Source organism: Medicago truncatula, chromosome 6 (genome assembly GCF_003473485.1).
Source record: "Medicago truncatula cultivar Jemalong A17 chromosome 6, MtrunA17r5.0-ANR, whole genome shotgun sequence".
Classification (NCBI taxonomy): domain Eukaryota; kingdom Viridiplantae; phylum Streptophyta; class Magnoliopsida; order Fabales; family Fabaceae; genus Medicago; species Medicago truncatula.
Genome location: NC_053047.1, coordinates 16,400,995 through 16,459,803, shown reverse-complemented (window position 1 = coordinate 16,459,803; position 58,809 = coordinate 16,400,995). Strand labels below are relative to the sequence as shown.

Below are 58,809 nucleotides of genomic sequence, written 5' to 3'. Positions count from 1 at the left end.
GAAACAAAAGGCAAGTAACTATATCTGGTCAACCACCGTCTCCCTTGGGGCATCTGCAGCTGTTAATGGCCATCTTCATCAAAAGCCCCTACGCTTGCGAATTCAAAGTTCCTAGGAAATGTCATGATTGCTGTGTTCAATGTATCACCAACCAATAAAAATTACCATTTTCCAAGCTTTGTAAATCCGTGGAGTCACGCCTTCGGCTGACCACCACTCTTATACATCAATTTGAGCCTGTGCTTTTGTTTGAAACTCTGCTTTCTTTTTACTTTCAAAGATATGTACAAAAACATTTTCCTTCTATTTTTAATAATGACAAATGCTCGAAACAAACATCTGGAAAATTGGAAAAAGTTTTTTGAAAAGCAAACCTGAGCAACAGGGTACATTCAAACGAACATGCATGAGCGAGTGTATGTTGGTGTCTATTTCAACGTATGTTACAAGCAGGTTCTCCTCCAGGATAGTCTGTGGTCAATGGCAAGAATGAAAAAACAGAATGAAAATGCATGAAAATGAATAGGCTCGCTAAGTTGAAAACCCGGAAGGGTGGCTTAGGCAAAAATGAGCACCCCGCTGGATTGACAACCCGAAAGGGCAGTTCAGGCAAAAATGGGGCATTGAAAAGAATTTATTTCCCCGGTGGATCGAAAACCCGAAAGGGCGATCCAGGCAAAAATGGGATGCAAAAAAAATGAATGAATGAAAATTGAAAAAATAACATGCAAAAAGCATTGACCACAGATGCGACATCCACGATACATCCGACATTATTCCCAGTAGAGTTTCCCGAGATTCTATCCCCAGCAAGTTGCATAGCTACCTGCCCTCAGCCATGGTCCCGATACGTCTCCCAACGACGTCATCTCCAAAGAGGATTTTCAGGAATGTGTAATATAGCACGAGCCACTACGTGCCCAATACTCCAATGTCTTGTCTGTCTCTGCGAAACTGTGTCTACAAATCGCCAACAGTCATGCATTACAAGCATTCATACATGCATAATCATGCATATTACGTGCCCACGCATTTAATGAAACTGTTATATCATTCATGCATATTGCATTTCCAATATCAACAACAGTCTCAACTCAATACTCATGTCGGGTTCTCTGTCAAAACCTTGTGAGCCAATAATATTGGTCAATTTCTACCTTTCAAATCAAATCGACGTCAAGTCAATTTCAACCTATATTTTGTCAAAAAAACTAATCCCCTGTGAATTTGTTTCTGTTCGGTCAAGTGGCTAGTTCAAGTCCAAGAACAGCTTGTACCTATCAATTTGCTTATGTTATCGGTCGAGTGCCCAGCTCAATCCAAGAGCAGCTTGTACCTGTCAATATGTTTCTGTTTGGTCAAGTTACCAGTTCGCATCCAAGAATGACTTGTACCCGTTTACTTTTCAATGTTATCGGTCGAGTTACCAGTTCGAATCCAAGAACGGCTCGTACCTGTCTATGTGTCTATGATTTTGGTCAAGTGGCTAGTTCAAGTCCAAGAACAGCTTGTACCCGTCTATCTGTTTCTGTTCGCTCAAGTGGCTAGCTCGATCCAAGAGCAGCTTGCGCCTGTCTATTTGTCTTTGACTCCGGTGGAGTAACCAGTTCGCATCCAAGAACAAGCTCGCACCTGTCTATTTGCCTTGCTTTCAGTCGAGTGACCAGTTCGAATCAAGAACAACTCGTACCTGTCTTCTCCATGTCCCCGGTCGAGTGACTAGTTCGAATCCAAGAACAACTCGCACCTGTTTGTCTGCTTTTATTCCTGGTCAAGTGCCCAGCTCAATCCAAGAGCAGCTTGTACCCGTCAATTTGTTCCTAGCCTCCTATCTACCCTGTTATCTGTTATCTTACCAATGTCTACCAATCCCGCAATGGATACGGCATCTTTTGTTAATTCCAGTTTTCGTTTGTCTTGCACTCATAATCCAAATGTTGCATGGCATTCATGATATTTGAAAATGTACAAGCGTATTTTTACGTCCAAACACAGTGCAATGTTAATATTTAAGTATCTTCGTCCCGTCAAGTCAAAGACTCCGTCTCTTGACCCTCCAGACAAAGAAACTTAAATAGGGGCAGCTGTTATACCCTGATTTTGGACCTAAAAATACTCGTTCAAATTTCTTTTTTAACGCTGATATTTGTCAGTTCTCTGTTATTTTACTCTGAATCTTTACTCTTTCTTAAAACATATTTTACTGCCTCTGTCTTTTCTGACGTTACAAGTCATTTAAGAACCCTCTGAAACGTCGCATTACTTTTCTTGCATTTTATTTCAAAAAAACCATACAAAAGGGTATTTTGGTCATTTCCTGCAGTGGAACCCATTTTAGTCCCTGTGTTTGCCTCTGAGTCTTTTCAACCTGTCTGTACAAATCATTGTTGAGTCTTTGTTTAAAAATTATTTCAAAAATTGCATCTGAGTCAGTTTGGGTCAGTTTAGTCCCTAGGGGCATTTTGGTCTTTTCCTGTCAAAATTTCGACAGGGAGGTATTTTAAAATACCTCATGTCGGTAATTTGTTCGTTTTAGTCCGTTTGTTGATTTTATTTTTCGTTTCACTTTACCTTTTTACCAATTACCGATTTTAATTCATTTTATTTTTTATTTACATTTCGGTCCCCCAAAAGGGTCCCAAAATTGCATTTTTGTCCAATACTTTTTTTTTAATTGCATTTTTTTTAGTCTTTTTTATTGCAGATTAGTCCTCATATTAACCTTTTTGTAGATTAGTCCTTAAGTCCAAAACAGTCCAGGTGTCAATTTTCCATTGGGTCTCCAATACACATGGCAGGCTATAAATAGTAAATGTGTCAGATCCATCACAATCAGTCAGAAAAAAAATCAGAATCAATCACAATCAGTCTCAAACATAATCTTTTTCTCTCTCTCATCCATAACAGAATCAAAACAGAAAAATCTCAGAAAAAAAAGAGGAAGAACACCAAGAACACATCATCACCAAAATCAACAGATCTAAACCGGATCTGCTCAGAATCAACTCCAATCACCACAAAATCAACAAATCCGAACCGGATTCACTCAAAACCACCGCGAATCATCACATCAACACCAAAACGTACCGGATTTTTGAGCAAAAACAACCACAAACGGAGTTGAAACGCGCGCGCACGGAGGGGGAAAAAGGGAGATTCGAAGTTTTCCGAAGATTTTTCTCCGTTCTACGACAGAGGTAACGCATTTCTCTCCTCTTTTTCTTCATTTTCGCGCGCGCATATAGTGTAGAAAAAGTGTGAAAAAGTTTGTTACGGATATGTATTTGTAGATCTAGGCTTGTACGTTCGGATTTTAGAAATTCCGAGACCGGATTCGGACTCTATAGAGAAAAGGATATCTAGATCCGTAGTTTTTTTTGCGAAAAGTGTGAAAAAAAATTCAAAGTAAAAACGTAGATCTAGTCCGAATCGCTCCGTTCTCGCTAAAACTAACGCCGGATTTGTGTAGAGGAGGTGGTGACGAAACTTTTGATGTAAAAATTTCGAAAAAAAAAAGAAAAACGCTCCGACGCGGCGGCGCTACGGCCGGCCACCGCGCCGGAGCAACTCCGGCCACCACCACCACCACTTAGCTCGCCGGCGGCGAGTTTCTAGAGAGAAGGGAGAGCATTTTTGTGATTTTTGAGTTTTAGAGAGAGAAGGAGAAGAGGTTTATGTGTTTTTTGTGTGAAAATTCCTTTATATACTCCCTCCGTTCCCACGCGCGCGCGTGCATGCTTCTGTGGTGTTCCTTCGCTCTGTGAACCATCAGATCTGGATTGTTCCAAGATCTGATGGCTGCTGTGTGTTTGATTTTGAATCCTGTGTGTGATTTTTTGTGTGGAATATGTTATATCTTCTGTTTGAACCGTTAGATCTTTGATCTAACGGTCACTGTGCTTCCTGCATTTTACACTATCTTTTGTGCTTTTTTTTGGACCCTTGGATCTTTGATACAGTGGCTGTGATGTGATCTTGGGAGTTAGATCTGGACCTCTGGATTCATCCAGCGGACCAGATTAAATCCTGCTGAGCCTCTTTTTAATTGCTTTTTTGTTGTGTTTTTAAATACTTTTTTACACTTTCTTGGCATTTTATGCTCCTAAAAATTTTCTAAAAATGTTTCCCTATCATTTTAATTTTTTCTCTAAATGTTAGAATTTACTTGCTTATTTTTTTTATTTTCTTCATTTGTTCTTTTTAATTCTTGCTCATTAAATTCCTATATGTTCTTGGTGCATTTTTTGACATTTTGTGATATTTTTATTTTTTTTGCATGTTAAATAATGTGTAGAAAATATCCCTAGGAATATGGTATGATGCTTTGTTTGTGTGTTTTTATGATCCTCACATTGTAGCTTAAAATCAAATCTCTTTTAAAAATGGCTATGATGAGAGAATTATAAGCCATATGCATGTCTAAGTGTTATACCTAATTCTAGGTATATTTTGCCACTTTATTTCATTTCATTACCTTTTTTTTTCTCTTGCTCTTCTATTCAATTTTGTTTACCTTTCTACTATTTTTATGCCTTATGATACTAACCATTTCATCTCACATTTCATTCATCACATAGTTCTAGCATCATTTTTTTTATTCATTTCTATATCAATTGAGTTTGTAATAATTTTAGATAGATTAGTTCTTTTTTAAATTCCTTGCAAGACCATAGCATGTATTTAGGACTCAATGTAAAGGACTATGGACACTATAAGTGATGTACACCGACACAAGCACCGACACGCACACACGTTGCATGATTACCGTTTAGATGTATGCTTAGGAAACGCGATTTTTAGACAAATGCCAATTTTCAAGAAAATAATAAACCAATTCCATCACTCAAATTTTTCCAAACAAACCTTGGAGTCAAAACTCCATTGAATTTTTTCTTTTATTTTCTTAAACAAATCCAAATGACTCCTAATTCCTACTTAGACTTTTTTAATAACAATTGAACCAACCATTCAACATTTTTCTCTCTTATGCCTTTAAGGCCTCTTCCTCTTCTTCAAAACCATTTTCCAACAAAAACTAAAATCAACCAAACACACAAAAAAAAAAACATTTTTTGAGAGAGAACTACATGGAGTTTGATCCCTTAAATGGGTATGTAGGCATGAGGTCAAAACCTCTCCAAGTCCACTAAAATAAAACCTCAAACACTTTCTCCCCCCCATTCTTCACTCAAATAAAACTTCTTTTTTAATAAGTAGGCAATAAAAATAAAGCGTAGAAATAAACTTAGGAGAACGGTTCTTATGGAATACCATAATCGTTCCGGGTGCCTAACACCTTCCCGTAGCGAAAGCGACCCCCGAACTTAGAATCTAAGGGTTTTTTCTCAATTTCGCCCTTCCCAAGAAAAAATAGAGAATATCAAAGATTGAAAGGTTCAAGCATAATTAATGACTTGACACCCGAAAATCGCGATAACACAGTTGTTAGTCGATTCAACATAAATTGTGATCTGATCCAATTGTTAGCCGATTTAGCATTAGATGTGAGCTGATTTTGCATCAGTTGATTCCAACGTTGATTAAGATGCAAATGATAGCCAAATATTCCACTTTAATCTAGTGGAAAATATATGATTCAACTACTTTTTGTTTTGTTTTGTTTTGTGTGAACACTTATTTAAACATGTCCATATCAAATATGATTTTAAATAAGCTAACATGTTATATTAGACATTTAAAATGTCATACTCAAGCTTAAAAATAAGTGATGGGTTACAGGTAGTGCTTGGGCCTTGAATATTTTGATAGGAGAAACTTAGGTTTTGCAACCCATAATTGTGGCTATTAGGTCACAATTAGATGTTAATTAATCACATTGATCTTTTCCACTTCCAATTTTTGTTTAAAAAAAAGAGAGAGAAGCGTGTGGTTGTCTAAAATCCTAAAATATTCTTTTGCTTGCCAAATATTGTATATGGCATAAAATTGTCCAATACCATAAAATTTTATCGTGTGTTGTTATGTTTTGTGTTGCATTGTTATGTTCTATACCATGCAGATCAAACACAAGACATAACAACACAATACAAGTCAAAAAACAATACATGACAAACTTTTATGGTATTGAATTTTTTGTCTCATACAATGTATGATGGACAAAAGACTATTTTGATATTTTAAACAATTTGTACTTAAGACAAAAAGTTGTGTTGAAGTTTAGTGAGCGAGAAACAAGAATTTCAATTTGTCGTCCCACTGAGCATGTCCAATGCTTGAAACAGTTTTACAATTAAATTGGAGTAACTCTTTTATGGTCATACAATTACTTTAAAATTAAAAAAAATGTCTAATTTTTACCATGAAAAGTTGAAAAAAGTAAATTAAGAAAATATTGAATTCTAATAATTAATTTTTTTTTCAGCTTACCGCGTCATAAGTGTGTTTAAGGGACAAAACAACACATTGATCTATTGAAGAGACATTGTTTAACATCCAAAAGGAGCAAATACAACACTTTAATTTACTTAAATGTTAAATATATTTAAAAGTTTTTAGCATTGCATTATCCTTTTACACTATAAATTGAACAAGTCATATCCTATTTGTTACAAAAACAAAGAAAACAAATATGGCTAACGATCTCAAGTTTATTTACGTTATAATTTCATTTCTTTCCATGTTTCTTGTTACAAAAGAGGTTGATGGTGCCTTTGCAGGATGGATTAAATGTAAAGTCGATGAAGATTGTCCAAATGTATTTACATATAGCTATTATAAGTGTGTTAACGAGCTATGTGAAATTTTCCTAAGAGAGATACCCAAAAAGCCATACATGTAAGAATGAACTCTTTCACTAAGATGTTGGTCTCCAGTGCATGTATTTTTTATTTATTTAGTTAAGATGTTTGTAATCAAATGAGCAATAAATAATACTATTATAGTTAGATTGATTTCTAGCAATAAATAATACTATTATAGTTAAGATTGTTTTTTTTTTTGGATTACAAGTTAAGATTGATTTCTTCTCTCTTAACTTTGGTTATATCACCACTGTCTTTTTTTTCCTTATCAAATTGATAAAATATATCGATACAATATATATTTAAAGTTGATAAAAATAAAAAGGATAAATCTGCGAACAAAGTCATATCATCAATATATATTGAAACGGTTCTGTTAACAAATATAAATGACCTATATTACAGAGGGTAAAACACTATTAATCTTAATATCTATGACTCAAATATATCGTTGTCGATAACAACCTTCTAATAAAAGTCGTCTTAGAAGCCCCACATTAGAATAGAAGATAAGACATGAACAAAGATTTATAAGTGATCGTAGGGATATTATAAATAGAAACTAATGAGAAACGCTACCGATACAAAGAACGACGGAAAAAATCAAATGAAAGTTTACATCCTGGTGATATCATTGGACAAGAAGATAATTCTTCTATAATCTGACATTTTTCCAAAACCATTCCTTCATAAGAGACCCCATTAAAGTTGATAGTCATATCTTGTAAAAGTCTTGCATTCCGCAAAATATATTGCACATAACGAATATCATTTGCCCAATCTGTTAAGCTTGAAGTTGAAATAGTACATGATTTGAGATGATACGAAACACATTCAAGAACCGATAATGGGCATGTCCATTCCTTGGTCGATGTGGTCCTCGAAAACTGTTAAAGGGATGAAAATAACATTTAAAAAATATTCGAAAAAAAAACGAACAAATATACTACTCAACTATTGGCTTCTTCAACAAAAAAAAAAAAAAAAACTAAACATACCGTTTTAATATAAAGAATTTGAAGCTTGGGGCAAAGTCGGAGTAGTTTTACCACATCATCCCAACAATGAAGAGGGCTTAACCATAGTTTAATATGAATTAAGTTTGAAAAATTTGAAATGACTTTGAAAAAATCATCTGTAGACCCGATACACAATCTAACCAACTTAGAAAGGGCCAAGGATTTTTGAAATACTGTTTTTGATGCATTGTTTTTGTCAAGTTTCCTACAATGGATACTCTTAAGACGCAAATCTTCTAGGTTAGGACAAGATGAAAGAAAGTTTATGTAATCGTTCCAATTTTCAAATCTAACGCGATTCAACTTCAGGGATTTCAGAGATGGAAGATTAACGCACGAAGTATCATTTCCAACTTTTAACATCAAAAGTTTGAGAATAGTTAGTGTTTTGGAGATGAAAATGATGGGCTTCAAGGTGTGGAAACACAGCTTGAGATCAAACTTCTCAACACGACGTTGTATTGCGACTTCTAGCAATGTGTTGATAATGTGGATATCTTTCTCGCGGGGAATTCGTATTGTGACTTCTACCCATGTGTTGATGTTGTGGATATCTTTGCTGCGAGAAAACAGATTAAGGCGGTGGCTGTAATAACATTGTTTGAAGCGAAACGTTTTGAGGGGATGAGCCTGGTTGATTGAAAGAGGATGGATCATGAGGTTATTAAGAAAGCTATAGAAGCGATCATAGGTTTGAAAGTCTTTGAATTTATTATCGTCGAATCGGAGAACGGGGAGTGAATAGAAGAGTGGGGTCCACCGCTTAGAAAGAAGGGTTGTAGTAAAAGCAAATTTTGTTGGGAGAAAAGAGAGTATGTGACACAATAACTCATCTGGTAATCCGCTGATTCTATCCATAGCTGCTCTTGATTCCTGAGAAGGAAGGAATGGTTCGGGAGAGCGTCGCGGCACCTATTAATATCAAACAAAGTGAACGATTAATGAACGTACATTACAACATCATAAATAACAACTACAACAACAGTAATAATAATAATAATAGAAAATTACTATGATTATTACATTACAGCTACTTAAAAAAAATCAGGTATGCGAAACACAAATGGAATCTAGAAAGATGAAACAATTCATCAAATCAATTATCAAACATATTGAAAACCCTAATAAACAATTTTACTTTCAAACATAAGAAACAAGCACGAACCATATATGTGATTACTTAGTAGCCATCATATATTTAGTCTTTCCAATAAAACATTTATCAAAAAACCAATACTTTCATAAACACAATTTTTAGTTTTTCATGAATTTTTTTTGCATGCTCTTAAAAAGGGTAATTAAATGGTTGAGTAACTAGTTAGTGATTTGTTTAATACAAAACCTAGTAGCTACCAAGAAAGAATGCATGAGAATTGAGAATTTGGTAATTGGTACCCTATGACAAGCAAAGTAAAGAGAAACACGAGAAACTTATAATGTTTTATTACCTTTGTTGCAGATGAAGATCCTTTTGATTGCTGACCTAATCCATGATTAACGATTTTCGGATGTTGCTCATGATCCTTAAAAAAGGTATAAGAATAAGTTAGTGATTTTTTTAATGAAAAAGCAACATCATATAGTAGCAAGCAAGAAAGAATGCACTGTCCAACGTATACTACCTTAGTATCAGGCAGTTCCAATGATATTTGGTAAGTTGGATCGGAAGGATCCTGACGAAAAGCTCGTTTGAAGTAAACATCTGCACTGTCAAAGTGAAGTTTAGCGTCGTGCGAGTCTGGTGTTAAAAGTGCCTGCATAGTGAGAGCCATTCCTAGGAGCCAATGAACATCAGGGTTGTTGGGATTCAGAGAAAAAGCCTCCTCCAGTTTGGAAATAGAGACTGAAAAACAAGTTGAATGAATAATCGAAACAAAACAGCATATAATAAAACCATAATAAACAACAGTTAGCTGTTTTATTTCGATCATTCATTCATTTGTTTTTCCGGTCTTTATTTCAAAATTGAAAAAACAAGATGAATGAATGATCGAAACAAAACAACATATAAACAAAAATTTGACATGATGATAGAAAACAGTGATGCTAGCAATCAGGTATGTTATTGAAATATGTTTCGCTGTAAATAGCATTAGTGGTTGAGTAAACCACCGATTAAACCCTAAAATGATTTCATGTATAAAACAGCATATATAATATACCTTGAATGGTATGTAGCGAATCAGGAAAAGAGTGAGCCTGAGATAATCGTAACAAAGCAACACCCCATCTTGTCAAATTCTCAGCATCATGAGGGTTTTTGTTGTACCTTTGTTCTGCCAAAATACATTCATGTTTCATTGGTAAATGGAATTTGAATTTCCTCAGTGGATAATCCATCACCGCTAGCTGACTGGCTGGTAAATTGAATGAATTTTGAGAAAACCCTAACTGAATTGAAGCGCAAACCCTAACACGGTTGAGGAAGGAAACTATGATTCAGAATCTCACTCTCTCTCTCTCTCTCTCTCTCTTAGTTCAATTCAATTTCTATTGAAACATATTAATGATACAGCCGCTCCAAAAATGCGGGTTTATGGGTTAACTAGGTCCAGCCCGTTAATAATCAGACAACACATTAATTTAACTATTTAAGACTGTTACTTTTTTCCTTTAAAAAAAAAAAAAAACTTTTTCCACCCTGTCTGTTCACGCGTGCCCTGCAAAAAATAAAAAATATCTCTGGTCCGGATTATGAAATCCAAACTAGATTGTTAGTGTTTTTCGAAAAACAATATCCGGACACTTTCGAAAATGTGATTTTTAGTGTTTTCTTTGATGTCAAAGTTCTATGTTGACCTGTTAGCCTGTATTTTCGACAGGCTATAATTAATCCAGTCAATTGAGTTTGACTTAGGTTTTGAAGAGAGTTAATGAGTTTCGACTCACTAATTTGATGGAACTCTTAGACTTAAAGAGATTTGATGTCTTTATGGTGATTGGTTCGAAAAACAAGCAGGAGTCGAAGAGAAGTGATTGGATAAGCAAGACTCTGTCGAAGAGAAAGTTGGTGCTCAGAGAAGTGATTCGACAAGCAAGACTCTGTCGAAGAGAAGTTGGTTACCATCAAAGGATATTATTTGAAATTCAAATATGTCTATAGTTGTTATTAGCAGTTACGTTTGAACGTTGTTGTGTATGTAGTTACTTAATATAAATAGTAGTTTTCAAATGGTCTTTTTTTAGTGGCCTTTATTATTTGCACCTTCTAAGTTTTACTAAAACTAACATTATTTAAAAATAAAGTGAATATTGATTTTGTAGACCACTAAGTCTTAACATATTTCTTTACCCAGTCAACAAAATCACGATTGGTAAAAGGAAACAAAATTAATTATGAAACACCAAATCGTTTATAAGGGTATGAGACCCTAGATACCAGTGCTTAAAACAGAGGGAAAAAATATAATGCACAGAATCACAATTTTGAAGGTGAGCAAAACACAAGAAGAGGGGGTTGAATTGTGTTAGCTTTTTCTTCTTTTTAAAACTAAGTCTAATGTTGAGAGTTTGGTAGAGTTCAGAATCTAGAACAGAGTTCAGAGTCTTATGCAGCGGATAAAGTACAGAGAGAGAGAGAGCGAGAGAGAGAGAGAGAGAGAGAGAGAGAGAGAGAGAGAGAGAGAGAGAGAGACAAAAAAATTATACAAGTTCCTTCCACAATCCGGAAGTAGTCCTGTCCCTCTTGCACTTCCAAGGAGAGTTCACTTAAATCAATATATGATTACAATTGCTCAAGTACAAAAGCAAGAGACTTCCAAATACTCAAGCAGACAAGCAAGAGACTTCTAGACATACAAAATTACACAGAAAAATGTTTGAGGTTGAACACTTGATATACAATCAGTGGTGTTCACAATACAAATCAGATACAAACTCTTAAGACTCTAAAGTTTCTAAGTTATGAAAGTTGTTAAGAAATTATAAGTGAACTTTGATGTGGAACAATTTCAGCAGAGTTTTGGCACTTGTAAATTGTTCTTGAGTCTTCACACCTTTATATAGAGGTGTTAAAGATATGATGACACTAGGTCATACAATACTTTTAACTCAGTTTTTATGTAATTCTAGTTGAGTTCAGGTGTTTTGCATAAGTTAGAGGCTACAAAAGAACAAATTTGATACTTGAAAGAAGCAGGAAATCGTGCTCGGATCCCTAGCATCGTAGCCCGATTTTGGTCTAATTTTGTAGCTTTTTCTACGTAAAATATTGGGCTATGATGGAAGTTAATGAGAAATCATGCTCCGATTTTGTGCATCGGGCTACGATTTTGGCGAACCGAGATTTTTATTATAAAATCCAAGTTGTTTTATGATGGAGGGGTTCAAAATTTTAGAGAGAAAAGCTGGCTTTTGGAGCTGGATCATTGAGCAGAAGGTGGGAGACCATCAAAACTCATAGCCAGTTATCAATTTCATGTAATGAATTCTCCTTTATCATTAGTTATTTGTGCTTTAGCCATGAGTAGCTAAATCCTTTGTGATTAGGTCAAAGATGATTTTGTACTAGCTCATACTTATGTAACCTGAAACTCTATTGTTGATGAATATCAATCTAGTTTATTCAATATAAATTGATCTTAATGCTTTTATGATTCTGACCCAATATAATTGATTCAAGAGATTATATGACTATTGACAGTAACGTGTAACTCAAACATATTTATGTTGTTCAACCTAACAAACAATCTAGGGATAGAGCTTTGTTAGGTTGTGATAATTGAATTAACGGACTTAAAAACCTTTGATGATTATAGGTTCACCTAAGCAATTAGGGAATTATGATTAGATAAGCGGACTTAAGATAAAGGGATTGACCTAAGTTAAATTGTTGATTCTTCGTTAACTTTGTGAGATACGTAGACATAAGAAACATGTTGCTAATGAGTGAAGTACAGATGAATCGAATGACCAAGTCATCTCTCTAAATTATTTCTAAAACCAACGTTACTTTCGTCATTTTAATTACAATTGTACTTAAAACCAATTTGCCTAAGGCAACCCCCGATTTAATTATACCTTAATGTTAATGTTCTTGTTAAGTAGAGATTAAAATAGTTCCTGAGGGAACAAATTATTTTATTACTCGATTCAAATTAGTACACTTGCTAATTTTCTATCAAGTTTTTGGCGCCGTTGTCGGGACTGTTGATTAATTTCAACATAGCAGCAACGTTAATTGTTAAGATTTCTGTCATTTATATATTTTGTCTGTAAATTTTAAAAAATTATTTGGTTATTTATGGTGCAGTGCTACGTACTATGGTATTTTTTTGTTGTTTATGCGAGGTAGAGTTCAACCTCAGGATTTGTTGCATGATCCGGAGATCGAAAAGACCGCAAGAGCTAATCGAAAAGCAGTTCGGTTAGCTAGATCAACTGAAGGAATACCCAGAAACTCTTCACCTATAATCAACCATCACACTAAAACTGAAACTGAGCCCATAACCATGGGAGATCAACCACCGCCACCAACCACCAAGCCCTATGATGGGAGATTATGGATTGGATGCCAATCGTGGCTGTAACATCCTTAAATTTTGAGTCTATATTCAAATGTAGTTAAAAATATACAACATAATAGTGTAATTATTTTAAAATACGCGAAGATAAAAATAAAGACAAATAAATATGATATAATTTCTTATTAATAATTAAATTTTATTGGATAAAAATAAAAGGAGAAAGAAAGAAAAACAAAAAAAAGTTATATACTTTCTCCCCACGTTTTCTCAAAATTTTTTCTAAAATAAGAAGAAAAAGAAATAGATATTTCAGAAAGAGAAACCGTGAGATATTTTTCAATAAGTCTACACCTACACTTTTTATCTGCCTATAAATAAGATGCTTAGCTGAACATAAACTCACACCACAAAACTCTCTTCTCTCTAGAAAATCAGGTTAGTTTTTTCTCTCTCTCTCTCTCTCTCTTTCTCTCTCTTCCTTTCCTTTTCTGAACTTTCTCTATTCAATCTATAGTCATTCTTTATTCTTTTGAAAGAGACAAGATTTACTACTAAAATAACCTCAGATTTGGTCCCCACAACCCTTCTTTTAGGAAGAAAACAACAACATAGTATTAAAATGTTCTTTTATCATATGAGAAAGTGACAGTAGTTTAGTTCTTTTCAACCTAATCAAACCATAAAAATAGTTTAGTTCTTTTCAACCATTCTTTTTTAACAGAAACATCATTCAATAAAATAAAATAAAGAGATCTCAGATCAGTTTTAGACTTTTAGTAGAAAAATTACACGATTTAATTATTGTATTTTTTTTATACTGATACAAACTATGAAGGTTGAAACAAAGTTCAAAAGAAAGTTGAGATCTTGTTTAGTTCATATTTTTAGTTTAAAGAAAAATAAAGAAATGAACACTGTTTTAAGAATGACGTAATGACTATTAAATGGCTTTTAAACAATCTGACTATATAAGAAGGTAGTATCATAAGTTTCATTAGAAATAAATAAAATCAAACTATTATGAAAATATACCTAATATAATCAGAAAAATGTGATTAAAAAAAACAAAGGAATTAGAAAACTTTAACTAGTTATTTCTTTATTATGACCTTGATAATGACTATAGTCTAATAGGTAGTTTATTTTGGATGAATATTCTAGGTGATATTGGAGCTGCTTTCGACGGAAACGATATTGCAACTACTTTCGAAGAATCCGAAGGTAAGGGGAATTACTACTAATAAATTTTAGGTCATTAGTCATGACTCAAACAAATTAGGTAACATTATTGACATCAGAAAAGTTTTGTTGAATCAAACGACGAATAGACCATTTTCATCTATCTACTAACTATTTATAAAAAAAAATGATACTAAATGATTTTCCAATTTTGCCCTCCTTAGGGGCACTTTGGTAATCTAATAATTCCAAAATCTAATAATTCCAAAGTTTTTGAGATTGCCACCTCATATGCATGACATCATCAAAGGCATGGAAGGGAATAGAATAAAACAGATTTCCATATCCCCCTCTTCTCTCACATGAAAATGATCTCTTCCACACTAACTCATTCTTAAATTGATCCCAAACATGCATGCCCTTCTATCCATCACCAAAATCTCATTCTAATTGCCCCTACCACCTCTAATTGAGTGTTGAATCTCTCACCTCTCCTTCTCTGCCACTGAACCATCAAGGAAGAAATAGGGAGCCTATTTTTTTCATCTTCAAGCTTACAAAAGACCATATTACTCCATTTCTTCATCACCTCTTGAAATTGGTGAGTTCCTTATCTAGGTTATCAAAATTAATTTATGAATATGGTACTAATTAAGTGAATTTAGAGGAAAAGAAATTAAAAAGGGTTTCAGTGAAATTGGGGTTTGAGGTCAAAAGACCTGTCATATCCCAAATTTTGACCACTTTTCTCTATCCTTGCCCATTTTATTCGTATTTTTAAAGCCAGGAATTTTCGTCGTTTCAGACGAAATTTCGACAAAGAGGTTACTTTGAAGTACCTCATTTTTTAATTCCGAGTCGAGTCATCTTCTCTTTTTATTTCAGTATTTAATTTCCATCTTTTATTAGTTTTAATTTTAGTTTTGATTTTAAAATTAGTTACTCTTTTTATATATTTAATAGTTTATTTTTGTTTTGTGCTATAATGTCAATGAGTCAGAAAAATCCCAGCAGTTTCCTTTTTCCCTTCAACCCTAGTGGTATAAAATAAAACCTGCAAAAAAAGAAAGGGCGGCCGCAAACAGAAAAATCAGAGAAGTAGCAGCCGTATCGTTAGATCATAAAACCCTAGCCGCACAAACTTCCACAGAAACAAAAATCCAAAACGGCAGCCCAGCAATTCCAGATCAAAAACTCCAATCTTTTCAGATCCAAAAAACTACAAAAATCACAAAGTTTATCACGAACCTCAAGAACATGATGAACACAAAAATACAGTCGTGAATCAACGAGTTCAAACCGGACCGGAACAAAGTACAAACGGAACCATAACATCAAGGTTCGGACCGGACGTGAAAGAGAAGAAGGTGCAACCGAATCATCCAACAACGCGGCCGAACCGAACCGGAGGGGAAAAGCTCGCGGCTGAACCGAACCGGAGCAGGGGAGGAACTCACCGAACCATCCTTTTTGCAAGGTTTTAAGGTAGTATTTCATATTTGTTGCTATATAGAAGCTTAGATCTAAAGTCTTTTTGAGGTTTTGCTTCAGAAGTTAAAATGTAGATCTTGATCCGTGTGTTTATTGTTTGAAGTTTTTGATTTGAGATTTGGATTTAGGAAGAAAAAGGATATTCAAAAGTGCAAAAAAAAATTAGATCGGAAGACTTTGAAACTCCGGCGCGGTGGTGCCAACACCGGCCACCGCGCCGGGAAATTTTTGTTCGCCGGAACCCGCCTTACCTCCCACCGGAGAAGATGAAGATTCGCCGGAATCTTCATAACTTGAACCCAGAAGAATTAAGAACATATGAGAGATGAGAGAGCTTTCACGTGAGAAAAAGGAGAGGAGAGAGAAAGGAAATTTGGAAATGAATGAATTTTGTGACTACAGCCTATATATAGGCCTCTTTGATCCCATACGCGTGGGTGTACGGCCTTACCATGCACCCACGCACCCTTGTCCTTTGAATCTTTGATCCTGTGATCTATGTTGCTCCTCTGCATGTTTGAACCAAAGCTGTCCGATCTTAATCTGTCTGATCTTAATCATGCGGCTAATGTTTAACCTGATGACCCGCTCCAGTAACCCGAACCGACCCGTTTTTGCTTAAGCCCAATTGTTTTTAAAATTCACTACAGTTTTGTTAATTATACCCCTGTTTTTACTTTCTGCATCTCTTTCACTTTTGAAAATCTCTCTAAAAATTATAAAAAATATGTTTTGCTTTGTGTTAATTGTTTATTTACTGTTTTGTCATTATTATTGTAGTATATTTGAATCATCTCATGCATATTTAATTTTTTGTCATTTTATCTCATTTGTATTATTTTACTATGTATGATTAGGAAGTTGATGTAATTTATTTTGTGCACTTTTTATTTCTTGCTATTATATTTCTCTTGAGACCATAGAATGTACCTAGGGGTTGATGTAATAATGTAGGTAACACAAGCACCGACATTATCCCACTTTATTTACCGCTTTACGCTTATTTTTATTGTTCTACGCCGTTACGCTAGTATCCCGTTTAGTTTAGAAAAAAAATCATTTTACCAAAAAAATCAAATATGCAAAACTCCAAAAATATTTTCTTAATAAACCTTGGTTTGTAACCCAAGTGTTTTTCCTTTTATTTTCTTAATCAAATGCTTAATTGAATTAATATTCATGATAGACTTGATTTCTTTGTAATTAAAATTTGACCAACCTCACCTTATTTTATCTCATGCCTTGAGGCCTCTTTCTCTTCTAAAAACCCATTTTCAAAAAAATCTTAAAATCAACCTAACCCACCAAAAAGAAACTTTTTAGGTGAATTACATTGGTTTTGATCCCTTTTCTTTAAGGGTATGTAGGCATAGGATTTTTCAATCCTTCCAAATCAAATAAAAATAACCAAAAACATACTTCTTCTCCCTCCATCCTTTCACTTAGATTTTTAGGTAATAATTTTCAAATAAGCAACGAATTTAGCACAAGATAAATTAGGTAAGAGGTTCCTACGGAATACCGTAGACGCTTAGGGTGCTAGCACCTTCCCTTCGCGTAACCAACCCCCGAATCCAAAGTCTCGATAAGGGTTTTTACTCATTTTTTTCCCTTCCCACGAATAAAAATCGAGAGTTCAAAGATTGACGATTCAAATCAATTAATGGTTTGATATCCGAAAATCACGAGCACAAGACCCAAATGAAGAATAAGAATGAGTGAATTGGTACTTTTGTTTTAGGTAAGTATGTTTTTGGTACTTTCATTTATGTGATGAATCAAGTTTGCAATTAGTTATTTCAATTTTGTAAATGAATTGCTGCTGATTTTCTCAATCCACAACATCCCCCCCCCCCGATGGACATTACACAACATCCTCCACCAAAATGAACCATGCCTATCCCCTTCCTCATAACATTTAGTCTTAAACAACGTGAATCAATTAAAAACTATATATAAAATTTATGCAAAAATGCATGAAAGATAATTCAAGTTTTGGCTTAAAAGCTACCCTTAAAGTACATATAACCTTGGGTCTAACATAAGATTGTGATGCATCACATATCATATCTTATGAAATTGAGTTGTAGTAAATGAAGTTAAAGACAATGAACTATCTTTTGGACCATAATTATTAGCACCTACATCACCACATGTCTTGAGAAATTAGAAGAGGAAGGTCATCATATAAGACCTTAAATGATAACGGTGAACAAAGTATTCCATTATTATAATGTGTAGTTATCTTCATGGCTTTATATGCTTATCACTTTGAGTTTTACCCTGCCCATTCATCCAGATAAATACAATGTGTAGTTATCTTCATTGCTTTGTATGCTTTCTTTTGTCATGTGTAGTCCGAACGGAGCGTGGTGCTCACTTAAAATTTCCTGAAAACACAAATTTATGGACAGGTGAAAAAAGCATAAAAATCATTAGATAAAAACCATGTCATTGTTAAATGTAATAACAGAACATTATAATAATTATAATATATATTTTTTTGTGTATTTTATAAATGGTAAATTTATATGAATTAAGTTGGTGTTTTTTTTTCAAGGTAAATATATTACTCTAATTTTTTACTTTTTTTTAAAAAGAAATTTTCTCTAATAACATGTAAAATTTCTTTGTTATATAGAAATGTTAGAAAATGATCACAAATAGTATGTTATTACAATATATTGTTAGAGTACATAAAGATGATAAATTTTGAATAGAAAACTTATCAGTAATATAAAATTAAATGTTCATAATCTATATTTTTCGACTAATCATATTTTAGTTAGTTATAACTCATTCAGCGATAAAAAATTTAAACTCGTATATGTAAAAAAAAATAAAAGTATAATAATATGATATGCATATCAATTTATATAATGACAAATAAATATAAATCGAATTGAGGATTTGGTGTTGATTGTATACCTTTGGTACGTCGTCGATTTGATCGCTAGAAAAATATGCTTATTTTGAAAACATCATCATCATCGTCCTGTTCATTTTGCTCCTCACCAATTTTCATAAAAATCATGGTTGATCGAGAGCACAAAGTGGCTTGATTTGAAATCAAACAAATAATATGTTTGCTCAAGTTATCATAACAAGAATATCTCATGCCTGATTTTAACGTCAAAACTCGAATTTGCTTAAGAAGTTGGACTGACAAAGGAAATTAGATGTTCCAAGAATATATCAATAAGGAGAAACAAGAAAAAAGATTAAGAAAATGGATAAGAAAAGAAGAATACATAAATCGAAGAAAAATGAGATGCAGCGGCGTCTTATATAGAGAATGTCTTATATAGAGAAAGAGTACAAAGAGGTAAAAGTGACTTTAGGGTTTGGATTTTTGGGCTTGGGCCTAGCAGAATGATTTTTTAATGGGCTTTTTAAATTTGCATACTATAATTTTTACTAAAAGTATCGCTATTTAAAAAGAAAATGAATGTTCCTTTTGTAGACCACTAAGTCTTTACCTAATTTTTTTACCTAGTCCATTAACTGCTGGACTATCAACACCATCTCCACCACAAGAATTCGATGAATAAATTATGATTGGTTGAGGGAATTAAATTACCCATAAGCTTTCTTTCTTGACATCCATAATGAATGGAATCTATTATCGCCACTATTGTCGATAATGATGGCCCTCTAACACCACAGTTAAGGATGGACGAAAGGTGTAAACGTTGGCAAGTGCACCAAATCGTAACAAGCAATAAAGTAGTAAGTTTATCTTCTTCACAAGGATTGTCGTTCAAATTGGTAATTAACGGATCTTAGTTGAAAGTAAATAAAAGTAAAGAGATTAGAATGGTTACAAGGTTATATTGCCCGGTCTAATACGAGATTAGATTGGATCAATTCAAATGCTTAATGGCAATTAGGATATACTTAAATCTCCCCTTCATCTTTGTTGTAATTAACGTGGTAAATCATCAGTTCATGCCATATCTATTTTATTTAAGAAAATTGTGGTTAAAACTCTGATGTATATGTGGAAGTTAGTTTTAATATCCATGCAATTCAACCAGTTACAATCAACGTTTCCTTAAGATGAGTTAAAAATCCTAGATTCATACTCAGATTCCATCAAAAAAAAAAATTAATTGAGAAAATAAACAATTTCACTATTGTCACTATCTAATAGAAACAAGTGTGGTCAAACCTATTATCCCTTTATAGATCAATTTTCAAGATTATCGATTCAAATTCTCAATTGAAAAAGAATTAGAGACCAGATATATATAAAATTCAATATGACTATTGAAACATAAACTAAATGGAAAACTTTATTAATTAAATCCAACAAATAAGAAGAGGTTAATCATGGAACCCGAATCTAACAAGTTTAGTTCGACATAGAAACCGACATCATTGCAAAACAATTGAAAAGTATACCCTAGATGTATTGGATGATTATGCTATCTGGGTGATGTATTGGAGGATGAATATGAGATCAAATTGATATCTTACTTATTTCTAATACTAATAACAATGTTAAGAAAGATTGCCAACCCTAATTCTACAACTATTGGCGCCAATGACTCTTTGTTGTATTGGTCCACTATATTTTGTCCCATATTTAATGCAACCACAATTCAAAACAACTAATTCAGCTTCAAAACGCCTATATTTGAGGAATGCAAACAATCATATACATTGATGTCCCAATTATCAATTCATTGAATGGCCGTTTTCCAAGAATTGGATGCAAAAGTTCAAGAGTTGTCAGCCTACTATATATTCATCCATTCAGAGTTTCTGATGCTACTTCATCCCTTGCTATTGCGGATTCATGGCGCACCAACATAACATCCAAACTATGCTTTCATATCAAATGTTAATAGGTAATTCTCCAAAGTCTGAAACTTTATTATTCATGATTTCTACTTTTTTTTTTTATTGCAATGATCCAAATAATGATCTGATTTTTTTAAATGTTAAGGCTCGGAAAATTAAGGAAGGTGCTCGTGTGGTGGTAGGGGCTCCAGCTGTGGGGATGAATTTGACTCTCTTCATTACTTGGATCCATCAGTAATTATATTTTCTTAAATTATTTCCTTAATTTGTTCAATTTTGTTTTTTTGGTTAATTTTTAGCAATGGTTTGATAATTTCATTCTATTGTATCAATTCTTTGATAGATGATTTTATGTTTTTGCTATTTCAGTTTATTCTCTATGTTCGTTAGCTTGAATTGGTTGCTCACAACTGTTTTGGAAGTGTTTTCTACTCTTTCTTTAGTTTTTTCTTTTTTGCCCTACCTGTTTATTTAGTTCTAATTTCTGCACAATTTTTTCATCATCCCTCCTTCTCTTTTTTTTTTAATCCTTTTTTTAAAGAGTGTTGCTGCAAGATAGCAGATTGCTTAAAAGGGAGGTTTAAGCAAAGTCAATACATATGTTGAAGGTTTATGATTGCGAGGAGTGGATTTTGGTACTTTTTTAGGTTTCTTTCATAAATCAAGGTTGGTGTTGAGTTTTTAAGAGTTGGTTATAGATTGACATATCTAAAGTGATTGATGTAAATGAAATATTTTGATGATTTGCAGCTGGATTTTGAGAGTCAAATGAAATTGAATTGGCAAATTTTCGAAGTTGGAAGTCAAGATAGTCTTTGCGCTTTTGGTGTAGATTTTGGATGTTGTGGTCTGATGTATAAAATTGATGTTGAGTTATTGAATCCTGTGTTAATATTTGCGCAAAGAGTAGCAGATTCTCTTTTGAAGGGTGCTATAAGGTGTTGTTTACGTTAATAATATCAAGGCAAATTATATTTTACCCCTAAGAAATGTATTAGAGCATATGATCTAAGCATGTGTGTTTTTTAAGCTTGCACTTCATCTTCCAAGAGAAGGCCTTCGGTAAATGCTAGACCAGTATTTATGCCTGCCATAAGACATTGGTGCAACTCGTTTTTCCATCTAATTAAACAGCACAAGGTGCATACTCTTTTTTCCATGCAATTTATACATTTTAGGAACATGGTCCATGCATATAAAAACACATTATAATGCATTTAAAAACATACACGGAAGTGGTTTCAAATGCTTAACTGGTTTTCAACATGAAGAATGGCTACAAGGATGGTAATGATTTTCAATACAATGTATATGAATTACAAGCATGACTTGAATAGTGTAAAGAAAATCAAGTCATGAACATTTAGATTTCATATTTTTGTTGATAACATGTTTCATTGTTTAACTATAATTGTTCTAATGTTAACTGTACATAGTTTGGTGTAGTTTTGGGATGAGAGTTCTAAGATTATATAAGTTTTTTTATGTATATTTTTCAGCAAAACAGGGTAATGAGATGTCTTGGGTTTATCTTTAACTGGTATGGCTTGGAGCTATGCAACTATTACTTAAGCATCAAGTTGTGCCTATGAAAGGTCCAATTTTTTGTTTTGATTTGGATTGTTTAATACTGAGAATGGTTTGATGTGTTTTTATTTTCAAAGAATAGCAATTTATTGTTACCGCAAAATGCAATCAGGTCATGTTGAGACCGCAAAATTCCATAAATATTTGATTCAATTATGTGTTTGGCTGTTAGAGCATGTATTTGTTTCAAGGCCTCTTCCTAATTAGTTTTGTCTGGACGACACTAGCTACATCAGTTTGGCTGATGGTTTTATGCACAACCACATGTTGATATCCATTTATGAGCATGTGTAATGTGTAATGTTCTTTGGTGTGCAAATATAAAAGGAAACTTGGCCAATGAGATGTTTGGTTTTATCTTCAAATTTTGTTGAAATGGATGTCCATCTCTCAGTGTATTTTATTTCTTTTCAAATGTAGAGATTATTTTTGTTGAAATGCTTGATACCTCTCACTTTCTTTTATTTCATTGGAAGTTTTTTATGTTTGTGACCGTTGTTGTCGGAGATTTCGGTTGCTTCTTTCAATTCACAAGTGCAGGAATTTATTTTGTAGCTTGATTGAAAATTCTGCAGGAAGGAATGTTGGTTCATCAGAAATGTTGGTTTCAATTAATCACATTTACTGTTGGTTACTCTAATTTTTAGAATTTTGCAGCTGGTGTATTTTCAGTTAAACAAAGTTACGAGTAATAATAGTGTGATAGATGCTCATAATGATAGGTGTGATTTTCAGTTTCGTTTTTGTAACCATCTTGGACCTGAGTATTTGTTGGTAGATTTCACCTTTGTAATATTACATCATCGGCTGTACTCATTTTGCCTTTATTGTACTACCAATTTAGTATACAACTATTATGTTTCTCTCAACAAAAAAAAAAAAAAAAAAAATGCTATTATGTTAGGCAAATTATATGGTACATCCAAAAATTTGAGTGTATTGGTATACCAAATCAGTAAATTATTAGTTAAATATGTTATTTTTTGAAGAGAAAAATTATTTTCTATCGCTTATAATTACAATAATTAAATCTTATTTATCAAAAACATTCGACAAAATAAAATAAAAATTTTCTGAATTTTTATTACTCATAATAGAGAATTTTGATTATTTTTTACAATAAAATGTAAAAAAATTAGTATGATTTGTATAAACAATGAAATGATATTTTTTTTTTTATGAAATGACATTTTCTAAAATATAAATATCAACAAATAGCTTTTTATTCCATAAAAATAATAGTTAATTTAAAGATTTTTGAAGTAGGAGTACCGGTACACCTTAATTTGCGGGTGTACCGTAGAAGTTCCTTGTTATGTTATACTTCGTCCGTTTCAAAATACATGTCCAATTTTTGCAATGTGCATTATTCATTTGACTTACTTTAACCATACTTTTTAACTAATCTATAAATACAAATATTAGCATGTAAGATGTTGTTTGATTTTTCTCGACAAATATTTTCAAAATATTAAATTTTTATAATTTTTTACATTAGATAATTAAAGATATTGGGGACAAGGTGTATGTGCCTAGACTATCGTTGCAACCTTTAGACACCAGAATTCCATTCAAGTTCCAACGTAGGCAGTGTCCTATTACTGTTTGTTTCGCAATGACCTTTAATAAAAGTCAAGGTAAATCATTAAAACAAGTTGGCATCTACCTACCGCAATCTGTATTCTCTCACGGCCAATTATATGTCGCAGTTTCCAGGGTAACATCAAGGAAAGGTTTGAAAATACTCATAACAGACGAAAATGAAGATTGCATTGATAACATAGCCAATGTCGTATACAAGGAGGTATTTCATAATGTATAAGCTTCTACATACAAAGAACCAGTTCATAACTCCACCAACCTTGAACCATCATTTTAAATTTTTTGGATATATTGTATTTTTATTTCTTACTATATGATCCTCGGCTTGGTACTATACTTTTTGTAATCAACTAAATTATTATCCAAACTTTAAATGCCCGTGCGTTAGCACGGGTAGGGGAACTAGTAATATTGAATATGAGATCAAACGATGGCATGTTGGTTATATATACATTTATTTAAACCTATAGGTGGATTTACTATTGACTAATTTCTTTTAAAATTTGAATGAAAACATTATTAATTAAATCCATCAATGAAGAAGGGGTTCATTGTGGAATCATAATCAAAGATGTTTAGTTTAGCATGGAAACCAGCATCATATTTCAAAACAATTGAAAAACATACCCTAGAGAGTATAAAAGAGGAGGATGAAGATCGTCTGCCTTGAAGCTCTTGATGCTTGACCCTTGCCTTGTTTTTCTATCATGCTTGACACTTTTATTATTGAATAAACGTGTGTGCAAGTGTCTCTATTTATAGTGCAACATTACGTATGGGTTAAAAGATAAAAATTAGGGTTTTCCACTAAAATCAACTTGGAAAGAAAGCTTATGTAAATTTCTTAGACGAAGGATACATATGTAATGATAGATTAGAAATTTTATAACATTACTGACATTAGAAATTTTTTGTTTAATCAAAAGACGAATAGACCATTTTTAATTCTAAACAAAGACATAAGATTATTATTAATCTTTCAAGTAGGGTTTTTGATGATTATCAAAGGCATAAGACGAACGAATACTCGGCCACGTGGTAACACCACAAATTTAGTCATACACATCAATTAAAATTATTTAAACTGCTTCAAAATGAATTGCATCACCTCAACTGTCATTGTATGGTTTACTTATTCTCATCATATAAATGTCAATATTCCTAATCTTGCCGAGTTACACGAGTGACTGCAGGTGCAAAATTGATTATTCATGTTTACATATTCAATAGTGAATGTGCGATTTAAATTACAATATCCATCATGTTTTTGCAAATCGAGTGTTAAAACGTAAACTCGATCAAGTTTACGTTTTTAGGTGTCAAAGTCGTATAAATTTGAGAGGTAAACTCGTTTTTTGATAAAATTGGAAAGTTGATCGAGTTTAACCGAATTAGCACGGCTTAAAATCGGTAAAATCAGATAAACTTGTCCGAGTTTGAGAGTTTACCTTTCAAAAAACCTGTTTTTTGGGCCGGTTTTCAATTAAAATTCAATTCTTTTTGAAAGCCTAGCTCAATATCACAGTGTTATGAACGTGCGACGTTTATTTTCTTCTTCTCATAAACATACAGAGATAACAACGTACTAAATAAAGTTCAGGCTTTATTTTTCCTTCCCTATTATTCTTTAGAAGGGTTGAACGTTTGAAGAAATTAACTTGTTTATTTTTTGGATAGTTTTATTAACAATTTTAGAAACTTGCTTTTTTGGATGGCTTAGAGACTTAAGAAACTTATGATTTTGTGCATTAATTTTTGTATTTTGATGCTGAGTTGAGCATAACATTTAAGTTTGGCTCTGTAGCAATTTTGGCCCCCTATTAAAAAAAAAAAACTTTGCAGCCCCCCAACTTCACCCCCTTTTGCCTCAGTGGCCCCCTCCTATTTTGACCCGGTCAAAGCCCATGTGGCCCTTAGATGGACGCCACGTGGCATTTAATGAATTAATTTTTTTAAAAAAACTTACTTATTTAAAATAAGTAAATAAATAAAAAAAGAAATCAAAAAAATTGAAAAGGAATAGGCACGTTAATGTCCATGGTTTTCACCTAACAACATCATCTTCATCTCCTTCTTATTCATGTTGTTCTTCAATATCCTCTATACAATGATATGTTCTGAGATATGAGCTTGCTCTGTGAGAACTTGTTCACCATTTTGAAGGGTGGTAATGGTTTTGGAGGAGATTTTTATTTTTGAAATTCTATGGAAATATTTGGTGTTTCTATCTCCTTCCATGTGCCAGTTAAGATGAGCTTTTTCCTTCCAAAATGTTTCTTGTCTGTCCATGGCTTCTTCAAATTTTTTGTGAGCTTCTTTTTCCTCAATCAAATATGCTTTAGATGGACCATTGATTTGGATAACGTGTTGAATAGCTTGCAGGTTTAGCTCAGCAATTTTTAACAGCATCATGAACAATGCCAAAACTGTCTTTATTCCAAGCTTTCAGTCTCTCTTTAAGAATCTTAAGCTTTTTAGTCAAGACAAACATTTTGGACAACAAACAACTGTAGAATTCCAACAATCATTAACTAAATTTAAACAATCAGGGTGGGATGTCCACATTCTCATAAAATTTGAACTGAGATGCCGACTGAATGTTGTTAACTTGTACATTAAGAAATATAGGGTAGTGATCAGAATGGTGTTTGGTTAGGGTTGAAAAAGATGAGAAGTGGCAGGAATCTAACCAAGAGTTGTTAATGATGGATCTATCTAATCTTTTTTCAGTGGATCTATGCTTATTTCTACCATCAGAAGATAAAATAAAATGATTTAAGGAAGAGTTACAAAAACAACACAGGTTGGGAAGCATATTTAGTCTAGTGTGAGTTGCAAAAAGTTTCAGGTTAAGGTTGGCTAGATATCTTCTGGGGAAATGTACAAAATCCATCCAAGACTTAGAGATAAACACAAAATCAGGCTTATGAAGAACAACAAGAATTCATCTCATCTTCAATAATTAAATTGAATGAAAATTCACATCAATATACCAAAGATAATAAGTGAAAGAAAATTCCATCATCACAAAATTGATAATATAAAATTCAAACTCTCACTAACCAAAGATATCAAAAGAATTCAGAGTATTCATGTTATTCAAAGTGACTTTTGAAAATAATGAATCTAAGTCATTTGGTTAAAACAACAATTAACGTCAAAGTTAGGGAGCCAATGAATGTAATAAATAATTTATTAATATAAACTATAGGAGTTGTGACAATTTCAAAGGGTTGAGAGCTGCTAGTTGTACCCATTATTTTGGTTTTAATAAATTTGCTTATAATAAAATCCACATAAGTATCTAGATCATCAAACTTTAAGAAAGGTATAATATTTATTTTGATTAATTTCTCATCCCTTTCCCAATAAATATGAACCAAGTTCTTATCCCTCATCGTTAGATCTTATAGCAACAAAAAATTTGACAACGAAAGATGAATCAAGGATATGTGAAGTCAAAGACAACTTATACAAACCATCAACAAAAGATCTAGGGAGTCATGAACCATCTACTAGAGACAATTTATATAGATGAACAACCGATGAAGCAAAGTCATGTGAGTTTAATCTAAAACTTAGTTTTCTACCTCCAAGAGTAAAACTAAAACAAAGTTGCTCCAACAAGGTAACGCAAACAAGATTCATCCTAAATGAAGGTTATGTAAAATATATTTTTCTCAAAACAAGATTCATCTCCCACTGACTGCACAATTACTCCTAGATCATATTAATCTGAAATTAAGTTGATATCTCCCACTAACTTCACAATTACACCTAAATTACAACATTTTCATATTTTCACGTTCAATAACTTTTTCATTAGACACATGGAGGCCAATATGGTAAGGAACTTTAACTTGTGAGTCATCTCCCACTTACCAAAAGGTTATTTCAGTTCATGCATGTTCTCCTAGAGGCAACTCCAAATCTTACTTCCATTTCTTACGGTTTGACTTGTTTAACATCTCGATGGAAGTAGAACAATTATTCACAGAGAAATTCATTGGTACAAAACATAAATTCATTAAAATATGTCATAAGACAAGATTTAGCTCAAAATAAATAAGCTATTATAACGAGGCCAATATAATTGTACAATCACATTTGGGTAAAATGCACAAACTAAGGTCAAAACCCAAGCCTAAACCTCAAATGAGTTAATCAATGAGGATACATTGAACTTGGGAAATTGTCATCTTTAAGCAGACAAATTCTTTGGTTCAACAAATACTTCAATAACTCCATCTCATATAAGTTAATCAATGAGCATGCATAACAAAAGCATAACAATTATCCATTGAAGAAATATGTGATACAAAACATGAATGCATTAAAATATATCAATTGACAAGATATAGCTTAAAATATACAAGCTATCATAATAAGGCCAATATAATTGTACAATCACCTTTGGGCAAAATGCACAAACTATGGCAAAGCCTACGTCAAAACCTCACATAAGTTAATCAATGAACATGTATCGAATTCGGGAAATTGTCACCTTTGGGCAGGCAAATTCCTTAGTTCAAAACATTGTCAAATAACTTTATCCCTGATCAATTTTTAATTGTAAAATGCAATAACCACCTTTGGGCAAGAAACTACATGTTACGATTAAAAACATTCCTCAAGCTACAAAATGAAATTTCATCAATCAATCAATAGAGGTGGTACCACTTTGATGGTAACGGCCTATATCAACGCATGAAATTCTTTTTGCATAGAAATCAATAACTCTTGTCAAAATATTACACAAAAAAAAAATGTATCATTTAAATACATTTAAACTGGTCAATATCGTTTCAATTTGCATTCATCATAATTTTGTTTGATACAATTTGATAGAATAGTACGTTAAAAGCACATAAAAGAAGATAAATATATAATTATGTGTTATCTTTTGGAATAGTACTATTACCACTAAACTCATAATCTCATTAACATGTAATGATTTAAATCAATTACCTACGCATCGGAAATATATGAGACTTGAATTTCACTACTATTGAGGATAAAAAGACAAACTAGAAACAAAACAATATTAGAGAAAATACTATAATATTTGTTATTCATTTTTAGATAATTGACATGTAAGATTTTCCCACTTGATAGAGAATGATAGTTGGGTTATCAATCCCAGACTTTTGAAAATATTTAAACAAATATTCAACTATTTACTCTATCACGCAATGGTCATGTCAATTAATATTAGACCAATAAGATATGTCCATCCCTTATATAATAAGGGAACAAGTGTAATCAAATTCAATAAAAGGAATTTAAATTAGTTAAATCATGGCTAACCTAAAAAAGTGTAATCAATTCTCCTTGTATGTAGAGTCATCAAGCTTCGATGACTTAGAGAAAATTCCGCACAATTTAGCATATTGTCATCTCAATTGGTTCATAATTCAATAACAACCAATAAAGCAAAAGATGGTTTCTAACAATAGATCAATACAATACAAGAATAATAATTTTTCAATTGCCTTCAGAATTGCTCAAAATTATCTTTTATGATATTACCAAAGAGCATTCAAATAAGAACAAGGCATCATAAAATTTAATAATTATAAATTCATATACATTTATATTTGGTGCTATGATTGACAAAATTGAGTCTAAAGTAATTTCACAATTACAATACTTTAATAGAACAATTCACTTCTATAAAAGAGATTTTCACATATAATATTTTAGACTCACATCCTTGAAAATATATGTCTCACATATAAAAAAGGGATTTTACATATTTCAAAAAATAAAATTTATTCCCGTAAATAAAAATATGAAATCAATATTTTGAAATTATTCCCAATTCATAATGAATGGCAACCATTATCGCCACAATGGTTGATATTGATGGCCATCTAACACCACAATTATGGATGGACGAATAGTGTAAATATTGGCAAGTGCACTAGATCGTAACAAGGAATAAAGTAATAAGTTTATCTTCTTCACAAGGATTGTCGTTCAAATTGGTAATTAACAGATCTTTTTTGAAAGTAAATAAAAGTAAATAGATTAAAAGGGTTACAAGGTTATATTGCCCTGTCTAATATGAGATTAGGTTGGTTCGATTCAAATGCATAATGGCGATTAGGAAATACTTAAATCTGCCCTTCATCTTTGTTGGAATTAACGCAACCAGTTCATGCCATATCTATTTGATTGAAGAAAATTATGTTTAAAACTCTGTGATGTATTTTTGAAAGTTAATTTTAATATCCATGCAATTCAACCAGTTACGATTGCGGGGTTTCCTTAAGATTCCATAAAAAGAATTTAATTTAGAAAATAAATTATTTTACTATTGTAACTATCTAACTGAAACAAGGGTTGTGAAACCAATTATCCCTCTATAGATTAATTTTCAAGATTATCGATTCAAATTCTCAATTCAAAAAGAATTAGAGACCAAACATATATAAAATTAAATATGACTATTTAAACATAAACTAAATAAAAAAAATTATTAATTAAATCTAACAAATAAGAAGTGGTTAATCTTGAAACCCTAATCAGACAAGTTTAGTTCGATATGGAAACCAACATCATTACAAAACAATTGAAAAGTATACCCTAGAGGTATTGGATGATTATACTTTCTGGGTGATGTATTGAAGGATGAATATGAGATCAAATGGATATAATATTGAATATGAGATCAAATGTATGACACATTGGTTACATATACACTTATTAAAACCTATAGGTGGATTTACTATTGACTACTTTCTTTTAAAATCTGAATGAAAAACATTATTAATTAAATCCATCAAAGAAGAAGGGGTTCAGTGTGAAACCATAATCAAAGAGGTTTAGTTTGGCATGGAAACCAACATCATTTCAAAACAATTGAAAAACATACCCTAGAGAGAACAAGTTGAGGATTGAGATCGTCTGCCTTGAAGCTCCTGATGATGGACCCTTACCTTGTTTTTCTATCTTGCTTGACACGTTTATGATTGATTAACTGTGTGCGCAAGAGTCTCTATTTATAGTGCATCATTACGTATGAGTTAAAAGATGAAAATAAGGGTTTTTCAAAAAAGTCAACTTGGAAAAGAAGCAAAAGGCACCTTCTTGCACTCTCCTACCAAATACAAAACCAAATCAAATAATACCAACATCTTCCACACAATTAGTATATAAATTTTTTAGACGAAGGACACATGTAATCAAACATAAGAAATTTCTTGTTTAATCAAAAGACGAATAGACCATTTTCATTATTCAATAAAATAGGACACATTGGAATAATGAGACAACTTCAAATTCTCATTTAGTTTGAAGTAGTCATTACTCACTAATGATGAATGGGAGACATTTTTCATTCTAAACAAATACATAAAATTACTATTAATCTTATGATTGTTATTCAACTCTAACAATTATTTAATATAGATTGTTTATCTCTATATTCATATATCTATCATATATAGAGTAAACTTACGTCATTTTTAAACTTGAAATATGCATGTGTCTCACCTACAAAAAAAAAAAAAAACCTATCTCTAAACTAAATATGAGTAATTCTTAAGCTTGGATTATTATGTCTATATCACCTCTATGAAAATATACTATGAAAAGGGAAGAAGCTTTTATAGAAGTGATGTTTAAGTTCAAGAAAAAAAAATGTAGAAGATAGTTTAAATGCATAATACCCACTTTAGTGGTAGCCCTCCGCACTAATTCGAGAAGCTTCTTTGAATTACATTTATTTTCTTGCTTTTTTTTTTTTTTAATCTTTTTCTACTATCATGTTTTGCTTCTTACTTCCATGCTATTTTATTTTATGATTTTGACTTTCATTCCTAATACAAATGAACGACACGTCATCCATATAAAAAGTAATTTTTATCAACGTCATCCTATAGTATAGTCATTTTCTAAATCAAATAATAACTCAATAGAACTATCAAATTAATTATTTTTACCAAAATAAAAGATAATTAAAGTTGCACGGGTCATATACATAGCAGTTTGATATAAATAATTTGAAGAATTCTTTAGAGATTAAAAAAAAACTATAGTTTAAGAAGCATTCAAAAAGAAAACTCTAAATATCAAAATACTTTCTCTCTCTTTTGTATTAAATTAGCTTTTCAAAAGCTAATCAAAATATTTTTGAAAGAAGGTTCCACACAAACACAACTAATACGTCAAAATTAATTTTTTTTAGACCTAAAGCAACCAGCAACAACTGCATAGTTATACGAGTAAACATGAAATAAAAACCGCATAGTCGAAGACTTTTTAATTTGACAATACCTGTGACAACCATTCAAAACTTGATCATATAGGAGTATATATTCAAAACTGCATAGTCACTTTCAAGTCTCGATACCAGTGAAAATTGAAAACCATTAAAAGCTTGAACTTCTACAACACTACCAAACATATTTTAGTTGGATATTGCCTCTTCATTGTCTGAATAGCATGGTCTTTCAGTAAGGAATTGTTCCCAAAACACATCATTCACTTCATGTCGAGAAGCTACTTCGACTTGGACGTTACCTGAAACCTCCTTTGGATCAGCTAGATTGATAGCCTCATTAGCCACATTTCGGTTTGAGGAAACTTTAATTTCAGATTATTTACCATCAACGTTAACTCTTGTCTGCATTCCTGTCAGTTCTCCTTCAGAGAGATTTTTTTGCAGGCTTTCCACATCTTCGTTTGAACCCTGTGTGCTACCTGATATCAAGTTCATATATGAGTCAGCTGGTGATAATTCTAGTCTTAGTTTATTTGAGATATCTTAATAGAAAACATTCCCAAATTCCAGTCTGATATTGCTAGGATTGTCAACCAAGCTACCTTCGGAAATAGGCTGCATGTGATCAACCTGAGACAATCGCCTTTTCTTATTATAAGCTGCCAAATCCATGGATTCGAATTTTCCGGAAAGAAGTTCAACAATAAAAGAATCTTGAAGAGGCTTCTCAAAGAAGTTCTGCAAATTTGTCTGCCTCTTCTCCATGCCATTCAATCACCGTTGAAAACCTTCCAGCTGAAGCTTTTCTTTCTCAAGATAATTGTAGCTTAATAGTTTGGATTAAAGGGCATTTTTCTGGTGAGATAGCTTCTCTATTTCTTGCTCCAATGCTGCCCTTCTCGTGAGCGCTCACTTTTATTTTTTAAATTACGAACAATGTAAAATGTTTTTGATGTATTATATGATCATTTGTCATGTTGTTAATTCAATTTTCTAAAAATCATTTTATAATGTCCCGTAATTCTAAAAATTGTTAATTTTATCTTCTATAAGTAAATCATCCCTTCCCTTCCCCTCCTAATCCCTCATTTTGATTATCGACGAGAAAAATGCCCTTCAATCCAAACTATCAAGCTACAGTTATCTTGAGAAAGATAAGCTTCAGCTGGAAGATTTTTAACGGCGATTGGATGGCATGGAGAAGAGGTAGACAAATTTGCAGAACTTCTTTGAAAAGGCTCTTCAGGATTCTTTTATTGTTGAACTTCTTTCCGGATAATTCGAATCCATGGATTTGGCAGCTTATAATAAGAAAAGGCGATTGTCTCAGGTTGATCACATGCAGCCTGTTGCCGAAGGTAGCTTGGTTGACAATCCTAGCAATATCAGACTGGAATTTAGGATTGTTTTCCATTAAGATATCTCAAATAAACTAAGACTAGAATTATCACCAGCTAACTCAGATATGAACTTGATATCAAGTAGCACACAAGGTTCAAACGAAGATGTGGAAAGCCTGGAGAAAAATCTTTCTGAAGGAGAACTGACAGTAATGCAGACTAGAGTTAACGTTGATGGTAAAGAATCTGAAATTAGAGTTTCCTCAAACTGAAATGTGGCTAGTGAGGCTATCAATCTAGCTTATCCAAAGGAGGTTTCGCGTAACGTCCAAGTCGAACTAGCTACTCGACACGAAGTGAATGATGTCTTTCGGGAACAATTCCTTACTGAAAGACCATGCTATTTAGACAATGAAGAGGAAATATCCAACTAAAATATGTTTGGTAGTGTTGTATACGTTCAAGCTTTTAATGGTTTTCAGTTTTCACTAGTATCGAGACTTGAAAGTGGCTATGCAGTTTTGAATATATACTCCTATATATTCAAGTTTAGAATGATTTTTTCAGGTATTGTGAACTTAAAAAGTCTTCGACTATGCAGTTTTTATTTCATGTTTGCTCGGATAGCTATGTAGTTGTTTGCCGGTTGCTTTAGGTCTAAAACTAATTAATTTTGATGTTTTATTTATGTTTGTGTGGAACCTTCTTTCAAAAATATTTTTATTAGCTTTTGAAAAGTTAATTTAATACAAAAGAGAGATACAATATTTTGATATTTAGAGTTTTTCATATTGAATGCTTTTTAAACTATAGTTTCTTTTTTGTAATCTCTAAAGAATTCTTCAAATTATTTATGTCAAACTGCTATGTATATATCCCGTGCAACTTTAATTATCTTTTATTTTGTTGAAAATAAATAATTTGATAGTTCTATTGAATTATTATTTGATTTAAAAAATGACTATATTATAGGATGAGGTTGATAAAAATTACTTCTAAAATGGATGACATGTCATTCATTTGTATTAGAAATGAAAGTCAAAATCATAAAATAAAATAGCAAGGAAGTAAAAAGCAAAACATGATAGTAGAAAAAGATAAAAAAGAGCAAGAAAGTAAATGTAATTCAAATAATATGCATATTTAAACTATTTTTCTTGAACTTAAACATCACTTCTATAAAAGCTTCTTCCCTTTTCATAGTATATTTTTATAGAGGTGATACAGACATAATAATCCAAGCTTAAGAATTATTCATATTTAGTTTATACTCCCTCTGTCCCATAATAACTGAGCCATTTGTAAAAAAATATTGTTCTAGAAATATTGACCTATTTCACTTTTCAATATTATATTTATTACTTTTTTCCAATTATAACACTAATTAATACTACTTTCACCACTCCCAATTCAATATATTCTACTTTGCATTTATGATAAAGAAGAATGCACTAATAGTTGATAAGACACTCAAAACCATTTTTCTCTCGCTTTCACTTATACACTTTTTCTTAATAATTGTGAAATGAACCAAGGGCTCAGTTAAAATGGGACGAAGGGAGTAGATAGGTTTTATTTTTATTTTTATAGGTGACACACATGCATAATTGAAGTTTAAAAATGACTTAAGTTTACTCTATATTTGATAGATATATGCATATAGAGATAAACAATCTATATTAAATAATTATTAAAGTTGAATAAAAATCTCTATATTCCTATCTCTATCGGATAATCCCAAACGAAAAGAAAAAATCTGATTTACATATCAATTTATATAATGAAAAATAAATATAAATTAAATTGAGGATTTTGTGTTGATTGCATACCTTTGGTACATCGTCGATTTGATAGTTAGAAATTATGCTTATTTTGAAAACATCATCGTCATCGTCCTATTCATTTTCCTCCTCATCAATGTTCATAAAAATCATGCTTGATCGAGAGGATAGAGTGGCTTGACTTGAAATCAAACACATAATATGTTTGCTCAAGTTATGATATCAAGAATATCTCATGCCTGATTTTCACCTCAAATATCAAATTTGCTTAAGAAGTTGGTGTGATAGAGGAAATTAGATGTTTCAAGAATACATCAGTAAAGAGGAACAAGAAAAAAGATTTAGAAAATGGATAAGAAAGGAAGAATACATAAATCGAAGAAGCACTGGAGAAAAATGAGATGCAACGGCGTCTTATATAGAGAAAGAGTACAAAGAGGTAAATGTAACTTTAGGGTTTGGATTTTTGGGCTTGGGCCTAACAAAATGATTTTTTAATGGGATTTTTACTAAAAGTATCGTTGTTTAAAAATAAAATGAATGTTCCTCTTGTAGACCACTAAGTCTTTACCTTATTTATTTACCTAGGCCATTAACTTATTCACTATCAACACCATATTCACCATGAGAGAATTCGATGAATAAATCATGACTGGTTGAGGGAATCAAATTACCCATAAGCTTTCTCTCTTGAAATCCAAAACGAATGGAAACCATTATCACCACTATGGTCGATCATGATGGCCATCTAGCACCCGAATTACTGATGGACAAAAGGTGTAAATATTGGAAAGTGCACCAAATCGTAATAAGCAATAAAGTAGTAAGTTTATCTTCTTCACAAGGATTGTCGTTCAAATTGGTAATTAACAGATCTTATTTGAAAGTAAATAAAAGTAAAGAGATTAAAAGGGTTACAAGGTTATATTGCCCTGTCTAATACGAGATTAGGTTGGTTCAATTCAAATTCGTAACGGCGATTACAAAATCTTTGAGTCTCCCCGTCGTCTTTGTTGCAATTAACTAGGTAAATCATCAGTTCATGCCCGATCTATTTGATTTAAGAAACGTGTGTTTAAATTTTCGTGATGTATCTGTGGAAGTTAAGATTAAGATCCCTGCACTTCAACCAGTTACAATTGTGTGATTTCCTTAAGATGAGTTAAAAACCTAGATTCATACTTAGATTGCATTAATAGCATTTAATTAAGAAAATATACAATTTTACTATTGTCACTATCTAACATAAACAAGGGTTGTCAAAACAATTATCCGTCTATAAATCAATTTTCTAGAATATCGATTTAGATTATCAATTGAAAAAGAATTAGAGGCCAAATATATATACAATTAAATATGAATATCAAAACATAAACTAAATGAAAAACTTTATTAATTAAATCCAACAAATAAGAAGGGGTTAATCATGGAACCATAATCAAACAAGTTTAATTGGATATGGAAACCGACATCATTACAAAACAATTGAAAAGTATACCCTAGGTGTATTGGATGATTATGTTATCTCGCTGATGTATTGGAGGATGAAGATGATATCTAATGGATATAAGATTGTATGAAACACTTGACACGTTGGTTATTGATCATATCTGATCAGAATGTGACTGTCAGTGCTTTGAATGCGGTGGTTCGCGTGGTGGCAGAACATGTCAAAAATGCTTCTTGGAACGGCGGAGGGGTGTGTAACTTCAGAAGCTCCGACGCTCAAGTTAGTAGAGATCAGAGAGTCAGGGAGAGGAAGAGTCAATTCTACCTTGGGGACTGCTAAGAGTCCTCTATATATAGAGGTGGAGGGCTGTAGAGTCGTTATGATGGTACACCTAGGTCTGGCGGTTACGAAATTGTAGGAAGTGTAACCGCCAGACAGATTATTGCGGGAACGTGCAAAGAGAAGTTGTGGTTCGTTTTGAACCGGTCTTGTATGCTCCTTGCACCGCCTTCGCGAAGGAAGGGTGTGTTGCAAGGAATATTGCCAAACGTGGTGTTTGAGCTTTGGATTATATTGGGCTTAAGTAAATGCGCCTAAGATCCTTTTGGCCGGTCCAGAACAATTATATATACATTTAGTTAAACATATTTGTGGATTTACTATTGACTACTTTCGTTTAAAATCCGAATGAAAAACATTACGAATTAAATCAAACAAATAAGAAGAGGTTCATTGTGAAACCCTAATCGAAGGGGTTTAGTTGCGCATGGAAACCATCGCTACAAAACAATTGAAAAACATACTCTAGAGAGAACAAAAGGCGGATAAAGATCATTTTCCTCAAAGCTCTTGATGCTTCACTACTGCCTTGTTTCGATATCTTGCTTGACACTTTTCTGATTAAATAAAAGTGTGCGCAAGAATCTCTATTTATAGTGCATCATTACGTATGGGTTAAAAGATGAAAAATAGGGTTTTCCCCTAAAATCTACTTGAAAAACAAACAAAAGACACCTTCTGGCAGTCTCCTACTAGATACAAACCAAATCAAATTGCACCTACATCTTCGATACCATCCGTATAAAAATTTCTTATTCAAACGAGAAATTAATAAAAAAAAACATTATGGTTACATTATAGAAATTTTATAACATTACCGACATTAAAAAACATTTGTTTAATCAAACGACGAATAGACCGTTTTCAATATTGAATAAAGAGAAATGATATTTGAACATCCATTTTGTAACAACTTTTGTTACAACTTTCTCTCTCATACTAACATTATTCTTTACTTTATTTCTCGATTGCTTAGATTTTCATGCATATACCTACTTTTCCTTTGTAATTATGATTGTGATTTAAGTTGTCAGCCATTTGGTTGTTCAAATAACATTCATCTTCAATAAAATAGGACACATTAGAATAATGAGACAACTCCAAATTCTCAGTTAGTTTAAGGTAGTCATTACTCACTAATGATGAATGTGAGACATTTTTCATTCTAAACAAAGGCATAACATTATTAATCTTCCAAGTAGAGTTTTTGATGATTATCAAAGACATAATACGAACGAATACTCGACCACAAGGTAACATCATATAACACGTGGCAGGACGATTAACTGTGAAGAACTTAGCCTTAACAACAATAGACCATTGAACATAAGAGTGCATCATATCCCAACAAAGCTTCAAGCATCCATCTTCGTTAACCTTAGAATAATTCTAAGGTCCAAACCACCTTTAGGAATTTGAACAAAAATTTTATAGCTTGGTCCTACCCTTAAAAATGAGAACCTCATGACAGTTATAGGGAGTAACTACTTGGAGAAAACCAAGAATCTTAGATATAAAAGTCTGAAAAATTCATCATTTCATAAATATAGAAAATAAAAAAGTTGAAAATATAAATTACAAAATTGGATACTACTCGTCATAAATGGTTTCAAACTTTGTTAAATCACCACTACCTACATTAAAATAATCAGCAATTCTTTTCGAATCAACTTCAAAATCCACATTTGATAATTGTAAGTAGTGAACTGACCGGATAGCGTGATATAACCCCAAGGCCTCACCTAGTGTGAACAACCAGTTTCATCTTGAATACACATACCAATATCAAACTTGTTCTTGGACGTTGAAAAAGAAGCAACAACGTCGCATTTATAATATCCACTTCAAGGTTTAGTCCACCTATTGCTAGTTGTTCTTCTGTTCACATGCGACCTGTGCATAGAATTTACATCAACAGATGTTACTGTGCGTCGCGGAACAATAACCTGTTGTTTGTGGTTTGCTTCTCGTCGGTCTTCTAACACATGCTTCGCTTGCTCTAAAGTGTCTGTGCTTGTTTCCACCAATTGCGGTCAAAGTTTAATATTGCGGTTCTTCAATGCAACTGGTGAAACCAGACTTTTGACTTCCAAAACCCAGCTTTTCAAAGGTAAGTATTATCTGGTGGCGGATCTTGGAAAAAAAATTAGGTGGTGTCAAAAATTTAAATACATTAGTATAATTAATTTAACTTAGGGAGTGTCCAGTGGTTTGAACAATTTGTTTTTCTAGGGACTAAATATGGTTTAGGTTTTGAGAGTTTATTATTTAATCTTGTTGTGAATTCGATGAAAAATCACACCAATAACAAACTTGATGTGTGGAGCAGGTGATAATCAAGCAACCAAAACAAAGTGTATGGAACAATTATAAACACAAGCCAAAAGTAGAAAAATACGAGAGAAAGAAAGAGAGAACACACAAAATTTGTTTACCCAGTTCGGTCCAAATTGACCTAGTCTGGGGAGAGAGAGCAGCCTTCCGTTTCACTATATGATGAATAACTTTACAATAGAGATATTAATGGGTTACAAGAATAAGTCTCCCGATTAATTTTACCCAAAGTTTCAATCTCTTCCCGCGACGAAGAGACTCAATCCTAAGAGTGTTTCCCAAGGTGAATCAACCCAACCCTAGTGTTTGTTGCCAAGAGCAAACACAATACAACCCCTAATTTGAATTATAAGCCCTTGGTTCAGCCCCCTCTATCTCAAGGTTTACACCGATGTCTGATACAATGTCTATATTTATAGTAAAAGTATCCCTCATAAATTGGAACAAAATATCAGCCCAAAAATACGTTTATGTTATATTTTCTGCTGGCAAATTCGAGCCCTGAATTCCTCCATTCGGACATCGATTTTCTGCTAGCAAAAACCATAGTTGAAACTGCTTCAAAATGAATCATGCATGTGGAAAATTGATGATTCATGTTTACATATTCAATAGTGAGTGTGCAATTTAATTTACAATATCCATTTTATGATGACTATATTGATGAATTCACTTTTACAGCTTATTTTGTTAGAAGAGAAAACATAAATAAATAAAATTGATGGGGACATGTGGCTGATGGGATAATCAAGTCTAAAAAGATTGAGTAATTGCCATTGAGGTACAATCTCATTGAAATTTTGTTCTTGACATTTAATGTTTAAAACTTTTAATTAGTAAGCCATCTATTTGTTCACTTGGTTCTGAGTTTTCTTTTAATAGATTAAGGAAAATTCATAATTGTATACAAAAATAGGATAATATGTAGTTATATTACATACGTAAGCATATATTTAAACAACCACAACAACCACGTCCCTCTCAAAAAATTGAAGAAAGAAACAACAATCAAATCTTTTTCTACTAAATGACGTTTGCTACATGGATCAAAGTATTCCGTATTGTTCTCTCATAACCCATAATTTGATCTAAGTAATTAACTTTTACATCTTTTATAATAGTGTCTTTTATAGTTTTTTTAAATTTTCCTCTGCATATATTTAAAATTATATATTAAAAAAACATTGAAACATATTGTATTTGCCAGTGATACACATCTCCCCTTGATTGTTTTCAGGCCATATGATGTAGGCAATAACATTAGAAGAGATAATAGAATCAAATTCAGGTAAAAATGACTATGGAGAGATGAGTAATAATACCTTCTGGTTTTGTAAAAAAAGGTTCTTGAACATATAGTTTAAATGATGGTTATATTGACTCCGAGAGTAACTTAAAAGTGTTATTTCAAATCTCCATCTTTGATTTTACCTTTCCATCACAATGTTGGTTTTCCATCCATCTGTCGTAGATATGGTTCCGGTGATGGTTACTATAGATCCATCAGATCCATCCATCTATTGTGCTAGAAGGGTTTGCTTTTAGCTTCAATTTTGTTACTTTGCATTTTTACTTCTTTACTTAATGTTTTTTGATATGGTTTTTTTAACTTTTGATTATTTTAGGTTGTCATCTTCTTTCCTAGGAATAACTCTGACGAAGGCTGAATAAATAGAGAAGTTAAGCATCTTTCTTATAGGCAAGATGATAATAATATAACTTTTTCTAGTAGTATTCCCCCCTCTATCCCAAAACAAAAGATAAAGTTGTGTTTCTCAAAGATGTTTCATCCTTTCCCTTTCCTAAAAAAGATGAAGCATCTATGAAAAATGTAACTTTATCTTTGCTTTTGGGAGAAATGGGGAATTCTATTAGGAAAAGTTTTAGTTGCATCATCGTGCTTATAATAAAAAGACTTAAATCCTCCATATGTTCAACCTTCTCCAGAGTTAGTGCTAGGAAAGACTAGGACAACCTAAAATGAGGAAAAATGTAATAAAATCATATCTTAAAACCCTAAGCTAAGAAACAAAACGTAGAACAAAATTAAAGGTGAAAAAAACCCTTTCAGCACGATAGATGCAACCTCGATATTGGTTGTTGTCACCCAAGCCGACTCTACGACAGATGGATGAACAACAACCATTAACACTACAAAGGATGAAAGTGCAGTGAGTGTCACCGTCAAGGAAGCCAATGGTATGAAAAATGAGTGAAAAACCAACACTTGGGCAAATGGTGGAGTTTTGAACGTCACTGGTGACGGACTTGACGTAACTTTAGTTAGAGAGTGACGAAAAATATTTTATAGTTGTTGTATTTATTTATTTATTTATTTGCATTGTTTTGCGTAGAGTTGCAATATATAGTACTAACAAATGCTTTAGAATTCGTCCTCGAACTCAGTTAGTATGGGCAATGCATAATATATGCAAGTTTTGGGTTCAAACCCCGACCACCACAAAACAAAATGCTTTAGAATCCATATATTTTACCAAAGATGAAGCAAGATGATTGTACAAAGGATACAACGACACTTATTTCAAAGAATCAACAAAATAGAACAACAAAGCATTGTTGATTATTGATACTGAAATGAGCAATGATATTTGTACATCCATTTAATGACAACTTTGGTGACAACTTTGTTTTCCTCTCTTTTGATTGGTAAAAAACAATGGAGAGAGAAAAAGGAAGAGAGAGGATAATAACAATCATGTGAGTATGAGAGACAAAGTTGTTAAAAAATTGTAGCAAAATGGTTGTACAAATATCATTTCTCTACTGAAATAAGGATAAACATTTTTTGTTTGAGGAGGTGACACTACTAAAAAAACAAAAATTAGTGAGGGAAATTTAGTGAGGGAAAACGTAAAATCCTTCTCTAATTCCGTCACTAAATTTTGCGACCAAGGAATTTGTGAGGAATTTCATTTTTTCCGTCACTAATTTCCCTCACTAATTTTGCTTTTTCTAGTAGTGTGAGAGTGAGAGAGTAGTGTGAGAGTGAGAGTTGAGAGTGAAACTATTATTGTCAAATGAGGCTTAACACTAGCTCAATACCAGTCACTTACCACCAAGTTTTAATGAAACAAATATTGTCTTTGCTCAAGAAAGGGACAACCCTGAAATCATAAGGAACCTGCACCCTATCTCGTTGTGCAACGTGATATATAAAATCATCTCCAAGGTTCACTCATGATCCATCATGGATAATGCGATGAATGCATTTGAAATCCTTCATCATATAGGATGCAAGTCAAAAGGGAAAAAAAGGAAAAACGGTTAAAAAAAAATATTCAAGAGAAAAATACTTTTTTTTTTTTGAAGGAAGAGAAAAATACATTTAAAAACAATATACTGATTATATACAATAATTATTTTTATATATTCTTTTTACCTATTTATATATGTTGTGAAATATATAGATGTATACACACGTATGATTTATTTAAATACACTTCCGTTGCAATGTTATTTAAATAAGAGAAATAAAGTCTCGTTTGGCAACATTTTTTTATATCTCATCATGAGATTTATTTGATCAATTGTTGTTTCTCAGGAGTACAAAGGAAACAAATAAATATAAAATAATTTGAGAGAGGTGCTATATGTCGTGAATACACTTCCTCACTAATTTCACAAACTCTCTATTTTTCTATTTTTTATTTTTATACCTGAAAATATTTTGAAAAATAGAACTGCTAGGGCGTAGTATGTATCGATCATCACGCAACCTCATAGCTGCATATATTAAAGATCCTTAGTGTGTGTCTGCCAAAAAATATCACAGTTCATGAAAACTTGGATCCAATGTTTTGATTTCCATCATCATTAGAATTGAGGAAACTTGTGGTGTTACTCTTGGAATGGTAGATGCTGAGATATCTATGTTCAGAATTTTCAATTCACTTCATATATTGGATCCAAATTTCTTCTCAGCAGTAGACATATTTGTAGCTAAATTTCTTCTCAGCAGTAGACATGCAGACCCTTGGATTTTACGGTTCATTTTCTTGCCTTGAATGTACTTGTTCTGGAAAATAGGTGTCCTTTGGCATTGTAATGTGTCATTGTTTAGAATTATTAAACTAAATATTAGGAGAGCTTCAACAATATTTATGATTCTGTCCATCTTTCTTGGATAATCAAGAGATACACTTCTGTTTTGCAGAGGGCTAAAGTTTGGATATCTACAACGTTTGGAGATACAATACTAGTCCAGATATATCAAAGTCGTTCTTTACTTTTTAAGTTTTGGGCTTTGTTCTTAAGACATGCTGCAGATTGGATTGTGAATCTATTTTTCTGTTCAATATTTCTGTTGATTATGAGTATTTCTTGATCTCTTATTTTCCTGTTTGGTGCTCCAAGAGAGGTGATCTATTAATGTTGAGTATTCCTTCTGGTTAGTTTTGTCTCTTGATGTTGTGGTTTGATTTAGTTCTTGCTGGTGTTGGTCTTAGTGGTTGTTGTACTTATTTTAATGATCATCACAAATAATGAATTGTTAGTTAATTGTCATTCTGATTCTTGTCTGCAAAATATAGAATTCTTCAGTTGTGGTTCGTTATTATTTTTATTTTTAGGATTTGTTTGCAAAACACTAGAATTGAATTGTTATTTGGGGAGTTTATTTTAATTGAGTTCTGTCTCCACTATCTATGAAGTCTTTGTTGAATGCAAATTCCCTGCTATTGTTTATTCTAATTGAATTGTGAATTCTAAGATTATCTCTATTAGCTATTACACTTGTTTTTCTTAGTATCCTTGTTGAGCATGGTATCAACGTTGCAGCTTGGTAAGTTTCAATTGATAATGATTTTCATGACAGAATCGTTCTTTGCATTAAAATTGTTGCACAATACTGGTGATGAGATAAGGAAGGGATGTCTGCAATCTTGCTGTCGGAACATTATGAAGATGATTGCGGATAAGCAACGGCACAAGACAAAGGAGATTAAAGAGAAGGCTTGCATTTCTCATGTGCAGCTTGATGACCTTAAAGAGAAGGGGGGAAATTGTGTTGGATGAAAACTTAATTGTAATCATTTTTGTACGTAATTCAAATTGTGTTGTATAATTCAAATTGTGTTGCATAGTTTATTTTCGTGATGCAAGAATAAGAACAAAGAAGAGGGGAACTTTTATAGAGTATGTAATTCAAACTAGTTATTAAAACTTGTATCTAATATTGGTTAATTCAAATATGAATGAAGTCTAAGCAAAGACAAATTTGGTAAATTAAAAAAAATTAGTTTAGACAATTTTGCGACACTTTTTACAACTCCTCAAAAATTATAAATGTAACACTTTTTTATTGTTACAAGTGATACAAAAAGTTTTACAATAAGGTACCATTTGCAACACTTTTTGATTGTTACAGATAGTACTATAAAATGTAACTAAAACATTTTAGTAACACCGGCTTTACCTAACAATTGTTCAAGTGTTGCTAAATTTAATTAGTAACATTTTTCTTGATTTAGTTACAATTTTTAAGTGTTACTAATTACCATTATTGTAGTAGTGTTTACACATTCATTTTGCAAAATAGTATTGTTGTTTGAGTCGTTGAGTCACATTTATATTCTTGTGTGGTCATGGTTCAAGTATGCCATATAAGAGTTTTGTAATTAATATGTATTTAAATATTGTATTTTATTTGAATTTCTATGTAAGCTCCACTTTCCTTCAAAAATAAAATAAAATGTAAGCTCCACTTGTTCAATATGATATGTTGATTGACGTCAACACGTTGTAGCTATGTCACCTTGTTGCATCAACATTTTGGTTTAATATTGGAGGTCAAACTTGATAGAGGGATCAAAATTTCGGATTTAAAAAAGGACCAAAATTTCGGATTTAAAAAAATAAAGGAACTCAAAGTGATGTCCATAAGTTTCTAATCATTTTGAACAACTGTACAAAATCATGGGAGTAAAATTTTATCAGTAAAATTGAGTGTCGAACTCTAGGATTTCTTTTACCATCAAAGACTTATTTCATAACTAATTTATTACCGTTAAAGAAAATTTTATTGGTAAGACCGAGTGTCGAACTCAACTATTCCTTTTCAAAAAAAGTATAACAAATCCGCTAATGAGAATATTTATTTCATAACTAAAGATGAAAACATAAGAGTATCATAATTGAACTTATTATCAATCAAGTTATACTACGCCAAAAAAGGGATTTAATAGCACTTTTTTTTGCTTTTAATAGCACTTAAAAGTGCTATTGAAGCCTCCGCTATTGTAAGCATACTTCCTTTGATAGCACTTTTAAAGTGCTATTAAAAGTGATTGTCTTTAATAGCGTCTTCCCTAGAAGTGCTATCGTTCCTACTTTGGTGCGAGTTAGTGAGGCTTTTTTCAAATGGATTTAATAGTGTTTTTTGAGAAAGTGCTATCATAAATCCTTTCTTTAATAGCATTTTTTTTAAAAGAGTGCTATCGTAAGCCATCTTTTATATAGAAAAAAAAATATTTTAGATTTTAAAAAGTAAATATTTAAAAAAAAAAAAAAAATTTGCATTAATCATAAAAGTAAACACTTGCATTAATCATAAAAAAAATACTATATGAGTCATTCATTATAAAAGAACCTAACAACAAAATACAACTCAGATTCCAATTACAAGTATGGAAATTAAATCTTTCATCATAAAAGCAAAATTACATCATTCACATTTCGTTAATACATAGCACTCACAACCATAATAAAGAAATTGCACATTGGAGATTCATTGTACATACACAACAATTACACTTGAAAATTCAGATTGATATGTACCAAATACTTCAATTAGCTTAACCTTATCAACTTTGAGCTGCAAAGAACAATCACAAATCATATCAATACTTTAAGTAGTTACGACAATGTTCACAAAGACAAAACAAACAGTAATAATTAGTAGTAGCGAACCCATTTGGGGTTGGCCTAGTGGTTGGCTTGGGATCTTGGAGTTTGCTCCTCCAAAGGTCTCAGGTTCGATTCCCTCTGGTGCCAATTTCGGTGGGCTAAGTCCATACAGAGCTTGCTCTGGCTTTAAACGGGGCCCCCGCAAATGGGCGGTGGGATTGGTCCCCTCGGATTAGTCGATTCTTGGATCGGATACCGAGTTTTCAAAAAAATAAATAAATAAATAAATAATTAGTAGTAGCGGAAATCACAGTTGAAATAACTTGTTGATATGGTGATAGTCTTCCCTTAAACTAAGTTATTATTACAAAGCATAATCAAAAGTATGTTAGAAAGGTACAAGGTTTTGTGAATGTAATCTAGGCTCCAAGGTGTTTTAAAGACATTCACCACATGATGTTCTCTATAGTTTTAGAAGTTGGTGCCAAATAGAGAAGTAAAAAAAAGATATGTTGCAATGTGAATATATCTTTTAGTGGAATAAGTTGTACATTCATAAGGTAAAACACTTGATAACTATGAATATGAATAAAGGATCTAGGTATCTGTCCTTAAATTTGACAAGTTTGAATCAATAAATTAATCAATCAAGGATCTCAAGCAATGTGTTTTTGTCTTTAATATGAACTATAACTATAATTTAGACAAAACCAGATCTCACAAACCAATATTAGAAACCAAAATTTGAATAAAAAATAAGCTACTAAGAAGTACAAAATAATGTCAGTGTAACCACTTAAATACTTAAAAATGAAAGACAGTATGAAGCTTACTTTGAAGATCTCTGCAACAACGATTACAACTGAAATAGTGTCATCTCTGAAACGAGACAATGGGTATTTCAAGGAGTTAATTATAGAAAAAATAAGTTATTTTAACATCAAAATACAACAAAACTCACATATTTTGTCATCTTTAAGTGCTTGAATGGTTGGTTAATGCCACATTACAACACGTCGCTTGACATATACAAGAAAATATGAAAAAAGACAAAAGTTAGTCACCTAGAGAGAGAGGTCAACATCTCAAAAAAATAAATAGAAATAGTGGTCAACTTAAAAGAGGCCAAAGACCAATTTCAGCTACACATATGTAAACTCACTCTCTCCTTTAATTTAAAAGCTTACTAGTTTGATACATACTTATCAATTATCATCAAATTTACTGCAGACTAATTACAATAAGCAATGACAATTTGCAGGAAAAAGAAAAGAATAACATTCTAACCTCTCCAATAAATATGGCAGAAAGAATGATGGAAAAGAAAGGCTCTAGAGCTTTGGTGTGAGTGAATGAGAAAGACACATTTCCAAGACTAATATTGGTCTCCAAAGTATGCACTACAACAAGTAGTGATATTGCTGCAAGATGCAAACAAATAGTAACACACACATACAATCAACACACTAAACTTGATTATTAATAAAAACAGAACTCGATGATAGATTTAGCTCCCTTACAAAGATTAAGAACCCACACAAAGGTTACAAGAACAGTCCCAACAATCAGGAACGGAACCAGAAAATAATATTGAGGGTGACCAAGTTAAAACATGGTAGATAAACAAAATCAACTTGTAGATTTAGGGGCATTGTATTTGTGGTTGTTGGGTTCTAGGTGGCTGTGTGAAAAATGTTTGACGGCTTAAACGCATTTGGGGGAGGGGGGCAAATAGCAAAGAATACAATATAGGTCTTGTCAACAAATTTCTTTGGGGTGGCAACAGCCCCTATATGGCTATACCTAGTTTCGTCCCCGCCAGCAACAAATTCAACTACAATCACAGTCACAGGGAAAAGACAAACCTTTAAAACCGACAAAGAAAATAGTTTGGACGGGACTGTAACACAATGAGTTTGTAACGAAATGGAAGGAGATGAGGAAGCAGACTGTAGCAGCGAATAGGAACAGCAGCAGAAGCGCAAATCAGTGGTACAGCAGATGCAGCGCACAACAGCAGTAGCAATTAGGAGTAGCAGAACCGCAGCAAAAGCTCAAAGCCGCAGCAGTTCAGTAGTAGCAGCGCAATCTGGAGGATCTCATGAAAAAAAAAAGAGTAAAGGGAGTGATAAGTACCAATTTATTGTATGTATTGAAGTAGAATTTGAAGAGGTACCATAACCCGAATTCGCTGTCCTCGAACCAATACTACTGGCAGATCAGAAAACCGACTCAATTGAAACCCTCAATTGACTCCAAATGACGAAACAACACAAGCAATTCTAGATCACTCCCACCCCAAAACAGAACCGAGACAACAAAACAACACAAATCTGATCCACTACTGCAAAATTCTGCAGGTTATTTCACACCAAACATCCCTGCAATGTTAACAGAACACACCAAATGCACAAACTTAAGACCAATTCTAAGCGGCCGCACCTACACTACCAATATGGGAAAGGAAAGGAAAAATATTTACCTTCTTATGAATGGAAGATTGTGTTCACCACTTGCCTCACATAGAATTTGATTAATCTGTATCACAAACCCCAAATTAATACATTAAATGAAATCATTTTAATTGACATATACACACAATTATCAATTCATATATACATTAGAGTTTCAAGACATCCCAATATCTGTTTGGTACAATGTTAAAACACTCCAACCTTCACAATATTATTAATAAGATAATCAGTACGCTGCTCCTTAGAACATTTAGCAATACACAACTTAAAATAATTTCAAAAAATCTACTTTTCCTAGAAACTGAAAAAAGACGAGGAGGCTGAAAATCTTATGAAGGAAGAGGAAGAGCATATGAAACTTCAGAAACATGAAGCTTTGCAATTGCTCAAGAACAAGGAAAAAACATAAAACATGATCAAGGAAACAAAATTGGATCGTCAGAAGAAGAAACATTATCAACAGCAGTTGAACCATAGGCTAAGACACGCCACTCAACAAACAATCACATGGGAACCATCTCCATTCATACACATACAAGGCGAGAACTTCAACCTATACAAACCCCAACCGCACGTAAACACAAGGCAAGAACAGACCTTGCAAACACAACATTGAAACATATAATTGCATTCAATCACTTCCATTTTCTTAAATTATTTCCTATAAACAAAAAAAATAATATAATTCTATTTACATTAAATTACTCTAATATACATACATCATCAAATTGAAAACAACTCATTCTAAAAAATTCAATTCTCTCACCAAAATCTATATAGCACCAACACACTTCGGCTCAAATGCACAACTAGTGTCCGACAAGGGTTGGCGTAAGTGTTCGACACCAAAAACAACATCTATACATATCATTACAGAATCACTTTCAGTTTCTTAAGTGGTGGTGTCGACCTCTCAAATTGGGCAAATTATAATCAAATTCTATAAAAAAAACAAAAAAAAACTAATCAAATTACATCACACTAATATACATAAATATATCATAAAATTGAAAACAATTTCTTTAAAACAAACTACTATCAGTGCACCACCGACACTGAAAAGCTGATTGAGAAATCAAAATAAAAAGAAACTAATACTTACCAAATTAGGGTTCAATTGATTTCTGAAAGATGGGGGGTTTCAATCAATTGATTCAATTAGAGTTCAACGAGGGAGAGAGAGAGAGAGAGCGTTCAAATGATGGGTTAGGTGAGGGATAGATCGATGAAGGTATGAGGTTAGGGACTAGGGAGAGAGTTCGGCATTTGTGGACTCCAGCAAATGATGTTTTGTATCTTATCGTTGAGAGTGAGATGATGACATGGGAGATATGGGGTTCAATGGGTATGAGTTTGCTGAGGCTGAGATTCGAATGATGTTCAAAGAAGGTCTGGGTTCAAAGTGAGAGAAAAGAAGTTCTTATTGATTGTGTGAAAAGAAGTGGGAAAGGAAAATTATATCAGCGCGAACCCAAAATAGTTTCAGCTTTTTTTAATTTTATTTTAACACGCATGAGATAGATAGCGTTCGGTGTAAAGTGCTAACAAATTATACCCCTATGTTAGCGTTTTAGCGGAAAGCGCTATCTCACTCTTTCTTGATTTTTTATTTATTTAATTTAAATAGCCAATAATAGCACTTCTTTAGAAAGTGCTATTTTACATGTCAACCTATATTAGCGCCCGCGCCAAACTGCTATTATTTGTACGAGAGTTATCTCTTAGATAGCACTTTCTTTAAAAGTGCTATTAAATAGGCGCTACTAAATGTCAAAATTGGTGTAGTAAACTTGAGTAATTACAAGAACAATATAATGATCCTTCAAAAAAAGAACAATACAATGAGAAGAGCTCTTTTACATGAACAATTACAAGAACAATACAATATTTATTTTTCATTATATAAATTGATATGTAAATCAGATTTTTTTCCTTTCGTTTGGGATTATCTGATAGATATTGGAATATAGAGATTGTTATTCAACTTTAATAATTATTTAATATAGATTGTTTATCTCTATATTCATATATCTATCATATATAGATTAAACTTAAGTCATTTTTAAACTTGCATTATGCATGTGTGTCACCTATAAAAATAAAAATAAAATTTATATATTGTCTCCGTTCCATTTTAACTGAGCTCTTGGTTCATTTTACAATTATTAAGAAAAAGTGTATAAGTGAAAAAGAGAGAAAATTGGTTTTGAGTGTCTTATCAACTATTGGTGCATTCTTCTTTATCATAAATCCAAAGTAGAATATAATGAATTGAGAGTGTTGAAAGTAGTACTACCTCCGTCCTTAATTATAAGACTCTTTTGTGAATTTTTTTTGTCACTTTTTATAAGACCCCATTGCTATTTTCAACTACATTAATTATTCTTTACATACATGCCCTTATTTATTATACATTTTTTTCTTCAATGAACAATAAATAACATGTTGAAAACATAATTTAATTCTCTCTCTTAAAGGATAAAATTGTAAAAACAATGGTAATTACAAACATATTTAATACAAATATTCACTATCTTAATTCCCGTTATTTTTTCAAAAGGCCCTATAATTAGGGACGGAGGTAGTATTAATTAATGTTATAATTGGAAAAAAATAATTAATATAATATTGAAATGGGTCAATATTTCTGGGACAATATTTTTTTTGTAAATGGCTCAGTTATTATAGGACAGAGGGAGTATAAACTAAATATGAGTAATTCTTAAGCTTGGATGATTATGTCTGTATCACCCGTATAAAAATATACTATGAAAAGGGAAGAAGCTTTTATAGAAGTGATGTTTAAGTTCAAGATAAAAAAATGTAGAAGATAGTTTAAATGCATAATACCCACTTTAGTGGTAGGCCTCTGCAGTAATTCGAGAAGCTTCTTTGAATACATTTATTTTCTTGCTCTTTATTATCTTTTTCTACTATCATGTTTTGCATTTTACTTCCATGCTATTTTAGTTTATGAATTTGACTTTCATTTCTAATACAAAATGAATGACACGTCATCCATATCAAAAGTATTTTTTGTCAACATCATCCTATAATATAGTCATTTTTTAAATTAAAGAATACTTCAATAGAACTATCAAATTATTTATTTTCAACAAAATAAAAGATAATTAAAGTTGCACGGTTACATATATAGCAGTTTGATATAAGTAACTTGAAGAATTCTTTAGAGATTAAAAAAAAAACTATAGTTTAAAAAACCATTCAAAATGAAAAACTCTAAATATCAAAATACTTTCTCTCTTTTGTATTAAATTAGCTTCTCAAAAGCTAATCAAAATATTTTTGAAAGAAGGTTCCACACAAACATAACTAAAAAATCAAAATTAATTTGTTTTAGACCTAAAGCAACCGGCTAACAACTGCATTGCTATCTGAGCAAACATGAAATAAAAACCGCATAGTCGAAGACTTTTAAAGTTCACAATACCTGTAAAAATCATTCAAACTTGAACATATAGGAGTATATATTCAAAACTACACAGTCACTTTCAAGTCTCTATGCCAATGAAAACTGAAAACCATTAGAAGCTTGAATGTCTACAACACTACCATATATATTTTAGTTGGATATTGCCTCTTCATTGTCTAAATAGCATGGTCTTTCAATAAGGAATTGTTCCCAAAACACATCATTCACTTCGTGTCGAGTAGCTATTTCGACTTGGACGTTACTTGAAACCTCCTTTGGATCAGCTAGATTGATAGCCTCATTAGCCACATTACGGTTTGAGGAAACTCTAATTTCATATTCTTTACCATCAATGTTAACTCTTGTCTGCATTCTTGTCAGTTCTCCTTTAGAAAGATTTTTCTGCAGGCTTTCCGCATCTTTGTTTGAACCATGTGTGCTACCTGATATCAAGTTCATATATGAGTCAGCTAGTGATAATTTTAGTCTTAGTTTATTTGAGATATCTTAATATAGAAAACAATCCAAAATTCCAATCTGATATTGCTAGGATTGTCAACCAAGCTACCTTCGGCAACAGGCTGCATGTGATCAACCTGAGACAATCGCCTTTTCTTATTATAAGCTTCCAAATCCATGGATTCGAATTTGCCGGAAAGAAGTTCAACAATAAAAGAATCCTGAAGAGCCTTCTCAAAGAAGTTCTGCAAATTTGTCTGCCTCTTCTCCATGCCATCCAATTGACGATGAAAATCTTCCAGCTGAAGCTTTTCTTTCTCAAGATAATTGTAGCTTGATAGTTTGGATTGAAGGGCATTTTTCTCGTCGATAATCAAATTGAGGGATTAAGAGGGGAAGGGAAGGGATGACTTACATTTTAGAAGATTGAATTAAAAAAATTTAGAATTACGGACATTATAAAATGATTTTTAGAAAATTGAATTAACAACATTATAAATGATCATATAATACATCAAAAACACTTATTTATTTCAAAAAAACATTTTACATTGTTCGTAATTTAAAAAATAAAAGTGAGCGCTCTCCTCCCTTCCCCTCCTAAACCCTCAATCCAAACACACCCTAAAAATTCTATTTAGATGATTAATAATAATTTCAAGTCTTTATCATGGATTTCAAAAAGCAGATCCTGATCGTTAGGAGTTTCCCAATGAAGAATTTATAAAAGATCAAAAATATCTTCTGAAGAATATACACCACAGGAAACCTATCCACAAGCATAGTCACCCTCGAGAAATGGCAGCATTGGAGAAAGAAATAGAGAAGCTGTCTCACGAGAAAAATGCCCTTCAATCCAAACTATGAAGCTACAATTATCTTGAGAAAGAAAAGCTTATGCTGGAAGATTTTTAACGTCGATTGGATGGCATGGAGAAGAGGCAGACAAATTTGCAGAACTTCTTTGAGAAGGCTCTTCAGGATTCTTTTATTGTTGAACTTCTTTCCGGCAAATTCGAATCCAAGGATTTGGCTGCTTATAATAAGAAAAGGCGATTGTCTTATGTTGATCAAATGCAGCTTGTTGCCGAAGGTAGATTGGTTGACCATCGTAGCAATATCAGACTGGAATTTGGGAATGTTTTCTATTAAGATATCTCAAATAAACTAAGACTAGAATTATCACCAGCTGACTCAGACATGAACTTGATATCATGTAGTACACAGGGTTCAAACGAAGATGTGGAAAGCCTGCAGAAAAATCTTTATGAAGGAGAACTGATAGGAATGCAGACAATAGTTAACGTTGATGGTAAAGAATCTGAAATTAGAGTTTCCTCAAACCAAAATGTGGCTAATGAGGCTATCTATCCAGCTGAACCAAAGGAGGTTTCAGGTACCGTCCAAGTCGAAGTAGCTGCTCGACACGAAGTGAATGATGTGTTTTGGGAACAATTCCTTACTAAAAGACCATTCTATTCAGACTATGAAGAGGCAAAATCCAACTAAAATATGTTTGGTAGTGTTGTAGACGTTCAAGCTTTTAATGGTTTTCAATTTTCACTGGTATCGAGACTTGAAAGTGACTATGGAGTTTTGAATATATACTCCTAAATGTTCAAGTTTTGGATGGTTTTCACAGGTATTGTGAACTTTAAAAGTCTTCGACTATGCGATTTTTATTTCATGTTTTTTTGGATAGTTATGCAGTTGTTAGCCGGTTGCTTTAGGTCTAAAACAAATTAATTTTGATGTTTTAGTTATGTTTGTGTGGAACATTCTTTAAAAAATATTTTGATTAGCTTTTGAGAAGCTAATTTAATACAAAAGAGAGATAAAGTATTTTGATATTTAGAGTTTTTCATTTTGAATGCTTTTTAAACTATAGTTTTTTTTTTAATCTCTTAAGAATTCTTTAAATTATTTATATCAAACTGCTATGTATATAACATGTGCAACTTTAATTATCTTTCATTTTGTTGAAAATAAATAATTTGATGGTTCTATTGAATTATTCTTTGATTAAAAAAATGACTATATTATAGGATGACGTTGATAAAAATTACTTTTGATATGGATGACGTGTCATTCATTTGTATTAGAAATGAAAGTCAAAATCATGAAATAAAATAGCATGGAAGTAAAAAGCAAAGCATGATAGTAGAAAAAGATAAAAAAAAGCAAGAAAATAAATGAAATTCAAAGAAGCTTCTCGAATTACTGCGGAGGCCTATCACTAGAGTGGGTATTATGCATTTAAACTATTTTCTACTTTTCTTTTTCTTGAACTTAAACATCACTTCTATAAAAGCTTCTTCCCTTTTCATAGTATATTTGTATAGAGGTGATATAGACATAATAATCAGAGCTTAAGAATTACTCATATTTAGTTTATACTCCCTCAGTCCTATAATAACTGAGTCATTGGCAAAAAAATATTGTTCTAGAAATATTGATCAATTTCACTTTTCAATATTATATTAATTACTTTTTTTCAATTACAACACTAATTAATACTACTTTCACCGCTCTCAATTCAATATATTCTACCTTGCATTTATGATAAAGAAGAACGCATCAATAGTTGATAAGGCACTAAAAATCAATTTTCTCTCTCATTCACTTATACATTTTTTCTTAATAATTGTGAAATGAGTCAAGGATTCAATTAAAATGGGACAGAGGGAGTAGATAGGTTTTATTTTTATTTTTATAGGTGAGACACTTGCATAATTCAAGTTTAAAAATGACTTAAGTTTACTCTATATATCATAGATATATGAATATAGAGATAAACAATCTATATTAAATAATTATTAAAGTTGAATAACAATCTCTATATTCCTATATCTATCAGATAATCCCAAACGAAAAGAAAAAAATATGATTTACATATCAATTTATATAATGAAAAATAAATATAAGAGGAATTGGTGTTGATTGCTTACCTTTGGTACATCGTCGATTTGATAGCTAGAAATTATGCTTATTTTGAAAACATCATCGTCATCGTCTTGTTCATTTTCCTCCTCATCAATGATCATAAAAATCATGCTTGATCGAGAGGACAAAGTGGCTTGACTTGAAATCAAACAGATAATATGTTTCCTCAGGTTATGATATCAAGAATATCTCATGCCTGATTATGACGTCAGAAATCAAATTTGCTTAAGAATATGGACTGACAGAGGAAAGCAGATAAGAAAAACAAGAAATTTTTTTAGAAAATAGATAAGAAAGGAAGAATGCATAAATCGAAGAAGCATTGGAGAAAAATGAAATGCAGCGGCTTCTTATATTGAGAAAGAGCACAAAGAGGTAAAGGTAACTTTAGGGTTTGGATTTTTGGGCTTGGGCCTAGCAAAATGATTTTTTTAATGGGCTTTTAAATCTACACCCTATAATTTTTTCTAAAAGTATCATTGTTTAAAAATAAAACGAATGTTCCTCTTGTAAACCACTAAGTCTTTACCTTATTTATTTACCTAGGCCATTAACGGATTCACTATCAACACCATATTCACCATGAGAATTCGATGAATAAATCATGACTGGTTGAGGGAATTAAATTACCCATAAGCTTTCTCTCTTGACATAAAAAATGAATGGAAACCATTATCGCCACTATGGTCGATAATGATGGCCATCTAACACCACAATTACTGATGGAAAAAACTTGGAAATATTGAAAAGTGCACCAAATTGTAACAAGCAATAAAATAGTAAGTTTATCTTCTTCACAAGGATTGTCGTTGAAATTGGTAATTAACAGATCTTATTTCAAAGTAAATAAATGTAAAGAGATTAAAAGGGTTACAAGGTTATATTGCCCTGTGTAATACGAGATTAGGTTGGTTCAATTCAAATGCATAACGGTGATTACAAAATCCTTGAGTCTCCCCTTTGTATTTGTTGGAATTAACTAGGTAAATCATCAGTTCATCCCCGATCTATTTGATTTAAGAAACGTGTGTTTAAATTTTCTTGATGTATCTGTGGAAGTTAAGTGTAATATCCCTGCACTTCAACCAGTTACAATTGCGTGATTTCCTTAAGATGAGTTAAAAACCTAGATTCATATTTGATTCCATTAATAGCATTTAATTAAGAAAATAAACAATTTTACTATTGTCACTATCTAACATAAACAAGGGTTGTCAAAACAATTATCCGTCTATAAACAAGAGTCGATTCTACGTTGGGGACTGCTAAGAGTCCCCTATATATAGAGGTGGAGGGCTGCAGAGCCGTTGTGATAGCACACCTGGGTCTGGCGGTTACGAAATCGTGGGAAGTGTAACCGCGAGAGAGATTATTGTGGGAACGTGCAAAGAGATGTTGTGGTTCGTTTTGAACCGGTCTTGCATGCTCTGTGCACCCCCTCCGCGATGGAAGGGTGTGTTGCAAGTAATATTGCCAAACATGGTGTTTGATCTTTGGATTGTATCGGGCCTAAGTAAACGGGCCTAAGATCCTTTTGACCGGTCCAGAACAGTTATATATACATTTATTGAAACCTATTTGTGGATTTACTATTGACTACTTTCGTTTAAAATCCGAATGAAAAACATTACTAATTAAATCAAACAAATAAGAAGAGGTTCATTGTGAAACCCTAATCGAAGAGGTTTAGTTGGGCACGGAAACCATCGCTACAAAACAATTGAAAAACATACCCTAGAGAGAACAAAAGGCGGATAAAGATCATCTTCCTTAAAGCTCTTGATGCTTCACCACTGTCTTGTTTCGATATCTTGCTTGACACTTTTCTGAGTAAATAAAAGTGTGAGTAAGAGTCTCTATTTATAGTATATTATTACGTATGGGTTAAAAGATGAAAAATAGGGTTTTTCCACTAAAATCAACTTGAAAAACAAACAAAAGGCACCTTCTGGCAGTCTCCTACTAAATACAAACCAAATCAAATTGCAACTACATCTTCCACACCAACTCGGTAAAATTTACTTAGATGAAGGATACATATGTAATGAGACATTAGAAATTTTATAACATTACCGACATTCAAAAACATTTATTTAATCAAACGACGAATAGACCATTTTCAATATTCAATAAAATAGGACACATTAGAATAATGAGACAACTCCAAATTCTCAATTAGTTTGAGGTAGTCATTACTCACTAATGATGAATGTGAGACATTTTTCATTCTAAACAAAGGCATAAAATTATTATTAATCTTCGAAGTAGAGGTTTTGATGATTATCAAAGACATAACACGAACGAATACTCGACCACAAGGTAACATCATATAACACGTGGCAGGACGATTAACTGTGAAGAACTTAGCCTTAACAACAATAGACCATTGAACATAAGAGTGCATCATATCCCAACAAAGCTTCAAACATCCATCTTCGTTAACCTTAGAATAATTCTAAGGTCCAAACCACCTTTAGGAATTTGAACAAAAATTTTATAGCTTGGTCCTACCCTTAAAAATGAGAACCTCATGATAGTTATAGGGAGTAACTACTTGGAGAAAACCAAGAATCTTAGATATAAAAGTCTGAAAAATTCATCATTTCATAAATATAGAAAATAAAAAAGTTGAAAATATAAATTACAAAATTGGATACTACTCGTCATAAATGGTTCCAAACTTTGTTATATCACCACTACCTACATTAAAATAATGAGTAAATAGGCAGAAACCCCCCTGAAATTGTAGCTTTCGTCAAAAATCCCCTGATTTTTAGGAAACTTCAAAAAACCCCCTGAAATTGACAAACGTTAGTCAATTACCCCCTTCCGTTTGTTTTGGCTGTTAAATGACTTTTTTTTTTTTTTTTTTTTTGCTTTCTTCATCTTCTTCCTTGCACTTTTTTCATCATCTTCATGAATATTTATAAAAAAATCCAGAAAAAAATTAAGAAACAACATCATCATCATCTCATTACTAGCTTCTCTTGTTTGTTGCTCATTGTTGTTATCCAAAAGGGTCGTAGCAGAAAGATCAAGAGACAATTGATGATGATCATTGTTGTTGATAATCTCATCGCTGCTCCAAAATGGAAATCCATTTGAATGAGGGTTAAAAAGTGATTGATTCTAAAGAGGAGACATGAGTGATGATGGAACAATAATATCATGAGAATGAGAAGAAACGTTGATGTTGATGTTGGTGTTCATGCTATTCATCATAACCCTTGTTCTTTTTCCAACAAGTTCATGATC

General features: G+C 32.3%; 4 protein-coding genes and 1 long non-coding RNA gene across 7 annotated transcripts; 1 reads left to right on the top strand and 4 right to left on the bottom strand.

Moving 5' to 3' along the window:
- Window positions 1–7,094: 7,094 nt before the first annotated feature.
- On the bottom strand, window positions 7,095–9,300 carry LOC120575932 (putative FBD-associated F-box protein At5g38570). Its single transcript, XM_039826827.1, has 3 exons — window positions 9,229–9,300; window positions 7,760–8,692; window positions 7,095–7,648 (listed from the first exon to the last, which is right to left on the bottom strand). Exons 2-3 carry the CDS (start codon window positions 8,636–8,638, stop codon window positions 7,337–7,339), a joined length of 1,191 nt encoding a protein of 396 aa, XP_039682761.1. The 5' UTR covers window positions 8,639–8,692; window positions 9,229–9,300; the 3' UTR covers window positions 7,095–7,336.
- LOC120576011 (mitochondrial import receptor subunit TOM20-like) lies at window positions 9,123–10,120 on the bottom strand. The gene is made up of 4 exons (XM_039826961.1): window positions 9,943–10,120; window positions 9,403–9,623; window positions 9,229–9,303; window positions 9,123–9,176 (listed from the first exon to the last, which is right to left on the bottom strand). The coding sequence occupies exons 1-4, from the start codon at window positions 10,118–10,120 to the stop codon at window positions 9,123–9,125; spliced, it is 528 nt and encodes a 175-aa protein (XP_039682895.1).
- A 22,203-nt stretch (window positions 10,121–32,323) lies between these two features.
- Window positions 32,324–32,902, bottom strand: LOC120576010 (heat stress transcription factor A-5-like). Its single transcript, XM_039826960.1, has 3 exons — window positions 32,740–32,902; window positions 32,521–32,679; window positions 32,324–32,436 (listed from the first exon to the last, which is right to left on the bottom strand). The coding sequence occupies exons 1-3, from the start codon at window positions 32,900–32,902 to the stop codon at window positions 32,324–32,326; spliced, it is 435 nt and encodes a 144-aa protein (XP_039682894.1).
- Window positions 32,903–45,952: 13,050 nt separating this feature from the next.
- LOC112422626 (uncharacterized) lies at window positions 45,953–50,215 on the bottom strand. 3 transcript variants are annotated; one of them, XR_005646637.1, is made up of 8 exons: window positions 49,822–50,215; window positions 48,728–48,783; window positions 48,422–48,626; window positions 48,111–48,343; window positions 47,533–47,666; window positions 47,207–47,264; window positions 47,079–47,124; window positions 45,953–46,213 (listed from the first exon to the last, which is right to left on the bottom strand). It is a non-coding gene; the product is annotated as an uncharacterized lncRNA (long non-coding RNA). The 3 variants fall into 3 exon arrangements; XR_005646638.1 differs by having other exon boundaries at window positions 48,111–48,334; XR_005646639.1 differs by lacking the exon at window positions 49,822–50,215 and adding an exon at window positions 49,486–49,550.
- A 3,326-nt stretch (window positions 50,216–53,541) lies between these two features.
- On the top strand, window positions 53,542–54,120 carry LOC11441135 (heat stress transcription factor A-5). Its single transcript, XM_024786424.1, has 2 exons — window positions 53,542–53,704; window positions 53,789–54,120. The coding sequence occupies exons 1-2, from the start codon at window positions 53,542–53,544 to the stop codon at window positions 54,118–54,120; spliced, it is 495 nt and encodes a 164-aa protein (XP_024642192.1).
- Window positions 54,121–58,809: the final 4,689 nt, after the last annotated feature.

What these genes read in the sequence shown, in the direction of transcription:
- LOC120575932 (XM_039826827.1), bottom strand. Translation starts at nt 8,638, where the DNA reads ATGGATAGAATCAGCGGATTACCAGATGAGTTATTGTGTCACATACTC. An exon ending in AAATTCTTTATATTAAAACG is followed by an intron (nt 7,649 to 7,759) that starts GTATGTTTAGTT and finishes TCCCTTTAACAG; the next exon opens with TTTTCGAGGACCACATCGAC.
- LOC11441135 (XM_024786424.1), top strand. Translation starts at nt 53,542, where the DNA reads ATGGAGAAGAGGCAGACAAATTTGCAGAACTTCTTTGAGAAGGCTCTT. An exon ending in AATGCAGCTTGTTGCCGAAG is followed by an intron (nt 53,705 to 53,788) that starts GTAGATTGGTTG and finishes AACTAAGACTAG; the next exon opens with AATTATCACCAGCTGACTCA.
- LOC120576010 (XM_039826960.1), bottom strand. Translation starts at nt 32,902, where the DNA reads ATGGAGAAGAGGCAGACAAATTTGCAGAACTTCTTTGAGAAGCCTCTT. An exon ending in CATGCAGCCTATTTCCGAAG is followed by an intron (nt 32,680 to 32,739) that starts GTAGCTTGGTTG and finishes TTTTCTATTAAG; the next exon opens with ATATCTCAAATAAACTAAGA. An exon ending in GACAAGAGTTAACGTTGATG is followed by an intron (nt 32,437 to 32,520) that starts GTAAATAATCTG and finishes AGGAGGTTTCAG; the next exon opens with GTAACGTCCAAGTCGAAGTA.
- LOC120576011 (XM_039826961.1), bottom strand. Translation starts at nt 10,120, where the DNA reads ATGGATTATCCACTGAGGAAATTCAAATTCCATTTACCAATGAAACAT. An exon ending in TTCGCTACATACCATTCAAG is followed by an intron (nt 9,624 to 9,942) that starts GTATATTATATA and finishes CTTGTTTTTCAG; the next exon opens with TCTCTATTTCCAAACTGGAG. An exon ending in GATCTTCATCTGCAACAAAG is followed by an intron (nt 9,177 to 9,228) that starts GTAATAAAACAT and finishes TGCTTGTCATAG; the next exon opens with GGTACCAATTACCAAATTCT.